The 72,089-nt window shown below is 43.2% G+C and overlaps 4 protein-coding genes across 5 annotated transcripts; 2 read left to right on the top strand and 2 right to left on the bottom strand.

Annotated features, from left to right (window-relative positions):
• The first annotated feature begins 23,019 nt into the window (after positions 1–23,019).
• Positions 23,020–24,140, top strand: LOC115554636 (myb-related transcription factor, partner of profilin-like). Its single transcript, XM_030371426.1, has 2 exons — positions 23,020–23,704; positions 23,854–24,140. Exons 1-2 carry the CDS (start codon positions 23,302–23,304, stop codon positions 24,108–24,110), a joined length of 660 nt encoding a protein of 219 aa, XP_030227286.1. The 5' UTR covers positions 23,020–23,301; the 3' UTR covers positions 24,111–24,140.
• On the bottom strand, positions 23,961–25,284 carry LOC115554634 (putative nuclease HARBI1). 2 transcript variants are annotated; one of them, XM_030371425.1, is made up of 3 exons: positions 24,584–25,284; positions 24,128–24,494; positions 23,961–23,993 (listed from the first exon to the last, which is right to left on the bottom strand). In XM_030371425.1, exons 1-2 carry the CDS (start codon positions 25,251–25,253, stop codon positions 24,133–24,135), a joined length of 1,032 nt encoding a protein of 343 aa, XP_030227285.1. In that variant the 5' UTR covers positions 25,254–25,284; the 3' UTR covers positions 23,961–23,993; positions 24,128–24,132. The 2 variants fall into 2 exon arrangements, with proteins under 2 accessions (XP_030227285.1, XP_030227284.1); XM_030371424.1 differs by lacking the exon at positions 23,961–23,993 and having other exon boundaries at positions 24,095–24,494.
• A 19,581-nt stretch (positions 25,285–44,865) lies between these two features.
• Positions 44,866–51,267, bottom strand: LOC115554254 (nuclear receptor subfamily 1 group D member 2). Its single transcript, XM_030370912.1, has 8 exons — positions 50,904–51,267; positions 49,291–49,536; positions 48,904–48,992; positions 48,611–48,755; positions 47,410–48,134; positions 47,003–47,188; positions 46,615–46,825; positions 44,866–46,336 (listed from the first exon to the last, which is right to left on the bottom strand). Exons 1-8 carry the CDS (start codon positions 50,947–50,949, stop codon positions 46,137–46,139), a joined length of 1,848 nt encoding a protein of 615 aa, XP_030226772.1. The 5' UTR covers positions 50,950–51,267; the 3' UTR covers positions 44,866–46,136.
• Positions 51,268–56,261: 4,994 nt separating this feature from the next.
• On the top strand, positions 56,262–66,372 carry LOC115554633 (retinoic acid receptor beta-like). The gene is made up of 9 exons (XM_030371423.1): positions 56,262–56,846; positions 60,006–60,050; positions 60,408–60,562; positions 60,884–61,025; positions 62,225–62,391; positions 62,709–62,885; positions 63,521–63,725; positions 63,823–63,981; positions 64,277–66,372. Exons 1-9 carry the CDS (start codon positions 56,687–56,689, stop codon positions 64,765–64,767), a joined length of 1,701 nt encoding a protein of 566 aa, XP_030227283.1. The 5' UTR covers positions 56,262–56,686; the 3' UTR covers positions 64,768–66,372.
• The last annotated feature ends 5,717 nt before the right edge of the window (positions 66,373–72,089 follow it).

Below are 72,089 nucleotides of genomic sequence, written 5' to 3'. Positions count from 1 at the left end.
TTTTTAATTAGTTGTGTGCACAAATCATTCCTTTACAGCTCCATAATTCATAAAAAAAAAATTAAGAATCCGAAAGGGACCTCTGGGTGCGCTTTTCTCTTGGATCACTATGCGTCTGCTCTATGTGATATCATTGCATGTATGTGTCCGTGAGTGAGTGAGAACCATCAGCTGACCCTCAGGTAAGATCACACTATTGCAAGATTATTTTATGTTGGTTTCTTTGTGCCTAACCCTTTTTTTCTTGAGATTTGTTTACTTTATCAGGCCTTTCAACCTGTCCCTTTTTTCAGTAATCGATCCCCATTACTAGGGATGACCTAATAAACTGTTTTTATATGAATTCACGTGTTCTGTGTATTTTATAACATTTGAAGGGCGGTTGAGCGATCGCAACACAACAAGCATGAGTTAATTCTTGAACTGAAAAATAATTGTATTCATGTTGTACGTGCCAATATGGTTTTTATTCTTCATCCAAACGAGGCCATTGAAAGCCATGATAGGTCTGGTCACCACTCTGAAATTGTTGCCTGATGGCTGAAACCAGACAGGAGTGTAGAGGCTTCCTTATATGCAGGCCAAGAACTCCATGAGCCCAGCGTATAGCCTGCCGGTATGCAGTGTACCGGTATTGCCTAGGGAAGTAGGTTGGACAATTATTTATTTTCATGCATGTTTATTGTCTATGCAACACATCTCTAGTCGCCTATAACTGTTTAAGTTGGTTCATAGGACTCTATAAAAAAGAATGCTAAAGTAAACAAACAATTAACATACTCGTGCGTGCTGGCTTGAAGGGGACCATGATCCTGCTTGAAATGTGTGTACGCTATCTTCAGCACAAACGGATTCAGGCAGCATGCCTCAAATCCTGGATGCTGAGTGAGGCATGTCACATCTGCTGGTCTTGGGCTGAGCTCCTCGACCAGCGACCAAAACGCACTCACTTCCCTACAGCACAAGCTCTCCACCACAGATTCCATGGGAATCCATGGGAATCTGTGTGTGTGGGCACCGTTTGTGTGGGCACCGCCCACACAAACACCTGCCAAACACAGCGACACAGACACGCTTACTACTCTCCCTCTCTCGGTAAGCGCTACCTTGACGGTGTCAATGACAATCAATCACGAGGAGTAGAATCGAAAATAATCACGCTGAATTCATGACCAGCCTACGTGACCGGCGGCTACCGGGTACGTTTGCAACAACACTTTCACCGGAGGAATAGGTAAAAGCTTAGAAATAAACATTAGGCAAAATATGTACCGGTAGTTACTGGAGCTATTAGGCAACCATAAAAACGTGGGATAACTAATCGTAGGGGTTATCTGGGGGGGGGGGGGGAGCTCGTACAGCAACGAGCTCAAGCGCTCGTTGCTGCATTTCTAAATGATAGCAACTCACCAGGACACCTCACCAACTCTCCACCCATTCTCCTCCAACCATGATTTTAATTGGCTTTGACGGCCATCAATCCTCGGCAATTCCTCATTCGCCCCCTCACGTCTAACAGGCTCGAAATTATACGGCTGTGGGCCATCATAAATGTAATTTGTGGTTCTTGCCACCTCTTCCTCATCCCAGTTAGACGCCATAGTTCTAGTACTAGGCTAAGGCTACCTTCCACCACGACTCCCTACCGTGACGTCACCACCGAACGACGTTAGAAAACACCCGTTACTACAAAAAACGACAAAAAGCGTCAAAAACTGGACTTTAACACCATTTTGGAGACATTTGATGAATGCGATATATATTTTGAGTGCTTTATGTACCCATTAATCGAAACTTCCGGTTAACCTGCACCATGGGCTTTAACGCACAGTCCTTGCATTCGATCCTTCTTTTGCAGAACTTGCTGAGATGGCCGGGAGTTAAGCAGCCAAAACACAAGCCATTTGACTTCAGGAACTCCACACGTCCTTTGTGAGGCTGATCTTTAATTCTGTTGCATGAAGCTAGAGTGTGAGACTCCTGGCAGTACAAACACGGCTTCTCAAATACAATCCTGGTCTTGCCTGGATTAGCTGGCATCACATATGTTCCTTGAGGCCTTTTATCTTCTGTGAAAACGTTGGTAGCGAAGCTGCTTCCACAGACTTCTCTCCTAAAAGGATGTCTTTCCTTTTGTTCAACTTTCACAACCGTGGTTGCTCGGCTGTCTGGTAGATTAACGAAGAGGGGATCCATCATTATTTTAGCTTGGCGGTCTATGTATTTCACCAAATCAACGAACTTTGCTCTTCTACCTCCTCGCTCTTTGACGTTGTAAGCTTCAACACGCCAACGTTCTTTCATTTTGAAGGGTAGTTTGGATACCAATGTGCGTAAGTTGGTAGGGTTGTCCATCTCTTCCAGATAGTCTATGTCTTCCATAGTGTTGCGACACCCAACCAAGAACATAGCATAAGCATTTAATTCTTTTCCGTCATCCGACTTGATCTGTGGCCATTTTAGTGCTTTATCAATGTAAGCGCTGGCGATCTGTAACTCGTCCCCATAGTGCTCTTGAAGCAGTTTCTTCGCTTTAGAGTAGCCTTTGCTAGCTGACATGGGGGTCATCCCTATGTTCCCCGGGTCCTATGTTCCCCGGGTTCTATGTTCCCAGTTTTTCCCAAAAAGGGTCCTATGCTCCCCTGTAGCCATACATACCGGGGAGCATAGGACCCTTTTTCGGAAAAGCGGGGAACATAGGACCCTTTTCTGGGAAAAGGGTCCTATGTTCCCCGCAATCTATCAATCTTTAAAAATATTTAAACTTTGACGCGACATTCCCGTGATGACAGCCAATCGGCGTTCAACCGGCCAACTCAGTGCAGTGCAGTCCGGGGTGAACTGCAGCATGGAGGATAAAGTGATTGTTGCCGTTTGCGACTCCCATAGCTCTTTATATGATAGTATATAATGTAATATAATTGTATAATAATATCACGGCCAAAAGCTCTGTGCGCCTCCGGATGGCCGTAGCGCGAGGAGCTCTCGCAGGAATTGGGCTTCTCTGGGTTTGTTTACCGGCGTATGAATAGACTGCGTCAGGTTTTCCGACGTCTCTCCCTCTTCCACTAAAGGTAAAGACATGCAATGGTAGTTATCTCGGCCGGAATTTGGCAGTAATGTTGGTAAAAGTAACAGACCGAGGAACATAGAACCCTTTTTTTAAAAAGGGTCCTATGTTCCCCGGTCACATACATATCGGGGAACATAGGACCCTTTTTTAAAAAAAGGGTCCTATGTTCCCCAGTCTCATACAAAGAGGGGAACATAGGACCCGGGGAACATAGGACCCGGGGAACATAGGACCCGGGGAACATAGACACGCTCCCCTGACATGTGGGCGCAGCTGCGAACTAGCTCCTGGGGTTCACCAGCTGTAAATTGTTCCAAAACATACAATTTGTCCTTATTGTTGTCTGTATTTTGTTCAATTGAGTGCTCGAATGTTCTGATGAAAGATTTGTACTGCAGTGCGTCACGTCACCCTTGAGGACAGGCATGTCTTTCGTTGGTAGCTGGGATTGCCCTTGTTGTTTTACCAGTAGCTCAGTGATAGCGTTCTGATTTTGCAGGACTTTTAGCATCTTGTCATCTCTGTTGGCTTGACCGTGATGTTGTTGAGAGACCTTCGGTACTTGGGATTGCAGCATTTGTGTTTGAGCATGAAAACCTGGATTTACTGGCTGAGGAAGCGAAACACCGAATTATTCTTGCTCCACGTTCCCTCCTAGTAGTATTTGTACTAGCGCGTGGCTACTTTAAACACGGCTACCGGAACCATCTTCGGATCTTTAGTATTCTTTAAACACTTTACATTTTTTTTTTTTAATTGCACTGCTTTCTGCTAATGCAGTTTCCAACTCAAGTTCTTCTTTTGCCCCTTTAAGTTTTGCCATTTCAAACTCAAGTTGCTGCTTTTTCTTCTGAGCTGCAGCACGTTCAAGCGAAGCTGCATGGTCAGCCTCTTGTTTAACACGTGTCGACGAGGCTCGTGATGTGGTCGTTTTGCGACTTACGAGAGATCCGTTCTGATGGTCGTGTCCAGCATGACTGGCACCATACTGCGAAATACTGTCACTTGATTTAACAGCATCTTGCGGGTCAACTTCTGCATCATCCTTTTGCAATGAGCCTTCGTGCACAGCTGCGATCCAAGTTTTAGTTGCTTTCATCAATTATTTTAATTTGATTCATTTTGGATTCAAACGTTCCTGATCAAATGTTTTTTCATCTTCAAGCAAAAGGCTTGCAACTTCTTTGTTGAGGCAATACAACTCATTTAAAGAAAGTGGGAAATCATTTTCCATGACATCTTTAACCTCATGTACATTTTGAGTATCGCTCATCATTTTCTCCACTTCATTTATTTTACTTTTGAGAGCTCCTAATTTTCTTCTCCTCAATGCTACATTTTTTTGCAATTTCTCTTCTAAGGCTTTCTCTGTCAACCTGCGTGTCCGTCCTGGATCCATTGTATCCTCAAAATATCTCAGCCCCTTTTCCTCTTCATCAGTCATCTTAATATTGCAGAGTTAGGCTTTAGTTGCATGCAATGCTTTAAAAGCACTTATCCTTCAAGTCACTTTTTCTTCATAAGAACAATGGCAATACAACTTCTTAAATGAACCCCAAATAATCAACATTGACTGTCTGGCTTAAAATACGAGCTGACAAGGAGAATCAACAACTTGCATTTTATGTATTTTTTTTATGCAGTCCACCTTTAATTTCGGCAAGGGCTTCTTCGACTATCTTCCTGCATCCGGGTGACGTCCTCTTGTGGGAATGCACGAGGATAATATGAACGGATCACGTTACCTTTCTTTGGAGAATACTTCAAAGGATTAACCGTTTCTTGAATAAGCTTCTTCAGGTGAGCTCTCTTGGCTTTTCTCCCGTACTCCCGATCTCCGGAGCGGACAGCTGCGCTCTCCACACGGCCGAGCACGGGCACAGGCACGGGCCCGTGTAGTTTATTGATCCGTTAAACTAGTTTTTTGACAAAATATAGTGGCACTCCGTCTCTCACTCCTACTCGTCCTCTGTACCATTTGTTGGAGTCAGCTAACAGCGTTTGCAACGCGGGCGAAAAGACAAGACAATGTTCCTTCGTTTTTAAATGTTTACTTGAAAGTCTTCAAACAAAATACACGTCTTCAACGAATAAACTACGGTCTTGCGCACGGTCAAAAAACTGTGTAGCTTCAATCAATGTTAAGGTACGGCCACACCAACCGCGTTGCTCGCGTTAGGGGCGTTGAAAATCGGCATTTTTGCATAGGGAACCATTGGTTTAGGCGCGGTACACGCGTTGAAGCGTTGAAGCGTTGATTTGGGGGCGTTAGGCGCGGCAGTTGCACGTAATTACGCACGTAAACGCAGTAACGCGCCCAACGCACCAACGCCCGGAGTTCAGAAAATTGAACTTTCAACGCTCCAACGCGTGACGCTTAGCCGCGGAAGCCAATCAGCGTGGAGCTTGACCCGACGTCACTGGCAGAGAGTAGTGAGCTTGCACAGAAGCATACGGCCGACATCTTTCTTTTTTCTGGGTGGAAATAGTAACATAGTTACGCCATTAAATGCGTTTATGGAAACATTTCTAGCGAGAAATGTGCATTTTACTTTCATAATGTTCGCTCGGTGAATGTGAAGGATGTTTGGTTTGATAGTTATGACGAAGAGGGAACGCTCCGTTCACTTGCATGGACAGAGTCTCTGGTTGCTAAGCAACCTCAACGTCTTGGCGGACTGCTTCTCTGCTGATCAACACTGCGAATGCTGGAAACACACCAGACACACCATGTGAAGTTATTTAACCCGATTATTGTTATTTATATCCGAGATTATTTAATCTAACCTGATCTAAACTCTATCACCCAAACACGGCGGCGTTTGGGTTTCCTACCTCGGACTCCAGCGCAGCCACGGCCGACATTCTGGGTGGAAATAGTTACATAGTTACGCCATTAAATGCGTTTATGGAAACATTTTTAGCGAGAAATGTGCATTTTACTTTCATAATGTTCGCTCAGTGAATGTGAAGGATGTTTGGTTTGATAGTTATGACGAAGAGGGAACGCTCCGTTCACTTGCATGGACATGGACTCATCTAGCTGCGGTGGCGCGTTGACGCGTTGGAAGCGTTGAACCACCACACACTGGTCAAGCGTCAGGTTAGGCGCGTTACTCGCGTTGTCCAACGCGAGTAACGCGGTTGGTGTGGCCGCACCATTAGGCGCGGCAGTTGCACGTAATTACGCACGTAAACGCAGTAACGCGCCCAACGCACCAACGCCCGGAGTTCAGAAAATTGAACTTTCAATGCTCCAACGCGTGACGCTTAGCCGCGGTGGCCAATCAGCGTGGAGCTTGACCCGACGTCACTGGCAGAGAGTAGTGAGCTTGCACAGAAGCATACGGCCGACATCTTTCTTTATTCTGGGTGGTAATAGTAACGTAGTTACGCCATTAAATGCGTTTATGGAAACATTTCTAGCGAGAAATGTGCATTTTACTTTCATAATGTTCGCTCGGTGAATGTGAAGGATGTTTGGTTTGATAGTTATGACGAAGAGGGAACGCTCCGTTCACTTGCATGGACAGAGTCTCTGGTTGCTAAGCAACCTCAAGTCTTGGCGGACTATATATCTGCTGATCAACACTACGAATGCTGGAAACACACCAGACACACCATGTTAAGTTATTTAACCCGATTATTGTTATTTATATCCGAGATTATTTAATCTAACCCGATCTAAACTCCATCACCCAAACACGGCGGCGTTTGGGTTTCCTACCTCGGACTCCAGCGCAGCCACGGCCGACATTTTTCTTTATTCTGGGTGGAAATAGTTACATAGTTACGCCATTAAATGCGTTTATGGAAACATTTTTAGCGAGAAATGTGCATTTTACTTTCATAATGTTCGCTCAGTGAATGTGACGGATGTTTGGTTTGATAGTTATGACGAAGAGGGAACGCTCCGTTCACTTGCATGGACATGGACTCATCTAGCTGCGTTGGCGCGTTGACGCGTTGGAAGCGTTGAACCACCACACACTGGTCAAGCGTCAGGTTAGGCGCGTTACTCGCGTTGTCCAACGCGAGTAACGCGGTTGGTGTGGCCGCACCATTAGACTCCAAACTGAATTACGTTACCATTGTTACCGTTATAACTATACAGTAACGTTGTTACGTAAAAATCCCAAAACATAGAGAATAACATATTTACCATTTATCCTCACTAAATTATTAACAGTTTTACAGATTATGAATTAACATAAAATTACTGTTAGCATTTTTTTTATCATTTTAAACTAAATATTTATTATAAATCAATTATTGGCATATTGGCTCTTACAACCATCTATTTGGAAGTTAGGCTATTAAACATGTTCTATACGCCATGATTATGTCATTATTTAAGCTACATAGCCTAATAAGAAGCGCTACTAGGATATTTGACTAAACCACCAAATAGTTGAGGGTTTTTGCCTACCTGCAAACATCCTCCAACTGCAATCTTTGGTTATTTATTTATAAATGTAGCTATAATTTAGTAGTATTCTCTCTGTTCAAATCAGTTCAGTGTTCCAAATTATTTATTATCAAATGTTACATTAAGTTAATTGTTTTATAAGTGTGAAATAAAATGCTTTTTAAATTAAAAAAAATTGTGGGATGTATCGAATCGTGGGTCAAAAATCGAGATACAAACCGAATCGTGAGTTGGTGTATCGTTACAGCCCTGCTATGCATGTCCATTATATTTCCTTTGCACCATGTGGAAATAGCTACTCGTTTGTCAAATATTTACATTATTTTAATCTAGTTTGAACTTTGCATGGATCTGCATCACTTTCACACTGGAACACAGGAAATATTTTATGGAAAGCATTGCTTTTGCATGTCTTAAAGGGAAAAAATTAGGAAAAGGCAAGCAAAGACAAGGCCGAAACCTAATAACTACTGTCACTAACACAACATGGGAGAGGATCTTCAGATGGGCCGGATGTCTTTAGATCTTAAACACACATTGTTCTTATCGTAAAATATTATTTATTGTACTATAAGTAATATATTTTTAAATCAATAAGCACAAACAAGAAGAGAATTCAATGTAGTTAGGTCTGCTTACAGTTCAAGATAATACAATAAATCTAGCCGGTCCAAGGTGCACCTGACATAGCACAAGAAACTATATATGGACGCCCGGTAACCACTTCCTCCGCACAAACTTTAAAACCAAAGCCTCTGGTCTGATCCATCAGCATCCATATAGAACAACTCCCACACATCAACCTCACCATCTCTGACCACCTCGCTATCATTATAGAGATCAACACTCCCACCCCCCAACCCATATCAATTCCATCTGCCCAATCTCCCTCTCCACATGTATATCCAACATTCTTGCTGACTCCACCTTCCCTGAAAACTCAACTCAGACGGTCTTGTCAACCTCTATAACCACACTCTGTCCACCAGCCTCAACCAGTTGGCTCCGATAAAAACGGTCAAAATAAAAACGGTCAAAGATTGTCAAATTCACACAATAATTACATATGTCCCATCTTAAAACACAATTTTCAGAAACTCATTAAAAAACATATTTGCACTGTGAGAAATGTAAAAACGAGAATATATGAAAATGCTTGAACCATCCAAATCAATATCTTTAAGACATGTACAGCTTTGCAAAACCATGTGAAGGCGATGCATAAAGGCCACTTGCAACAAAATTTTAAATATTTTCTTCTCTATTACTCACAACATAGGTTCAAAAACTATTAATTGATCCCGTTTCAGAACACTGCTTTCTGTAACTAATTGAACCATATTTGCACTGGGAGGAAAAGCCCAAAACAGAATAAAGTTTTTTTTTCTGTTTTGCGCCCATGATTATGCTGCCCCGTGCCAGTGGTGGCACGGGTGCCTAGGGTTGCCGACCCCTGCGCTACTGCATAACATCCACAACAAGACAGTTGATCTTCAGCAACAACAACAGCGCACACACACACCACTTTGCATTACCGCAGAACTAATGCAGCATCACCATCAGACAGATCTTTTCTAATTTCACTCTGCAACCAGATTGCACATCACACACATGACACAAAAACAAGTGTTCACATTTATTGTTATTTTCTGTTACTTTCGCAACTTCAACAGATTCAATAAAGTAGCCTATAGTGCAACGCCAGTTCATTAACAAAAATGAAACATACAAGTAGGCCTTTATGCCACATATTTTACAACAGCTGTTCCAGCCAGAATATTAAGCCCACAGGAGTAGTAGTGAACGGGTTAATTTAATATGCTCATTAAGTGGCATCCACACAAAGCATTACCATTAAGCCTATTTTTTTTACATCCGTCTGTCAATATCTAATAGGATTGATGAAAAGATAATCTATATTGTAAATATATTGTAATTTTATCAAATTAATGTTAAGGGAATAAATTAGTTTTCGAAGGTGGCAATAACAATTGTTACTTATTTCCAGCATAAATTCAAATTAATTGTATTATAATTTACGCATATTTATTTCCATAAGCTCTGAGCATTTCATTGTTTTGGGGGACTGCAATTTGGTAGATTTTAAATATTGCCTATATATGCATGCCCATTATATTTCCTTTTCACCATGTGGAAATAGCTACTCGTTTTACAAAATATTTACATTATTTTAATCTAGTTTGAACTTTGCATGGATCTGCATCACTTCCTGGTTTCACACTGGAACACAGGAAATATATTATGGAAAGCATTGCTTTTGCATGTGTTACAGATCTATGAATGAAGCTTGGCTCTTTCTTCTGCAACACATTTATTTCCTGTTGGAAAAATAAACAATTGACATTAGAGATGCGCCCTCTTTAGCGTAGCATACATTCATTTGCGATACTTTGTGTACTGTCCTACTTCGGCGCTACAGGCCCATATAATCTAATCTAATGCATCTCCAAAACACATGCTCTCAATAATAATACCCTTTATAATACACAGTAATCTTATACACTTGCAATAGACCTGCTACTCTTAGCACAACACTCAGTATCTCTTCTTACTAACTAACCATGCTGGGCACCTAAATACATGTTCACTTTACTACAGGGCCCACAGGTTGTATTGTCGTAGATTTCTATTAACGACTTATCTAATTCACTTCAACTAGCTATATGCAAGAGGAATCGGAGAGTCCGGGTCAAGTATAGATGGAGAGTTTATTGTAACCCGCAAACGAGAGACAACAAAACCGAGTGGTATTTGCAAAGACACTGCAGAATGACTCTCGTCCTGCTCCTTATATCACCAATCATTACACAATACAAAGTTGGACTTTCATCAAATATTGATGTTGAACATATATAATCTCTATGCAAACAGAGATGATGCACATGTGTGAATGTCAGCATTGTCTTCAGAGAGTACATCAGATAGGAATAGAGTGAACCCACTCACTGGCGCCACATGACACCTAACATCTAGGGGAAATGTGATCAGCTATCTTCCACTATTAAAGTATCTATATGATATGTAGGCCTAATAATAATCATAGTTTAACGTAAAATGTAAGGTTAATTTCTACCATAGTATTTGCATGTACCCTCAGCTATGAAAATACTGTCTCTTTTAAGTGTAGAATTAAAGGTAAAGGTAAACATAAATGCATGAACTCAAATTACCTAGAACATTAAAATAACATTACTCCAGACTGAATCACTGTATAACCTGGTCTTATTACTCTGATTAATCACTATTTATTATTATTGCTTTCTTGTTGTTAAACCTTTATGAACTCTATGCCCTGCCTTAGCCTAATATAACTCTTCTTTAACCCAAAGCCAGCACCTGTTTTATTCTAACAATACTCTCAAAGACACCAAAACCAAAGCATTTCAACACAGACTCTATTACACTCTTATCCAAACACCGAACTGTCCCTTTAACTGTCGTGACCGGGAGGAAATACCCAACGGCTATTAGCCTTAGCATTAGCCTGCTAGCGGGGATTACCTTCATTAAACACATAAATTATCAATATATATATCATATTAACAATTCCCAGAAACACTTCCCTGGGTCAAAATGTTGGACATGTGTTTCTTGGACAGTGACCGTGAGAAGTTTCTTGGGTGTGATAAGCCTTATGTAAATATTCAACTTATTTGTGTTTTTTTGAAAGAAGAGGACTCAAAACAGATGCTTATCCTCAACCATACCGTATCCTTAATTTGTATAGGAGAAACTGCCTGACTACGTATGGGGTTTCACTCATCTACTATTTAACTACAATGACCACAGCAAACTGAATCCCTGGATTCTTATGCTATAAATAAATCAACAATCGCAATCTCTTCGTAGAAAGTCCCGCAGTGAATCCTGGCATCTAACCACGCTAGTGGTAGGTTAACAAGGTCGTATTGACCACCTAAAAAAAAACATAAAAGTCATTAAAACATTGCTGAATGCAGGCGTATGTTTGCCTCTGGGCATGTTATAGAGTCATTAAAGTAACATCATATTCATGAGTTCTCTTACCTCCTTGACACACAAAAGATGCATTTGATGAACAGTTGAGGTCATCCCATGAGCCGTCTCCAGTCATCAGCACACAAAACTCTTCTCCACCGTCGTTCGATGGTTGGCCTGAAGCCCAATTTACATAACTTGTATTCGACCAAACTGATTCGTAATCCCAAAATTCTGAGGAATACCTCCAGTATATGAGGTCATCGTACAGTCCAATCCATGAAAGGGGACTGAGAGGCATTGATACCACTATGAGGAGGTCTTGCACGTTTTGGATAAGATAAGATAAGATAGTCCTTTATTAATCCCCCTTGGGAGAAATTCACAGGTGACCAGCAGTACAGTGGGAAAAGAGAAGTGCGAAAAAAAAGTATATATACAATACATTTACTTATTGAAAATAAAATTATAGTACAAAACTATTTTAATAAGATAAAGTTAAGATAAAACAAACATACTATATACATGTAACTCTCCGTTTGTAGGTGACCTGTGTGTTCAGTAAATAAATAAGTACGATGAAATATGAGGTATAATATAAATATAAGTATAAATATAAAATATAAATGTGCCAAATGTGCAGGGACCCTGAAGTAATCGAAAAATTTAGTAAATAAATAACAAATAACAAGGTTAACAATAGGTGCAGTCCTTAGGTGTGCGGTTTAGTCCTTAAACAGGTCTGGATAAAGGAGCTGTTGGGACTTTGGGGACGTTGGGAGCGGGGGGTTGAGGTGTTATAAAGTCTGATAGCTGATGGGATGAAAGAGCCCCCCAAGCGCTTTGAGGCACGTGGCTGAGAGAGTCTGTGGCTGAATGTGCTCCTGAGTTGCCTCAGCTCAGCGTAGAGAGGGTGAGAGGGATTGTCCATGATCCTCCTCTCTGTCCCCCTCATCCTCCTCTCTGTCACAGCCTCCACACAGTCCAGCTTCATCCCCACCACAGAGCTCGCCTTCCTCACCAGCTTATTCATCTTGCTGGCACCACCGCTCCCGATGCCTCCTCCCCAGCACACTACAGCAAAGAAGGTGGCACTGGCTACCACAGACTGGTAGAACATCTGTGGTAGCCTAGTGCACACCTTGAAAGACCTGAGCCTCCTCAGGAAGAACAGCCTACTCTGTCCCTTCCTGTAGAGGGCCTCAGTGTTGTCTGACCAGTCTAATTTATTGTTCAGGTGCACCCCAAGGAACTTGTAGGTGTCCACCATCTCCACCTCCTCCCCGTTTATGGAAACAGGTATTGGGGTGCTCTTTCTGCGCCGGAAGTCCACCACCAGCTCCTTGGTTTTCCCGGTGTTGAGCTGAAGGTGGTTCCCGTCACACCATCCCACAAAGTTCTCAACTAGTTCCCTATACTCTTCCTCCCTATTGTCTGTGATGCATCCAACAATGGAGGAGTCATCAGAGAACTTCTGCAGATGGCATGCTCGGGAGTTGTAGAAGAAATCCGAGGTGTAGAGGGAGAACAAAAACGGTGAAAGTACAGTTCCCTGGGGTGTGCCGGTGTTGCTGGTCACCACGTCTGACAAGCAGTGTCGCAGCCTGACATACTGCGGCCTGTCCGTGAGGTAGTTTGAAATCCATGCCACCATGTCAGGATCCACCTTCATCACTTGGAGCTTCTCCACCAGCCGGACTGGCTGGACGGTGTCGAAAGCACTGGAGAAGTTGAAGAACATGATCCTAACCATGCTCTGCGGCCTCTCCAAGTGTGTGTAAGCTCTGTGAAGCAGGCAGATGATGGCGTCCTCCACGCCGATGTCGGTCTGGTACGCAAACTGCAGTGGGTCCAGGCAGTCAAGCACCAAGGGCCTGAGGTGCTCCAGGACCATCCTCTCGAAGATTTTCATGACGTGTGACGTTAGAGCCACAGGTCTGAAGTCTTTTGGAGCGCTGGGTCGTCCCTTCTTCGGGACAGGGACTATGCAGGATGTCTTCCAGAGTGTTGGCACCTTTTTCAACCTCAGGGAGAGGCCGAAAAGATGCGTGAACACTCCTGCCAGCTGCTCTGCACAAATCTTGAGCACCCTCGGGCTGATGTCGTCCGGTCCTCTGTCCTTGTATGTCCTGATCCTGGTGAGCTGCCATCTCACGTAGCTGGTGTTGATGAAGGGGTTTGTTGTTGCTGGGGTCACTGGGATAGTTGGGGGTGTGATGAGGGAATGACTGATCCCTGGGCTTGACATTGGTCCAGCCACCTTAGAATTGTGGAAAGGGAGAGAGAGAGAGGGTGGTGCTGGGAGGGGAGGTGCAAAAGCTGCCATCCCCGGGTCTTGTGGTATAGCAGAGAGATGAGTAGTACAGGAGGGGGAGGGGGGTGTTGGTCTGGCCCCAGTTGGTGAGTCAAATCTGTTAAAAAACAGGTTTAGCTTGTCGGCCCGTTCCTTTGTCCCTTCCTGTGATCCTCCAGCATTTTTCATGCCAGTGATGGTTCTCAACCCCGCCCACACCTCTCGGGGGTTGTTCTGCTGCAGCTTCCCCTCTATTCTGTTCTTGTAGCAGTCTTTAGCCCTCCTCAGTTCCCTCCTCAGCTCTCTCTGTATTTCCCTCTGTGTGTCCTTATTGTCTCCTTCCATGAAGGCTCTCCTCTTCCGGTTCAACAGGACTTTGATGTCCCTGTTGATCCAGGGTTTGCTGTTGGGGAAGCAGCGAACCTTCTTGGTGGGGACAACACTCTCCTCACAGAACTTTATATAGTCTGTGACGCATTGAGTGAGACCCTCAATATCGTCCTCAGCCTCCACAGACCACTGCTGTACAGTCCTGGTGGTGGTTGGCTGTCTCCTCACATGAGGTTTGTATATAGGAGACAGTTGTATCAAGCAGTGGTCTGATTTGCCCAGGGGGGGGAGAGCTGTTGCACTGTATGCCTCCTTAACATTGGCATACAGTAAGTCCAATGTCTTACCCCTCTGGTGCTGCAGGTCACATACTGAGTGAAGTCAGTCAGTGTCTTTGAGATGTTAACATGGTTGAAGTCTCCATTCACTATAATGAGAGAGTTGGGATGCCGAGTTTGCAGGTCTGCGACGGTGGAGTGAATGACGTCACAAGCCCGCCGCGCAACAGCTGATGGTGGAGTGTAAACAACAACAATAATGACAGCCGAGAACTCACGGGGCAGATAGTAAGGTCTCAGTCCCACAGCCAACAGCTCAACATCAGGCGAGCACGTGATTTCCTTCGTTCCTTCGATGGTGGCCAGGTCTGTGTGTTTTAGTCTGCAGTGACTCTGAGCATCCATCCAGTTCATTGAGATGTTGACAAAGTGAAATTCCAAGGTCTCATACACGATCAATTCGTGCCAGGTGTGAATAGTTGGAATGTGGGGTCCTAGGAATGCATCACATTGGAAATAAAAAGGGAATTTCAATCTGACTTGAAGCTTAAATAAAAGGTTCAGGGAAATATAAATACAAAGTATCCTAAAAACATGAATTTTATCTTTTTACCCCTGCCAACTAGGGATTGTAACAATAAACCGTTAAACTGTTAACCAACAGTATTATTTTGACCTATTCATTCTAACAGTTCAAAAAAAAGGCCAGAAATCCTCAATTTCAGTTTTAAATGCTGTCATTGCAAATGTACAAATATCCCTCTCTTAAAATACATTTAGTTTCATGTATGGTAATTCCTCACAATCGCTGCCCCTAACTTTGAGAAACGGCAGGACCGATGAAGCAATGAAGATTTGTTGTCACAGGGAGAACTTTAAATGTACAGAATACTCACTACCTTTAAAAACATATCGATTATCCAAAGCTTGATTTACGTCAGATTTACATTTAATGGCCGGTAAACGAATGTTGGTCAACTGAATCTCTCCTACCAATTACATTTCTCCAACAATCATAAAAAATAGGGTATTTAACTATTTATTTATGGAAATTAAGATCTTGCCTCCTTACCTACAACTAACATCATTAGCACGAAGAGTTCCATATTAAGTTCCTGCAAAACAAAAAATTAACAAAACGTTAATGTTTTCATAATGATAAATGATAAAGCCCAGTTTTCAGAGGGAATGTACTCTTAAGTTTTGCTATCTCTTTTACGAAGATGTTCTCTTGTCACTCTACTTGTCCAATCGACATACATCCTGGGCTTTATTGCAATTATATTTGCACATCAACTATTAAGGTGTGAGACTGTATTCCTCATTTAAATTAGTTGAATGAAGGGACAGAGGGTCCCTGAATGGCACATTTCTATTAAAATCCATAATGTAAAAGGGTCACGTGGTACTTTTTCAATATAGTCCATTGAACAATTAGCATTTCAAAAACAACCTTACGATTGTGATGATTATTCAATTCAGAATTCCGGGTAAATTAAGGTTATTGTGAGAGGAGTCAGATTGAATGCTTATCAAGTTCACATCAGTTCCTTTTTAGGATACACAAACTTGTGTACTCTCTGACCATTGTTAATCGCTACTTTGGCTCCACGCAACTACCAACTTTTCATTTTTAATCAATTATGTAAAATGTAGACTTTTGCATAATGTTACATTAACAGCGGTTGAAAGTTAGGTAGAAACCACATTCTGTTGGATTTAGTCAGGTATGAAATCATTACATCCATTTGTATTTTTCATATAATAGCTTGTACCTTTCATTATTGGATTATTTAATAAAACATTAATACAATACATCATTAATTCATTAATTCCTGGGAACATAAATTAAATATATTGGTCTAACTGACTTTGATCCGTTCATATTAAATGCAGATGAAGCCTTATTTGTCCAATAAATGTAAGGTTTTAGCAACGACCAGGGAATAAAAAAGCTTTCTTAACTTTGTCCCAATCGATTCCCGTCAACCAGACTACTTTATAGACTGCATGAGATTTCCCAACTGAATAAGTACAGCACATATCTACACAAATGTTTGTAAACTCACTATTGTAACTAAGGTTTTCCCTGAGAAATGGTCCGCAATTTGCCAGTGGAATCACGGTGTCAGTGGACAGGCAGATGTGAGGATGACAATGCCAGAGTAGGCTAGTTCACTTTTGAGGCTGATTTGCATTGATTTTATTTCTTGTTTTGTCAAATAATTGTTTTTGATTAATTATTTTAGCCCACAAAACACTTGCAAGTTGATGTGAGTTGAGGTTACATTGCATGAAAGTTCAGAACTGTGATGAGAATCTAGTCGCACTTTCCAAATTGAAAACACACCATAACCTTCCAGTTATTACATAGTTAATTATAAAAGTTAGTAGCATCCTAGAAGCATCCTTAAAAAAATGATTTGTCTCCCCCATACCTGAGAAGCCAATAAGCACCCTGGTGTCCATACTTGGTTTCACTGCAGCATTGAATTCAAAAAGGTAAAAATGTAATTTTTATTATTGAGAAAGCCATGCTATGGATAGTTTTTCAATAGATCAATGCAAGATTCAATTCGAAATACTACTTAACTTTGGACATTGTCAGTGTGTATCTAAATGTCCCAGAAATTCAATTAATGAGGCTTCCACTTTTAAATAATATAAAGTATGAACGGGTGTATACTTACACAGTAGGAATCCAGGGTTCCAGTTTGCTGTGGTCATTGATGTAGTCGTATTGTATAGTAGATGAGTGAAACCACATACATAGTCAGACACTTATCCCATACAAATTAAGACTAAGGTAATGATAAGGCTAAGCGTCTGTCTTAACCCCCCTTTTTGCAAATAACCCAAATGTAGTTGAATATTTACGTAGTGCTTAAGACACATGGGAAAAGACAGCCCACAAAATCGCACAAAAAAGACATAGCAAAAGTTTTGACTAAGTGGAGATTTTCTTGGAATAGTTAATATATGAAATTATTGATAATTGTTGTTTGGCTGAAAATGTGATTATGCATTGTCTTGGTTAAGGGAATCTGTGCAATATTTCGTTGAAGGATCTCATGCAGTATTCTTGGTGAGTATGCTCTGGTTTACACAGATTTTTGTGTGTCACTGAAGTTGTGGTATAATTGTACATTCGGTTTGGAGAGGGTGAGTTTATCGTAAGGCTATTCTTATCTGATCTGATTTTCTAATGAACTACACATGGGCAGGGTATTCAGAATTTGTTAAAATCTGGGGTTTGGATATTTAGATTATATTTTCCCCAATATGGTATGATACATGTTTAACCATATCTAGAGTTAATATTGCTATAAAAGTCTTTATCTCCCCTAGAGAGATACTTTTTTCATGTCTGTCAATTTATAATAAATAGGATTAATTGAAATATATTCCTTATTGCAAATGTATAGTCAATTGATTAGCTTAATACTAAGGGGGTAATTTGTTTTTCGGAGGTGGCCACGACAATTGTATTTAATGTCTAGAATGAATGCAACATATTTTGTCATTTATACTGATACAAAATCTGTAAAAAAAATAATACTTCAATTCTGTAGATCTGTATAAGTACATCTTCTAAAAAAACTTACGTCATAAACAATCACCAGGCACTTTGTGTCTATTTGTATCAGCAAGTCCATTATATTTTCCTTTTCACCAAGTGGAAATAGCTACTGGTTTGGCAAAACAATTAATATTTACATTATTTGAATCTAGTTAGATTGATGGATCTGCATCGCAAGACCGGTTTATTGTAAAGGTTTGTTGACAATGATGCATGGCCTAGTGTTCCATGTTGCCACAACTCTCCCTGAGTGTGTGTGGAGATGGCTGGGTTAACCTCTGCACACTGATTACTCAATGTGCAACAGGTGTGCTGTGCAGCCTCACCCAGCATCAGAGTCCATTCAGAATGGGCCAGGTGGGGCTGCTGAAACTAGCCATCACACACTCATTGCCTTTGTGAGATATATATTTTTTAATGGTGGTAAGAATATAAATGTATCTGAAATCAGACTGAACACTGTTGCATACCCATTATTTATTGTTTTTCTTTATTTTGAATCGGTAGCAAGATGTATAACTTCATGTGAGTAATATTGAAATGGAATTTGCGCCTCCTTTTTGAGTTTCTAAGATGAACAGCAAGGGAAGCTTCCTTGTGTAACATAAAACAGGCTTCAGGCACCCTCATTCCAAAACATGTTTAAACTATATTCAAGGTGAGATAGTATCCGAAGGAACAGATCATTTCAGGTGATTGTTACTGTTACCAAAGGGATATATTTTTCTTCATTTGTTTAGTATAATTGTTATTGATGCTGTCAGGGGCGGACTGGGGGAAAAAAGTGGCCCGGGAGTTTCTGTCGGACCGGCCCACTCAATACACGGCGCGCGGCCCACTCAATGGATCGCGCGTATCGAACAGTCAGTGGCCTTCTGGGAAAAATACCCATACACTTAACATTATTTTGGATGATTACAAAGAAATTACATCATATATGTGTTTGTTTTTTAATACATTTGGATCCACCAATTTGCCTGGATGGACACATGGAATAAAATGATTATTGGCTATTGTAACACTCCAAGGTAGGTATAGTTTGCTAGATGAATATGCTTACCTCTTGGCTAGTATCAGATGGTTATACAAGTATAACTACAAAGCCTTAAGGAATGAATGTCAGCAGAGAAATACCACACAATAAAGAAACTGGAATCAGAGGGTAGAATTAGTATGAACAATACATTAGAAATGAACAGAACAGAACATACGATGGGGTGTGAACATCAGTGGTATCAGTAGTGTTGCATGCTGGGTGTGTGATTGTTTGTGTGTGTAGGGGTGCTGAAGGTGCATAACAAAACAGTAAGTTACATAACAGAACCTAAACTAACTCTGTCAGCCCAGGTTCTTTAAGGTCATAAATAAATAAATAAATATATATGGTTATAAATAAAAAAATATATATATATATATATATATATATATATATATATATATATATATATATATATATATATATATATATGGATATAAAAAACAATATAAGTATACTCCATACTATAACAGTTTTATTATAAGCCCACTACATGAGTAGTTTTTGCAGCAGCTCACTCTTTTCTGCAACGCCGTCAATGATTTTCTCACTGTCCAGCATCTGCAAAACATCTGTTTGAGTAGCCATCTCCAGGTGCTGTTTAGAGAGCGAGCTCCTGAGCCTGTTTTTTATGTATTTCAGGGTTGAAAAGCTTCGCTCACATGCTACCTGTGTGACAGAGAGGGTAAGCAGGAACCTGTATGCAAGGCCTATGATGTGGTATGCATCTGTCAGGAGGTTGTACTGCTTCAGAACTCGGTAGCAACAGATTGGACAGTCCTTGCAAGATGACTAGCCTTATGGGCTTGTCCCATTTGGAGGGTACAGCAGGTGGGAAACTAGACGGCTACGCCTACAATCATAGAACTAGAGTTATAATATCATAACTATCGTTCTATTTCATGTAGGCTACGCCGTCTAGGCTTCGCCTTATGGGCTAAGGTGAAGCTGCGAGCGGAGCTTAATCAATGTACTCCTGCTAGACCCCAGTCAAGAAACTTTAGTCACCAGGGGCCTCATGTACTAAGGTTGCGTACGCACAAAAACGTGGCGTACGTCCTTTTCCACGCTCACGTTCAGATGTACAAAACGTGAAATGACCGTAAAAATGTGCGGTCCCCACGCCAGCTCCAGAGCTGTCGTACGCACGTTTCTACAGCTATTGTTCCTTTGGCGACACTTAGAGGTGACGCTGGGAAACTGGGAAAAAAGGTGAAAACCATGACTCATCAGAGTGATTTGCACATCACAGACACACGAATGAACGATTAACACACCTTGCAATTATATGGGTGGCTATAAAAGCATGCGCAATGGATGAAGAAAATTGTTTTAAAAATGGCTGCGTTAGCGTTGTTAGAGGACATCGCAAATGGTCAAATCCGAAGGGAACGTATATTTAGGGAACGCGAGGATTTACTCGCAAATGATGATGATTGGCTCATGAGCCGATTTCGTTTCCCCAGGCCAGTATTACTGGAGCTGTGCGCAGAGCTGCGGCCGGCCCTAGAGCGCCACACAGCCAGGAGCCAGGGGTTGTCCGTGCCCACACAGGTGCTGACCACGCTGGGGTTCCTGGCAACAGGGGCCTTCCAGCGGGAGCTGGCCGATCGGTCAGGAGTGTGCCAGTCCACCCTGAGCCGAGCCATGCCAGCTATGTGGGACGGAATCATCATATGAGATTAATATGAGTCCAGACAGACCGGCCTCATATGCATTAATGCATTAATATGAGATAATTAATGCATTCAAAGCCGAGCCACGCCGCCTCGCCCTGTGAATTCAGTTGCAGCGCAAATATAGCAGCAAATACGTTACATTCTTAACCCAGCAGCGGTGTTGTTCAGATACTGATTAAATGGGTTTGTTAACCATGCGTAATAGTATGGCTCCATGAGTATGCGCACACGTTCTATGTGTTCTTCATCTCTGGGCACTGCGTCCATTTATGTTTTGCAGCGGTTGCATTTGTTCTCTGTTAAAATACATGGTTAATGTATTATTTTGGAGTTAATAAATTTGAAAAAAAAAAACAGGAACACCACTAGTTTCTGGCTACGCCACTGGTGTCACCGATCAAAGCGGCCACTCTCAAATCGAAGGGGGAGAGTTCCCCCACTCCCGTCCCCCCTCCTGTTGCGGTCACGCTTCGGCGGTGGGCAGAAACCCTCCGCTTCGCCTCCACCTTGAGGTCTGACCACTTTTTTTTAATTTCAGAGTGTGTGCGCTGCTGAGACCCCACTGCATTGACGGCCTCGCAAACACGCTCCCACTCACTTCTCTTTTGTTTTGCATTTATCCCTGTTGACAGGGTTCCAAATAGCATATGCTTGCGCATTTCTACCTCGTGGAGCAAAATCTCGAGCTCAGACTCCGTGAAGTTTCGTTTTTTGCCTCTGTTCATGGTGCCAGGTGATCGGATTAAGAGGTGAATCTCAGGTCCAGAGGCCTATATAAATGAAATTGCATATTTAAATGAGGGCGTGGACAGGGAGGAGTTTGGCACCTCGGCATGTGCGCTCAATTCCACGTTGATCGAGATGTACGAAAGAAACGTGCTTGGATCCATGCGTTCGCACACTTTGATACATCTGAATTTATTTGTGCGTAAGACAGTTTCTGGGTTTTGGCGTACGCCAAGTTTCAGTATGAAATCCACGCAGGTCTTAGTACATGAGGCCCCAGGGGTCTCATTTATAAAACTGTGCGTAGGATCGTTACTAAAAATGTGCGTACGCCCAGAAGCCAAGTTTTGCGTGCGCCAAAAAATATTCAGATTTATAAAACACTGCGTACGCACACCTGTACGCAATCTTTGCTTTATAAATCACATACTGACTACAATTGTGCGCAGCTGAATCAGCTTCACGTTCCGCCCTCTACACGCCCCTTTTTAACCATAAATGGTCAATGCAAATGACCTCATGAATGCGATCTGCATATAAAACAGACTCAGATGTCGGTATTATGTCTTGTTGGAAACAATGGCAGAAGTACTGAGAAAATCAAAAAAGCGAAATTTCACGGAGGTTGAAGTGGAGACACTTGTGGGTGAGATGGAGGCCCGAAAGGTAGTTTTGTTCGGCGGTCACGGGATAGGGATCGCCAACAACAAAAAGCAGAGTGAGTGGCAACATGTTGCTGCAGCAGTGAACTCTGTCAGTAGCACGGAGCGCACTGTCCCAGAATTAAAAAAAGAAGTGGTCTGACATAGTTACATATTTTTATCTAGCCTACCAATAAATCGTTATGGTCCCTAAATACCCTCTCCCTCCGAATCCTGCCATTTGCATGGTCCGCCAGAAGTGCCATATGGTGCAGCATTACCACGGCGCTCACCTCTGTATTTATAGGGTTACGGTAATAAGACTGACGAGAACGCCTTGGATAATCAGTTTGTAATTACCCACGTAAAATGTTCTTGAACATAACCCCTTTTTAATGCCTGATTTGTCATGAAAAGCATCAAGAGTAACGGACAACGATTGTGATGAGTGTGGCTTGGTTTTTTACACTTGGGATTTAATTGACATTCGATCATGTGTTTACAGTGTCACATAAAAATATTATGTTATTGACACATGTTGGACAGATGCTTTATTCCATGCAGTCGCGCCGTCAGTGGACAGTATGGAGTGACGGGATTAAATATAGAGAATTTCTTTTTATTTATATTCTAAGGAGATATTTCTGGAGTTATAACTGAGAAATAACGCAGTGGACTTAAATTATTCTGATTAGGATTTAACGCATGATACGGGTTGAAATTAAATTGATGAAGGGCGATGATAAAACATAATCGTTCATCTCACTCTGCAATTCTTCGGTCTGACTTCAGTTCACCACCACACCGTCTGTGTCGCCAATTCTCCTTTTCCTCCAAACCATGCGTACGCATGGGTCAGAGTTTGCTTAGGGCTGCGCACATTTTCCCGTCAAGTTGGTTTTTTATAGATCACAACCTTGGCGTGAAAAGTCACGTACGCCAATTTCAGCCCCGTTTTGTGCGTACGCAACGGTTATAAATGAGACCCCAGGGGCCTCATGTACAAAGACTTGCGTGGATTTCTGAGTAAAACTTTGCGGACGCCAAAATTTGGAAAGCTGCTGCGCACAAATAAATCCGGATGTATCAATCCTTGCGTAAGCACGATTTCACGCAGATTCTCTTTGTACATCCCAATTAACGTGAAATTGTGCGCACGTGCACGAGCCCGACTCTCCGCCCAGTCTCCTCCCTCATTTAATATGCTAATTAGTATAAACAGGCCTGCAGTAGTGCGCTTGTTAGGAGAAAGGAGATAATGGATAAAGCAAGAAAGAAGAACTTTAGCGAATGCGAGGTGGAAGTGCTGATTTCGGAGGTAGAGGCCAGAAATAAAATCTTGTTTGGCTCTCTTTCCTCCGGAATCAGCACTAAAACAAAAAAACTGGCGTGGGAATCGGTAGCAAAATCTGTTAATGAGGTTGGGGCGGAAAGCCGAACTGTGGCGGATATAAAAAAAAAGTGGTCGGACATAAAAGTTGATGTCAAAAAAAAGGTCTCTGCCCACCGGAGAAGCGTGGGTCAGACGGGCAGCGGAGCCGGAGTCGGGGAGCTCGCCCTATTCGAGCAGAGGGTGGCCGCAGTGCTGGGGGATCGGCTCCTTTTTGGCGTGGTCCCGCCAGCCGAAGGGGATTCCGACTTGGCCCAGGATCCCACGGAAGGTACAATTGTTTTCATATATTTGAAGAACTTTTATACCTGCTAGTATAGGCCCTAGCCTGCATTTCCGTATACATGATTAATGTTTAGCCAGCAATAAAACGCGTTCTCCTCAATGTGATTGTAATTTATATACATTCTTTAATCACAGACAGCCAAGGACCAAGTGGCGCACAGCTGATGGTGCCAGAGGAAGACCCCCAGCCAGGCGTGTCCGGCGTCTCCGTCTCCACTGCCCATTGCCCCCCTTCTGCCTCCAGTGGGAAAGGCCGGGTTTTAACTCGCGCTGTGCTGGACTCGCAGGAGGAGATCGTTAAGGGAATTCAGGAGATGAATTCGAACCTCAAAGAAATAACGGAGGCCTTACAAGCAATTAGTCTCACATTCAAAGAACTAGTTAAAAAATGAATGTTGTCTCCGTTTACCTTTTTTATATTCTGCCTATTAACTGCTGCCGGATTCGAATGGCCTCTACATTGGGCTGCGCATTGTTTGGTCCGGGGTCTGGGTCTTCTGGGAGGTCCATTACCTCGCGTAATGGCACGCCGTGCCTGTGCGCAACATTGTGCAGAACCCCACATGCCTGCACAATGCGGCACACCTTTTCAGGGTGATAGAGCAGCATTCCCCCGCTCCGGTCAAGGCAGCGCCACCGGCTCTTCAGCTGCCCTATCGCTCTTTCCACGACTGTCCGAGTGCGTGCATGGATATCATTATATCTCTGCTCTCGGACAGTCTGTGGGTTGGCGAGGGGGGTTAACAGCCATGGCCGTAAGGCGTAACCGCTGTCTCCTTAGGAGTAATAGGTACAATTACAGCATAGGCTACCCAACATGTCTAGATTTCAGTAAATTCACTTTAAAGTGTTTTAAATTGCTTACCAATTAGCCACCCATCACACACTCTTCCAGCCTCCAACCTATTCCCAACCGAGCTGTTTCTCAGGACGAATGAATCATGGGTTGACCCAGGCCACCTTGCCACGATATTCGTAAGGCGCATTTGGGCATCACAGATTATTTGCACGTTTAAGGAATGGAAGTGTTTCCTATTAACGTACTCATATTCCCCTTCAGATGGCGCCTTTATTGCAATGTGTGTGCAGTCGATCGCTCCGATTACATTGGGAAAACCGGCTATCGCTGCAAATTGCGCTTTGATGTTTGCTTGGTTTACTGCATCATATGGAAACCGTATATACCTGGCTGAGATGCGGATGATCCCGTTTAAAACAGGCGGAATGGCGCGGCTCAGAGCTCCCTGACTCATTCCTGACCGGTCAGCCAATTCCCTCTGGAATGATCCTGTTGCTAGAAAACCAAGCGTAGTCAGGACTTGTATTGGAACTGGCAATGCGTGACTCCTCGCCGTCTGCCTCTCCAAACCCGGGCTCAACTCAGTACATAGTTCCAAGAGGATAGCTCTTGGAAATCTGAATCGGCTGATAAGCCAGTCATCATCATGAGCCAAAAAATCGTAATAATCACGGAACACTCGTTCATTTCGAATGTGACCATTCGCAATATCTTCTAATAAGGCCAACACTGCCATTGTCAACCTATCGATTATTGCCACATTTTGCACCTGCTTTTATATTCTCATTTAATTTGATGCATGTTGACGATAGGTTGTTCCCATACACCCAAGGTGTCAATAATATACACATAATTCGAAATTGGCCGACTGGTTTATTGATGGATTGATTTTAAGTAACAATCTTGCGCTTAATCCACTCAGCATCATATAATAATATTGCAGTCAAGAATTTCACAACAAATGTGTGAAGAGAGATCATATGTCATGCGTGGTCCGGAAAATATGTAACGTTTAATAAACAAGCCATCACTGAAAATAATATTGCTGGGGGTTCCTTTTAATTTCCTTTTCATTCCAATATTGACAATTTAGTTTTATGGGTCTGTTTAAGTTTAGCCTAACAACAGTGTCACATTATGCGTCTCGACAACAATAACGCATTATTGAAGTGCATTTAAGATCACGCATCCCGATGTTCAAATCCACTTTGAACTCGCCTCATATTGCAATATTACTTCTTGACTCGTGATCGCGTAGGCCTCATGTTGTTGCGCTGATTTGCCTCTATGTGCCGCCAACTGACAATGCAGCAGAAATGTGCGTAAGCCAGGCATTTAGTTTGCGTGGAGAACCGCACTTTCTCACGTCAAGTCAGTCTTCGTACATCCGAACGTTTGCGTGAGAAGTTGCTTACGCAGCTTTTTTGTGCGTAAGCAAGCTTTGTACATGAGGCCCCAGGGCACAGAAGACTCAAAAAAGCAGAGGATGTGCAAAACACAACAGCTTAATAAAAAACGAATTCCTCCTAGATCAAGCAAGGCAATGATCAAGAGAAAAAAGTGAATCTGCAAAGACTCCGGCCCCAATCCGTCCTTCATGAAATCAATGAAAAGTGAAGGGAAAAACCAGAGTAATACGGTTTCCATTAGGTCCGCTCCACCGGGGGCGGAGCTACGGAGTTCGACTCTCCAATAAGGAGCTTCTCTCGTCCGTTTCTTATTTAAAAAACGGCGGGAGTGCCATACTGGCAGACAAAACCAACTCGTCAATCGGCGAGCCAATAGGAACCACCGTTGAGCGCATGCGTAGAACTGGGTGCCGCGTTGCGTGTATGTATGCAAATCCAAATTCTCTACCTCAATCCGCACAGCTGAGAACACTTCGGCTGTGTAAGAACCAATTTAGAGGTGTTTATTAATAAGGTGGAGATCTTTTCTTACTTTGGACTTCCGAAGTCTGTAAAACACACATTAGAAGACACTTAAAAGAAAATCGAAAAATAGTCACCATGAGTGTGAAGACGGATTGCGAGTAGCAGTATAAAATTCAGTCAGTGCGATTACATAGGTAGGCCTATAGCTTTTGGAGAAAATTACGCTTGTGCCGCTGTGTTAACCATTGTAGGGCTGATGCGCTGATGGGCGTGGGCCGGTACATAATAATGATGGGCCGGTGGGTTTATATTTTCGGCCATCGGCCCACCGGGGATGTCCCCGGTATTCCCGATGGCCAGTCCGCCCCTGGATGCTGTGACGCTAACCTGTTTAAGTCAGACCTAAGTGATTATCATTGATGACGACAACGTGATTGAAATCAATGCAACAAGAACACATGGAACGCTATTTTATTGTTTAATATAAGCATTGCTTCATTTCCAATGTATTACGTTGAGTTTCGCAGAAGAAGAACAGCAAGGGAAGCCTGTGTGACGTCGAACAGGTACCCTCATGAAACCTTCGTTGAAACTATTCAAGGCGTCTGCTGCCCTTATTTGGTGCATTCCGCCATCATATATTGACGGGCAACACTTGGCATGTTAAAAGGGGAACGTAACAACTTGTAGAAGACAAGCAAAGACAATGTGGAGCACATGTCGGTGTTTAACATTTATTTGATATTTGCATCAATCCTCTAAATATATTTAAATATATTATTTATCAAGCATGCCACAAACCACGTTACATTTTCGTGAACAGAGACTATATATATGTATATATTTATATATATATATATAGTCTCTCTATATATATATATATATATAAATATATATATATATATATATATATATATATATATATATATATATACATATATAAATATATATATATAAATATATTTACATATATATATGTTGCTGTAACTTAGTATAAAATAACGTGGGAGAGGGAGACTATCTTCAGATGGGCAAGATGTCTTTAAAAAATAAAGTTGATTCAATGAGCACAAAGAAGAGAATTCAATGAGGATAGCTCTACTAAAGGTTCAACAAGTTACAATAAATCTAACTGGTACTAGAACACCTGATGTAGAGAAAGAAAGAATACTCTTTTAGCCTAACTTTGACCACTATATGAAAGAATATGTGTCTGTATTTCCCATATATGGCTATTTTTCATTCAAAGAAACAGCACAAACTTTTGGACAAACTTATTATCAATGCATTACATTAATGAATATATTCATAATTAATATATTAATTATTGGTTGTCCTCGTTCAGGCCTGCTGGATCTAGTTTTTCTGGTGGAGCGCTCCAGCTCAGGTTGAAGTCAGTCCTCCCGGCTCTGGTCAGAGATGCAGACAGCTGAGGAGACGAACAGGGAGAGTATGTGTTCCTCTTAAAGTCTTCTTTGACTTCAGTTTAACATCAATAACAGAGAGACTTTTAAAGTCTCTCTATAAACCTGTACGGTAACAGCTAATTAAAACATGACACTAGTTTATTGGTGAGGCATCCTGTTTATTTTCCAACAATAAAGTCTAAAGGTCGTCTTATGGGAAAGTTAATGAAATCATCTGCAATAACAAGTTACTGTAGTTTTGCTGTCTTACCTGTAGAAGAAGTTGATCCTTGGAGTTTTTGTTTGTCAGGTCCAAGTTAGACTCAATCATTATCTTTATTCTGCGCTGTTTCCGACCTATATTAGCCAGAACAAAGGGAAGATATCAAACTTTTGACTGGAAACCCATTCATTGTAATCTTAGGTGCATTCTCCCCTTGCAACATGAATCCGGCCTAGAATGTGTCAAGAATGCCGATGTGAAGATTTGGCAGCATTCATAGGATATTTTAATGTGCTGAGATATTTGCATATGTTCATAATCAATCAGTGATCTATAACAGCCCGATATGCAAATTGAAATAATTATGGGTTTAAGGTTATTTCAGAGGGGTACAGGGAAGCTGACTCTTTGTGTGCCTTCTTTTTCTATTGGTTATTCCCATGATGCATTTGTTTTCCCAAAATGCTTACTCTGACCTCAACCCCACAAAATCTTTACCAAAAGTTAACCATGAGGGTTAAACCCTAAACATAAGGAGGCAACATTCTGTAAATGCCACTGTTATAAATTGAATAAATTAATAAAATATATTATGAAGATATGCATAACAGCCTTTATTTATATTTTGGAAAGCTAGACATTGCAGTTTGCTACTATGATACAATATCCCGAAGGGTGGTTCAATTGTGGGAGTTCCTTCGAGAAAACGGTGTGGAAATAGAGAGCTGGTGACTTGGTTGTAGAGCTAGCCTGGCAATGCTAACTTAAGCTTAGTTAGCAGTTTAGAACACTCAATGGTAGATATTCAATGCTGAAATTTGATTCTGTACCCTTCACTCTGAGAAAAACCCTAAATCTGAAAGAAATAAACCTTTCCCAGGCCTATACACAATACTTCAGATTTTTTTTTTGTATTCAGCTATCGCTGAGGCTAGATAATTCAAATGGATTGCTGCCCGCCTGGTTCAGGGCTGCGTCTGGGCTCCCCGTTTGCAGAGCAGACCTAATGAGCTTGGTTAACAGTGAGTGACTACCAGGCCGTGTCTCTCCAACAAACCCGTTCCTTGGCATCCTTTCGGAGATCTTGGCCCAGGCCCAAACCCAAAACGCTGACGTGCATTCTTGTATTTCCCTTTTGTTTTGACTAAACTCCATTTTTGTGGATGCTAATACGTAACAAGGAGACATTTCTGCATCAGTTACAATGTTTAAGATAATGATTATGCCTTCAAATCACTGTATCATGAAATATTTATGAGTATCATATTAGTTTCACTCCCATATGAAATACAATAAAGGGATCTCTCTCAGAATCACTGCGGAATACCTTTAGGCAATGTTCCTATGGCGACAGATCAGCAAGTTAGTAAGAGGAACCACACATTGTTGACCGGCCAACAGCCTCTTGAATTAATATATTTCTTACCTGAGCAGATAAATGGGAACGTTGCAGTGCAATCCCTGTCGCTAAATCGACCGTCATACAGCGTGACACATAACTCATCATCATGAAGGTTATTGGGCTCATTGCTCCACCAGGTTCTGAAGGAGCTGATGGTCCCATCAGAAAACGTCCAGGGAACTCTGGAAAGACCGATCCACACAGGAGCATGGATGTTGGAGAAAACCTGTTGGTTCTCTTCTTCATTCTCTATCATGGCGAGGTCAATGTAATGAGTACGGCAGTAACTCTTAGCTGACTCCCATGACAGCGTCTGCTCGATAAGATGGTAGGTTTTATTATTTTTTGATCCTAAAGCAGAAAGAAATTGTGTTCAGCATTTACAGGTATTCCATGAAAACAACATATTATATTGTGTGTGTCTCTGTCTTGAGGCTGCTTTAAACCAATCACACAACATACCAATTTCTTCATACAATAATTATAATTTAATTAATCATTTTTATTTTCATGACATAATCAGTGTCAACAAAGGAGGAACAAAGCAGTGTGTGGTGTTCCTGTATGTTTGTATACCTGTGTGGGTGTGTATTATATGCATGTGTGTGAGTTTTGTTTTACACTTACCAGAAAAACAAACAAAGTGAAACAAAGAGGAACACATTACATCATTCCAGGTACCATCAGTCCCAGTCATCACACATTCCTCTCTGCCTGACCAATTATTAGGCTCAACAGATTGAAAATTCATGTAACCTGACCGGCTCCTAGTCTGGGTGGACCATCTCCACGAGTTTGGGTACAAGTCCATGGTCTTCCTGTTGAAATCATTCAGTCCTATCCATGACTGTACTCCTGCTGTCATATCTGACAGCTGGTTTAGGTCCTCCATGTTTGTGACACTGGCCAGGTCACCATTTCTGCTCCTGCAGTACTCCTGAGCCTCATACCAGGTCTTATCCTCTTCAACTAAAACGTATTTACTGAGTCCAGCGCTGGTGAAGCATACACCTATGATGGAAGGAAGTCTGTGTATAATTAGGTTATAAATAAAAGCAAAGTAAAGTTAAAGGTTATTTTGCAGAAATATTACGACTATATTACGATTAAATTTTTTTATATACCTTTTTGTATACAGACTGAATAAATACGGCACATATCTACCCAAATGTTTGTTGGCTCAACCAAGATATGTAACCAAGATATTCACCGAATAAATATTTAATAAATCGAACTTGGCACCTGTGGCATCAAATTCCCCGTGCATTTCAAGCTAGAATCACTTGTCAATGGAGCGGTTCTGGGCACGGGTGAGCGGCTGCCCGGGGCGCCATTCTTTCATGACACATGGGGGGTGCCACGAGCAGTTAAAAAAAAAAGATCATCTACGGCGTGTTTGTCTATGAAGTATCGTAACATTGTGTGGGGAATTGGCAAATTGGCGCCCCCTTTGCTGCAGGCGCACCAGCTTGTTAAAAAGCTGCCGTGCACAGATGGACTAAATCCCCACCGACCGAAGTCCGTGTCATTAGACATGCCCCCAAATTTTGACCTCACAAAACACTGGGAAGCTGATGTGAGTTGAGGAAATGTTGCATGCAAGTCGTGCTAGTAGTGCTAGTAGTGCTGTTCAAATCCAAATATCCGAATATAAAGAACGCTTCTCACCTCTACAATTTTCACTGGCCATGGTTCACCTTTAGTTATTGAAACTATAACCTTCCAATTATTATGTAGTTATATTATTAAGGCCTAGTAGCATTCTTAAAAAAAGTATTTGTCTCCAGTCCATACCTGAGAAGAGGAGGCCAATAAGCACCATGGTGTCCATACTTGGTTTCGCGGCAAAATGGAATTACAGAAAGTACCAATTACATTTAGATTATGACAAATGCTATGGATTGTTTTCTAATTGGTCGATACAAGATACAATAGCATTGGACATGGTCAGTTTATCTAAATGCACCAGTATTCAATTAACGCAACTTCTGAGAGATACTAATTTACAGTGTAGCATGGTGTATATTTATAGCATAAGAATCCAGGGATCCAGTTTGCTGTGGTCATTGTAGTTAAATAGTAGATGAATGAAACCACATACGTAGTCAGGCAGTTTCTCCTATACAAATTAAGGATACGGTATGGTTGAGGATAAGCATCTGTTTTGACTCCTCTTCTTTCAAAAAAACACAAATAAGTTGAATATTTACATAAGGCTTATCACACCCAAGAAACCTCTCACGGTCACTGTCCAAGAAACACATGTCCAACATTTTGACCCAGGGCATATATTGATAATTTATGTGTTTAATGAAGCAATCATGATAGTTGTTGTACACATTTTAATCAATATATATGTAGTGAGATGTAACATTTGATAATAAAGTGTGTGTGTGCATTTTATATAAAGTTATGATAGCTAATGAGAGAAAACTGCATTTGCTTGATTATGGTCTTCTGTGCAATATTTGGGTGCAAGTCATCATGCAGTATAATTGATAGATAGATAAATAGATAGATACTTTATGAATCCCCAGGAGGAAAATCATTTAATAGTAGATTAGTGAAACCACATACAAATTAGGGATAAGGTAAGGTTAAGGGTAAGCATCTGTTTTGACTCCTCTTTCAAAAAACGCAAATAAGTTGCATATTTACATAATGCCTATGACACCCAAGAAACAAATGTCAAGGTCAGTGTCCAAGAGACACATGTCCAACATTTTGACCAAGGGAAGTGTTTCTGGGAATTGTTAATATTATGTATTTATTGATAATTTATTTGTTTGTCTGAAGCAATCATGATAGTTATTGTACACATTGTAATCAATATATATGTAGTGAGATGTAAAATTTGATAATAAAGTGTGTGTGTGCATTTTGTACAAAGTTATGATTGCTAATGTGAGGTATCTGCAAATGTCTTGGTTATGCTCATCTGTGCAAAATTTGGGTGTAAGGCATCATGCAGTATAAGAGAGAGAGAGAGAGAGAGGGAGAGGGAAAGAGGGAGGGAGGGAGGGAGGGATGGATGGATGGATGGATGGATGGATGGATGGATGGATGGATGGATGGATAGATGGAGAGATGGAGAGATGGATAGATAGATAGATAGATAGATAGATAGATAGATAGATAGATAGATAGATAGATAGATAGATAGATAGATAGATAGATAGATAGATAGATAGATAGATAGATAGATAGATAGATAGATAGATAGATAGGGTTAGGGTTTTCCTGGTCCTGGTTCATAGGACATACCACTACTTAAGTAGTGGACTGGTTTGACATGTACATGTACATGCATACGGATATGTATACGGTCACTTGTGTTTTCCAAAATGCCCCAGAAGTCTTTATCGTAAGGGAGCCAATGAGGCAAATTTTATAATAACAATATATGGATTCTGTGACATTTAAAAAATATATATTCTATTTTCCCCATTATGCTACGATAGTACCATATTGTACATATTGCTACAAATGTATTTTCTTTCCCCGCGAAAGACAGTTTTTACATGTGTCTATCAAATAAATAGTATTAATTGAAATATAACCTAAATGTATTGTGATTTAATCAGCTTAATATTTTGGGGGTAATTTATTTTTCGTAGTTGGCGACTACAATTCGATCTACTTTCTAGCATAAATACAACTTATTGCATGGATATATTTTGATGTAAAATCGGAACATCAAATTGACATCATTGTTTTAGAAATCCTGTTCTGGTGGGGGACTGAAATTTGCTAGATTTGCCTCGGTACGTCTTACGACTAAAAACGACTAGGTCACAAACAATAATCACCAGGCAGTTTGTGTCAATTTGTAAAAGCAAGTCCATTATATTTTTCTTTTCACCATGTGGAATTAAAGGTACCCGTAAAGGGACATGGGGTAAAAACAAAAAATGTACCGTTTCTTGTGAGCACGAGAAAGTATCTGGTGCTCAGGAGAAAGTATCTGATGTGCACGAGAAAGTATCTTGTGGGCACGAGAAAGTATCTCGTGAGCAGGAGAAAGTAGGCCTGTATTGTACGCATATCTCTAGCAGTGTGTGTGTGCGTGTGTGTGTGTTTGTGTGTGTGTGTGTGTGTGTGTGTGTGTGTGTGTGTGTGTGTGTGTGTGTGTGTGTGTGTGTGTGTGTGTGTGTGTGTCTGTGTCTGTGTCTGTGTCTGTGTGTGTGTCTGTGTGTGTGGAGTCAACGAGCGAGGAGAGCGAGTGGTAGCGTGCGTTTCAGCTAAGTGAAGTACTGAAATTGTCTGGTTGTGTGGAAGAAGAGTAAGGGCGTTATTTTGCATAGGGAGAGGCCAAGCCGTCTCCACACTCAGTCAAGGAGAGTTATCCTAGATGGCAACATTGAACACTAGGCCATGTTTGCTATGGCAGTCAACGTGCCATCCAAGATGGCGGCGCGTGAACAACTTGCGGCTTGGCATCTCTCCAGTTTTTGCGAATGTGTTTATTGACCTGATTATCCAACTTATTTTCAATGGAAAAACTCGAGCGAACCGAAAATACAACAGAAACACACTATTGGATGTACATCAAAGCTGCAAAAACTTAGTTTTGGATTACCAGTTTAATTTCGATTAGCTCCCTCTGGAGCTGATCAGATCACCGCGACCAGATGGACAATTGTGGTAGAAATTAATGATTATATTCTATGGTAAACTATGATTATTATTAGGTCTGTATATCTAATGGTAGAAAACACACGGTGCCTGCGAGTCTGAGGTTAGAACAGATGGTGGAACCCTTAAAAGGAGCAGGAAGCTACGGGGTTAAGGCGTGATGACCTCAGCCTAGTGTCTAGGGCTATCTTTGTTGACCATTTGCTGACCATTCAGGTTAAGACGGATTTATGACTGAATGGAGGCGGACACCTCAAGGAGAAACTGCTCTGTTTGTGCGTTTGTGCAAAAAACGCTGGAGTTTGTGAACCGGCAGTGTCTTTGCAAACCCACTCGGCTGTTATCGTTGTTGTTTTTTACGATAAAGTCTATTGTCAATACTTGCTCCGACCCCTCGGTTTCTTTTACTCTCTCTTGAATTAGTCGAAGTGTTTTATATCTCGGTTAAAATCCACCACAGAATTCTTACCGACCGGAAAGACTCGTAGACGGAGATGTGACCTCAGGCAGAAACGGGCTAACGCCTCGTGCCCACTACCTCCGTCCGTTGACTGATCCCCATTGACTTTGAATGGGGACGGACGCGCAATGCATTGTGGATCCGTCCGTTCCGTTGGAGCCTTTGGTTCCGTCAAAAAGTTGAAAAATGTTCAACTTTTTCGGCAGCGACAGATCCGTCATCCAATCAGATTGCGTATGCATATTTAAGCGCTGTGACGCGACTCGGGCTCTGACAATACTGGAAAGCGGGAAAGCGGGTCATCTTGCATCGCAACAAGCAGGAAGAAGCGTGAAGAACCCGGCGAAGCGATTTGATTGGCTGACGGATGCCTCTGCAAAGACTACTCCCCCATCCGTCAGCCACGCCTTCCCATGTCCGTTGACTGACGGTGCAGTGGGCATGTAGGGTAACGCCCCGTGCCCACTACCTCCGTCCGTTGACTGATCCCCATTGACCTTGAATGGGGACGGACGCGCAATGCATTGTGGATCCATCCGTTCTGTTGGAGCCTTCGGCTCCGTCAAGAACTTGAAAAATTTTCAACTTTTTCGGCAGCGACGGATCCGTCATCCAATCAGATCACGTATGCAAATTTAAGCACTGTGACGCGACTCGGGCTCTGACGATACTGGAAAGCGGGAAATCGGGTAATCTTGCCTCGCAACAAGCAGGAAGAAGCGGGAAGAACCCGGCGAAGCGATTTGATTGGCTGACGGATGCCTCTGCAAAGACTACTCCCCCATCAGTCAGCCATACCTTCCCACGTCCGTTGACTGACGGTGCAGTGGGCATGTAGCGATAGGGAGGTGCCGTGCGTGCGAAGCCATGGCTAAACCCGCACTGAACTGCGCTGCCTAGCATTTTCCTTGCCAAGGTGCGCTCTTTGTTCAGCAGGTTGGACGAACTCAAGATATGGACCCTCACACAGAAAATCCTTATGGAATGTAACGTCATGTTCTATGTCGTATAGGCTTCGCCTTTTAAGGCTATCGCTATTGTGTTTTTCCTAGGCGCGATCCGTAGCACTGAAAATTTGTATCCCCGCCCACCAACAGCGCTGGCCTCAATCACGTCCACAGTCCGCACATATAACCCTGCGCCGGCGGACGTTCTGCTCCCACGATCCTGTAGCATACTGAAGTAAATAAATAGATATTATGGACTCAAAGACGATCCGCATCTGCAAGACATGTAACACGGGTTACATCTTGCCGTATGACAGCCATGAGGTGTGTGAGGGCTGCCTTGGGCATGAACATGCCGTCTTGGCGCTCTCGCCGCTCTGCCTGTGTCGGCATTGCGCTGCCGGTGGACGACAGACAGTGCAGAGCCGACAATGGCGCCGTCATTGCTGAATGGGCCGACGACTTTACTGTCCCGCTCGACGATGACCTCACTCTCCTTGTGAACTCGGAGTCGGACGACTCGCGACGAGGAGGGGGCGTCTCCCCCGGCTTGGCAGAGCTACCAGGCATTAATGCAAGGGCAGCCGCAAACCTTGGCCTTGCGGTGCCCATGCCTCAGGCCCCCCAACGCCCGGACCAGCTGCATGGCATCTGGGTGCTCGAGGTCGCGACACGCCCCGCCCGTCTCGACCCGATCTGGCCGTTGTTTCCCGCCATCAGACCGTACTTCAGTGGGGCTGCGGCGGTACAGGGCAGTACCGCCGCTGGATCCCGCTCTGTGTGCTGTCTTTGGAGTGAAGCCGGGGATCAGCGACCACTGCCCCACTCCCTAAGACCAGCTGACGGCCAAGCTTACAGACAGATCGCATCAGTGTATGATGCAGCAAGAGGCTGTTATGAATAACATCGCCCTGCTGGCACATAACATCTCCACCATGGTGGCTGACCCTTGTTGTCTGGCCGAACAGGCAGTTCGCCGGTGTCATCCTCTGCCTCTGCTCCACCGGCGCGGTGGCAGCGGCCCGGACGGCGGCATGGCAGCACCTCATACAGAGGAACCTGTGGCTGCAGCAGACCCCGGGCATCCTTGAGCCGATGAGGCGACAGTTACTGGAGTGCCCCATCAGCCCGGACGGGCTGTTCGGGCCCCGTCTGTCATCTCTGGTGGATGAATGCTGCTTCCGAGGAGGCAGAGAAATTCCAGGAACACGTCTCCCGCCCTCCGCCTTCACCAAGGCAGCAGCGCTCCGCTCCAGGCTCCCGTCGCCCCCATAGGCCCCCGACAGCCACTGTCACGGCACCGCCGGCAGCTCCTCCTCCTGGCCCCAAGGCTTATCAGCCCCGCCCGCCTCCATCGCAGACGGCTGTTTTCTCCCCACACCCCAGTTAAAGCCAGATCCCACATTACAAGACCAACTTCAACACTGACTGGAATTTCTTTTTTGCTGATGCCACCAAGGACTCCCATACCAACACCAACACCGTAGCCAAATCTGTCATGGATTACCTCAACGTGTGTGCAGAGGGAGTGACTACACACAAAACAGCGAAACTATTCCCTAACCAGAAACCCTGGATGAACAAGGAAGTTCGCCTTCTCTTCAAGGCCAGGGACGCAGCCCTTAGGTCGGGGACCAGGAGGCCCACAGCTCTACCAGATCCAAACTGAGGAAAGGAATAGCCAGGGCCAAACACAACTAGAAGCAAAGGATTGAAGAGCAATTCAACTCATCCGACCCCCAGCGTATGAGTGATCAGGTAAACAAGGAGGCAGCTTTCAAGTCAGCTGTTTCACCTGACGAGGACAAACCCCCCCCCCCTTAATTTGTATAGGAGAAACTGCCTGACTACGTATGTGGTTTAATTCATCTACTATTTAACTACAATGACCACAGCAAACTGGATCCCTGGATTCTTATGCTATAAATATACACCATGCTACACTGTAAATTAGTATCCCTCAGAAGTCACGTTAATTGAATACTGGTGCATTTAGATAAACTGACCATGTCCAATGCTATTGTATCTTGTATCGACCAATTAGAAAACAATCCATAGCATGGCTTTGTCATAATCTAAATGTAATTGGTACTTTCTGTAATTCAATTTTGCCGCGAAACCAAGTATGGACACCATGGTGCTTATTGGCCTCCTCTTCTCAGGTATGGACTGGAGACAAATACTTTTTTTAAGAATGCTACTAGCCCTTAATAATATAACTACATAATAATTGGAAGGTTATAGTTAAAGGTGAACCATGGCCAGTGAAAATTGTAGAGGTGAGAAGCGTTCTTTATATTCGGATATTTGGATAACAGCACTACTAGCACTACTAGCACGACTTGCATGCAACATTTCCTCAACTCACATCAGCTTCCAAGTGTTTTGTGAGGTCAAAATTTGGGGGTATGTCTAATGACCCTACGGACTTCGGTCGGTGTGTCCATCTGTGCACGGCAGCTTTTTAACAAGCTGGTGCGCCTGCAGCAGAGGGGGCGCCAATTTGCCAATTCCCCACACAATGTTACGATACTTCATAGACAAACACGCCGTAGATGATCTTTTTTTTTTAACTGCTCGTGGCACCCCTGAACAATGGTTGATTGGTGACATGTTGTGACATGTTGTGACATGTTGAATATGTCAGTGAAGACACCAGCCAACTGCTCAGTGCAGACTCGCAGCACACGTCCGGGACTTCATCAGGGCCAGCAGCTTTCCGAGCATTCACCCTGGTCAGGATGTCGCAGACCTCTGAGGTGGAGAATTGGAGTCAGGGGCGATTCAAGGTAGTGTGGGGGCCCTAGGCAGAGGATTGTTGACGGGGGGGGAAGCGATTGTTGACGGTGGGGGGGGGACGCATCTTAGTAGAGCAGCACAGACATGATGATGAAACCTTAAAGGAGCAATGCGTTTATTTAGATGTTACTGATGGACATTGTTTTGCATACTTAACCCACTTTAAGTGTGATTGAATTCATTTTGTTGACTGTAGTGCACTTGTTAAATAAGTTTAAGAGTAATTTCATTCAATTTAATGGTTAAAACATAAATATGTATACAAATAATTAGAATTACAAATATTAAGTTAGAAACATGGTTTAAAAAGATAAATAATTAATTGTTTGATTAAATACTGTGACATATTGTAATTCAAGATAAGTATTTCATTCTTTGTGGTTTAAATACTAATTGTTCTAATGGGTGACGATTCATTGCATTATATTTATAAATATAACCTTGGTTTTTGGTTATACATTGTAATATAGATTTGTCAAATCCCATATTTGATACAGAATAGTACCAGATAACTTACAATTCTGCACTAATTGTGCAGGTTGGGTTTTTTTTAGAGCTGTCAAGCGATTAAAATATTTAATCGTGATTAATCGCATTAATGTCATAGTTAACTCTAATTAATCGCGATTAATTGCAAATTCTTTTTCTATGCTAAATATCCCTTGATTTTTTTGTCCCATAATTCTTCTCATTTTAATTCTCTTATCAACATGGTGAAGTGCATCGGCTTGCCTTGTGCAAATGATTTTTTATTGATAACAACATTGGCATATACACTGATCAAAACAGGACGATACAAAAAAAGAGCCTATAGTGCAATTAAACGACTGCTTTGAACAAATGTAATTTGAACATAGCAGTCAGGCTACTGCTTCTTTGTTTTGAGCCAAAGAATTTTTTTTTTTTTTTTTTTTTTTAAATAAAATAATTGCGTTAATCGCGCGATAAAAAAATTAACGCCGTTAAATTTGGTTTGCGTTAACATCGTTAATAACGCGTTTAACTGACAGCTCTAGTTTTTTTGTTTGATCAAAGGAAGATTCGATCAAATGTTTCACGTACATAGCCAGCAAAGCTCGCCATTCGATGGCGAGATTTGCCCAATAGAACTGAGGAGGGTTTGGATACGGCGTGGCCAGCCGTGAACACCGCCATAGAAAACGATTGTGAAGATCCATTCATAACAGATAAGACAACAAATAGATACACACTAACCTACCCGGGTAGTAGTAAGAGAAACACACATATCGTTATGGATAATCCATGTTCCTCTCCTGGAACCGTCACCTTATCGTGGTGGAGAGGTTTGCGTGTCCCTGTGAACCTGAGAGCTGTGTTGTCGGGAGCCTTGTGCTCCTGGTAGGGTCTCTCATGGCAGAGTGGTCTCAGGTGAGGGGCCAGACTAAGAATGGTTCAAAAAAAAACTCCAATGAAGAACGAAAAAAGAGGAGATGTGACCCGGCCCGGAGGAAGCCCGGGGCCCCCGTCTGGAGCCAGGCCCAGACGGAGGGCTCGATGGCGAGCGCCTGGTGGCCGGGTTTGCCACGGAGCCCGGTCGGGCACAGCCCGAACAAACTACGTGGCACCCCCCCTCTCTTCATCCCATGGGCCCACCACCTGTGGGAAGACCCGTTGGGGTCGGGTGCGCAGCCACATGGGTGGCAGCGAAGGTCAGGGGTCTCGACGGACCAGACCCGGGCGGCAGAAGCTGGCTCTGGGGACGTGGAACGTCACCTCGCTGTGGGGAAAGGAACCGGAGCTTGTGAGGGAGGGGGAGCGCTATCAGTTAGATCTGGTGGGGCTTACCTCCACGCACAGTCTCAGCTCTGGTACCGTACTCCTGGATAAGGGTTGGACTCTATTCTTCTCCGGAGTTGCCGAGGGCGTGAGGCGCCGGGCGGGTGTGGGGATACTCATAAATCCCCGGCTGAGCGCCGCGGTGTTGGAGTTTACCCCGGTAGACGAGAGGGTCGCCTCCCTGCGCCTAAGGGTTGTAGGGGGGAAAACTCTGACTGTTGTTTGTGCATATGCACCAAACAGCAGCTCAGAGTACTCGGCCTTCTTGGAGACCCTGAATGGAGTCCTGTATGGGGCTCCAGTAGGGGACTCCGTAGTTCTGCTGGGAGACTTCAACGCCCACGTGGGCAACGATGGAGACACCTGGAGAGGCGTGGTGGGGAGGAACGGCCTCCCTGATCTAAACCCGAGCGGTCGTTTGTTATTGGATTTCTGTGCTAGTCATGGATTATCCATAACAAACACCATGTTCGAACATAAGGGTGCTCATAAGTGTACCTGGTACCAGAGTACCCTAGGCCGAAGATCGATGATCGATTTCGTGATCGTGTCATCTGATCTGAGGCCGCATGTTTTGGACACTCGGGTAGAGAGAGGGGCAGAACTGTCAACCGACCACCATCTGGTTGTGAGTTAGATCAGGGAATGGGGGAAATTTCCGGATAGACCTGGTAAGCCCAAACGAGTAGTGCGGGTGAACTGGGAACGTCTGGAGGAGGCCCCCGTCCTAGGTATCTTCAACTCACACCTCCGGCGGAGCTTTTCTGGCATTCCTGTGGAGGTTGGGGGCATTGAGCCGGAGTGGGCGGTGTTCAAAGCCTCCATTGCTGAAGCTGCGGTGGCTAGCTGTGGCCTCAGGGTCTTAGGCTCCTCAAGGGGCGGTAACCCTCGGACACCGTGGTGGACACCGGTGGTCAGGGAAGCCGTCCGACTGAAGAAGGAGGCCTTCCGGGATATGATATCCTGGAGGACTCCTGACTCGGTTGCAGGGTACCGACAGGCTCGAAGGGCTGCAGCGGCTGCCGTGTCGGAGGCTAAGCAGCGGGTGTGGGAGAAGTTCGGAGAGGCCATGGAGAAGGACTTTCGGTCGGCACCAAAGTGTTTCTGGAAGACTATCCGGCACCTCAGGAGGGGGAAACGGGGAACCATCCAAGCTGTGTACAGTAAGGATGGGACTCTGTTGACCTCAACTGAGGAGGTCGTCGGACGTTGGAAGGAACACTTTGAGGAACTCCTGAATCCGAATAACACGCCCTCTATGTTGGAGGCAGAGCTCGAGGTTGATGGTGTTTCGTCGTCAATTTCCCTGGTGGAGGTCACTGAGGTAGTCAAACATCTCCGCAGTGGCAAAGCCCCAGGGATTGATGAGATCCAGCCAGAAATGCTAAAGGCTCTGGGTGTTGAGGGGCTGTCATGGTTGACACGCCTATTCAACATCGCGTGGGAGTCGGGTACAGTGCCAAAGGAGTGGCAAACCGGGGTGGTGGTTCCCCTGTTCAAAAAGGGGGACCAGAGAGTGTGTGCCAATTACCGGGGTATCACACTTCTCAGCCTCCCTGGTAAAGTCTACTCCAAGGTGCTGGAAAGGAGGGTTCGGCCGATCGTCGAACCTCAGATTGAAGAGGAACAATGCGGTTTTCGCCCCGGACGTGGAACTACGGACCAGCTCTTCACTCTCGCAAGGATCCTGGAGGGGGCCTGGGAGTATGCCCATCCGGTCTACATGTGTTTTGTGGATCTGGAGAAGGCGTATGACCGGGTCCCCCGGGAGAAACTGTGGGAGGTGCTGCGGGAGTATGGGGTAAGGGGGTCTATCCTCAGGGCCATCCAATCTTTGTACTCCCAAAGCGAGAGCTGTGTTCGTGTTCTCGGCAGCCAGTCAGTTTCGTTCTCAGTGGGTGCTGGTCTCCGCCAGGGCTGCGCCTTGTCACCAATCCTGTTTGTGATATACATGGACAGGATATCGAGGCGTAGTCGTGGTGGGGAGGGGTTGCAGTTCGGTGGTCTGAGGATCTCGTCACTGCTTTTTGCAGATGATGTGGTCCTCATTGGATCATCGGCCTGTGACCTTCAGCACTCACTGGATCGGCTGGCGGCCGAGTGTGAAGCGGCTGGGATGAGGATCAGCACCGCTAAATCTGAGGCCATGACTCTTAGCAGGAAACCGGTGGATTGCTTACTCCGGGTAGGAAATGAGTCCTTAGCCCAGGTGAAGGAGTTCAAGTACCTCGGGGTCTTGTTCGCGAGTGAGGGTACTATGGAGCGTGAGATTGGCCGGAGAATCGGAGCAGCGGGGGCGGTATTGCGTTCGCTTTACCGCACCGTTGTAACGAAAAGAGAGCTGAGCCGCAAGGCAAAGCTCTCGATCTACCGGTCGATCTTCGTTCCTATCCTCACCTATGGTCATGAGGGCTGGGTGATGACCGAAAGGACGAGATCGCGGGTACAAGCGGCCGAGATGAGTTTTCTCAGAAGGGTGGCTGGCGTCTCCCTTAGGGATAGGGTGAGAAGCTCAGCCATCCGTGAGGAACTCGGATTAGAGACGCTGCTCCTTTACTTAGAAAGGAGTCAGCTGAGGTGGTTCGGGCATCTGGTAAGGATGCCCACTGGGCGCCTTCCTTGGGAGGTGTTTCAGGCACGTCCAGTGGGGAGGAGACCTCGGGGAAGACCCAGGACTAGGTGGAGAGATTATATCTCAACACTGGCCTGGGAACGCCTCGGGATCCCCCCGTCAGAGCTGGTCAATGTGGCCCGGGAAAGGGAACTCTGGGGCCCCCTGCTTGAGCTGCTCCCCCCGCGACCCGACCCCGGATAAGCGGATGACAATGAGGATGAGGATGAGGATAATCCATGACTAGCACAGAAGTCCAATAACAAACGACCGCTCGGGATTAGATCAGGGAGGCCGTTCCTCCCCACCACGCCTCTCCAGGTGTCTCCATCGTTGCCCACATGGGCGTTGAAGTCTCCCAGCAAAACTACGGAGTCCCCTACTGGAGCCCCATACAGGACTCCATTCAGGGTCTCCAAGAAGGCCGAGTACTCTGAGCTGCTGTTTGGTGCATACGCACAAACAACAGTCAGACTTTTCCCCCCTACAACCCTTAGGCGCAGGGAGGCGACCCTCTCACCTACCGGGGTAAACTCCAACACCACGGCGCTCAGCCGGGGATTTATGAGTATCCCCACACCCGCCCGGCGCCTCACGCCCTCGGCAACTCTGGAGAAGAATAGAGTCCAACCCTTATCCAGGAGTACGGTACCAGAGCTGAGACTGTGCGTGGAGGTAAGCCCCACCAGATCTGATGCGCTCCACCTCCCTCACAAGCTCCGGTTCCTTTGCCCACAACGAGGTGACGTTCCACGTCCCTAGAGCCAGCTTCTGTCGCCCGGGTCTGGTCCGTCGAGACCCCTGACCTTCGCTGCCACCCATGTGGCTGCGCACCCGACCCCAACGGGTCTTCCCACAGGTGGTGGGCCCATGGGATGAAGAGAGGGGGGGTGCCACGTAGTGTGTTCGGGCTGTGCCCGACCGGGCTCCGTGGCAAACCCGGCCACCAGGCGCTCGCCATCGAGCCCTCCGTCTGGGCCTGGCTCCAGACGGGGGGCCCCGGGCTTCCTCCGGGCCGGGTCACATCTCCTCTTCTTAAGTTATTCATTGAGGTTTTTGAACCATTCTTAGTCTGGCCCCTCACCTGAGACCACTCTGCCATGAGAGACCCTACCAGGAGCACGAGGCTCCAGACAACACAGCCCTCAGGTTCACAGGGACACTCAAACCTCTCCACCACGATAAGGGGACGGTTCCAGGAGAGGTGATAATATGTATTATATGATATAGATAGAGCTCCAGGACTGTAACGCAAGTGTTGTACACTTCCTTGTTATTTGGATAACCGTTCTGCTTTTGGTGTTATGGCGCATAACACGTCGGACTCTCGTCTCTGGTATTTCTACAACGAGACTCGTAGTGGGGGTTATCTCAGCCAAGGTTGAGAATGAATTGGGGGGAAGGAACTTTGGCTTTGACTCCCTCAAGAACATGAACCACGACATGGAGGATAAAGGGATTGTTGGCGGCGAATGTCTCCCGCTTGAGCCCCGCTGCGCTGCCCGGCAACAATCCCTTTCTCCTTCTTGTCGCGGTTCAGTCAACTTCACATTGATGTGGACGTTGAAGAACCAGGAACGTCAGAGAATATATGATAATATATGTTATATGATATAGATATCTATGTAGGCTACATGATAATATTTAGATACAGAGCTCAAGGACTCCCGTGTGTTCTAGAATATTTACAGAACACGGCTAATGGCTGTGTGCGCCTCGCCATTGCGATACATCCACTGTAAACAGAGCGCATGGTACCGTGGCTGCAAGCTGCTCAGGGCCACACCCCCACCCTCCTCCTTGACCCGCCTCGCTCCTCCTCATTTGCATTATAGCTACAGACACCAAAACAGCGCATTTGGGGGAAGCTCAATGTGCGACTGGCTTGGAGTGGCTGTAACTCTGCACCACGGCTGAATTTCAGGAACGTCTTTGAATACTGTGTTAGTTGCCCACTAATACCTATATTAAAGAATACATAAAATAGCATGTCATGGGACCTTCAAACAATCTTTGGGAAAAAAGATTCCACCATTTACGAACTTCTGCATTAATGTTATGATAAACTTGGAATTATTTGTTGATGTTTGTTTAGTTCAGTTTATGGGAAATTATGATAATTAAGTGGCACTTATGTTTTTCAAGAAAAGGACTGGTTCTTCCAGTCTGATTGAAACAAACACATACAAAATGATCACATGACTTCATTTGTATTTTATTTCATAGTATTGTATTCATATATTTATGTTCATGAATGGCACAACTATAAACATATTGCAGTGTTGCCTGTGGGAGAAACATACTTGGATACACATTTCTGTGTATACATTTCACACACACACATATACCTATTTATTTCAAATAATGTGAAATGTTCAAGAATCGTTCCTACCAGTCCTAAATTCTTAAAATAATTGTCAGCAAATGTGACTCGTGATAAAGAAACCTAGACACGTTAACAAAGTCAATGTTTTTTCACTTATAGCAGCATGGTAGGGCTTTTGAGTTAGCCTAGCAGTCAGCAGTTCAGCATATAAGACCTTTAGCATCCTATCCTACCCAGCGATGGACTTGCACCAGAATTGATTCATGTATGCAATATGGGATAGAACATTTGAACAAATGGAAAGCTAAAACCTAGAAGCTGGAATATTGAATGTTGTTTGTTTTTGCCGTGGTAACATTACTTTACCCTGATGAGGGTATGGCGGTTAGCAAGCAATGAGTTAGCAGCAATCATTACACATCCTTTGAAACGTTTTCTGATAGCTTGCTTTCCATGGTGAATGTGAATCACAATTAAAGTAAAAATGAATGACTATAAACAAAACATTCTCTACATAAAAAGGTATGCAAAAGTCTCACTGACACATTTGTTTTGAGCCGATACACTTGTAAAGGCTTTCGCATAAATCTCATTTCATTAAGCCACCTAAAGTCCACCCTCCGCCCGACTAAAACTAGCATAGCACCCCTTTATCCTTAGCCTGGCTCTGATATTGAAATTAGGTTACTTGTGTTTGCAACAAGTCACCGGCAAATTAAACATTTCAATGCATAAATACAGTACATCTGATATTCTCTCCTAACGTAGTCCTCTTGTCTAGTCCTCAAAATAAACAAAGCAATCAAATCGTTCAAATAGAAAGGGAGAATGGGAAGGAGTTAGTATCTGTGGGGGGGGGGAGGGGGGTGGTCGGGTCATCTGTATATAGTCATGGTCGTTGTGGCTTTGTTAATCATAATTTAAAAGTGCACAGGGAACAGAGCATCCATGCCCTATACTGGTCCTTCTCAAAATCTCTCCTTTAGGGTAAGACAGGGCAAGGACCCCAGTCCTTAGGGTAAGATAAGGTAAGAGATGAAACTGGCGCCCGTATCTTGAAAGGGCCTGGGGACCGTCCCAGGTAAGGGACGATACCAGGCCTTGAGGGTAAGCTAAGGCGAAGCCCGACCCGGGTGGCATCAAGGGTGCACTTTGAAAGAGAGCAGCTCCTCCGAGTGCACATTGTTGAGCGAGCGCAGCTCTGGAAGCTTGAGCAGCAGCTTGGTGAAGGTGGTGGCGCCGTTGTGCCCGTGGTTCCTCGTCACCAGGTCCCGCAAGGCCTGGATCAGGTGTTCCTGCAGGGCCTCCACAGAGTCCAGGTCCTGGATCCCAGAGCGGTCTGGTACCGGGAAGAGAGGGGGGAAGAGACGAAAGGATAAGCCATGATGCTCTATGAAAGATACCCCTATGTGCATGTCCTTGTTGACGTTCCTAGGTTGATTGTTTTAGGTCTTGTAATTGTCTCTGAACTTCTATGTTTTGTACCTGTGGACCCCCTTAAAAAATAGATGCTGCATCTCTTTTGAAATAAATAACTAAATCAAGGAATCAGCATGAAACAATAAACTCTTCCTCAGGTAGGTAGTTAGGTAGGTAGGTATTGTAGGGGGTTCATACCGGCGGAGACGAGCACGACGGCAGTGAACAGGCTCATCTCATCGCGGTCCAGACGGAGAGCCGCCAGCTTCTCGCTGAACTCACACATGGCGTTGAGGAGCTCACCGGCGCCCAGCGCTCCCAGGGCCCCCAGGCTGTAGCGCCTCCCGCTCAGGAAGGTGACCGTGTGCTCGGCCACGTCGAACAGAGAGGCGAAGCGAACCATTAGCACCTGGAGACACGGAGAGAGAGCACATTCAGGGATCGTTGCAAAGGGGGGGGGCGACGGTGGCCATCAGGGATGACGTCGGCTCTGACTGTTGAGCCGGGGCGGGCTTCAGCAGCACACACTACATGAAATATATGTTCATCTTAATTCAACAGAGGAGCTCTGGAAGGTGTGGCTCACCTCGAAGGTGCCGGCCTTCAGCAGGCCGACCTGGTCCTGTTCAGAGAGCTGGCGGAAGCCCAGGATCCTCTTGGCGAAGTCCACCACCTCGCGCACAGCCGGAGTAAAGCTCATGGAGAAGTCCTCCCAGATTTCCTGGCTGGGCCCCCTGGGCTCCACGTTTGGCGAGTCGTTCGTTGGCGACACCTGAACCATCAGACCATTTTTAGCTCCAAGTCAGAGCTGCACGAGCAGGTTTGGGTTAGGGCAACTTGCTCAAGGATACCTACAGGTGGAATGTGGACATTTGGGTTGCACCTAGTGGCTGAGAGCTAAAGCCTCTAATCCAGCCTAAACTATCCTGCCTCCACTTGTGAGGATTTAACTTTGGAGTTGAAAAAGCTTTAGCTTGTTTACCAAACACTCACCAAGTGAGCTCTGTTGTGCAGGCTGTTGATTGGTCCACTGTTGCCATTGGATACGCTTGGGGCGCAAAAGGTGTGCTGGTCTTGCGGAAGGCTGTGGACGTCATCTGACCTTTCACCACCAGGGGCGCTGCTGAGCTGCTGCTGCTGGTGGTCAACTCCCTCTTCCCTGTAAGCTGTGTTGGTGACACGCTGGCTGTTGCCTTGGTTACGTTGCTGGTATTCCTCTGATGCGACATTGATGTTGTTGTTGTTCCAACAGTTCCATCTGGTCTGCTCGACTTCGAAATGGTTGTCACTCACCGGGGTCTCCACAGCGACCAGGCCGGGCAACCCAAGCCCCGGTGACCCTTGCCTGCTGTTGGTGAAACTTTCCTGTGGCCACGCCGTTACCATGTTGACAGTCTCGTCCTCGCCGCTGTCTGAGCCACAAGAGGAAGCGGAGCTGGAGTTGGTCTCCATGGCAACCACCGACTCAGTGCCCTGGGGGCAGCGGGCTGAGAAGCGACTTGAGCAGGATGAGGAGGACGAGGAGCAGGATGAAGAGGATGACGATGAGGAAGGCAAGCTGCTGGTGTGGAGGGCCATGGCCTTAAAAGGAGGTGTTGTGCTCTGGTGGCCAGGCAGTACGCCACCGCTGCCGCCGCACATCATGTTGTTCATGGCATTCTGCATCTCCAGCAGCATCCTCTGCTTCTCGCGCTTCGGGATCCGACCAAAGCGCACAGCTGCAGGGAAGGAGTTAGCAGAAAGGTTCTTTAGATGCACAACAGTGGTATTCCTATCAACTTGTCCTATGTTCACTTTAACTCTATTAACTCAACAAACGGTCATCTGTCTTAACTTGGGTCAATCAAGGCAAAGCTCTAAAACTTCTGCCAGATCTAAAAGGACTTCTCTTTAAACGACCATGACCGATAGATAACTAAATAAGTAACTCATGGTGTATATAATCTGTTAAAGATCAAAGATGTTTGGTTTATCAACTGGAAAATAACAACCAGCTAACCCAACCAGGTAACCCAAAAATACTATTATTTGAAGAAAAGAGACCAAAACACAAATAAAAACGATTCAAGACGGGTGAATCCCTACATTCAGCTGTTCCCGAAGGCATTTTCCCGGTCTTCATAAAACCCGACACTTCTTCACAGACAATGTGTGAAGCTGAGATGGTAATAATAGAGCCTGAAAGGGCCCTTACCATCTCTTGACATGCCTACGGACAGACACTTCTTGAATCTGCACTGTTGGCAGCGATTGCGGTTGCTCCTCATGATGGTGCAGTTCTCCAACTTCAGACACTTCTTGTACTGGATGTTGTGCTGGATGCTCCTGCGGAAGAATCCCTGAGGAGCCGGGAGAGAACCGTAAGAACATGTTTCGGTCACTGAGGGGCCTGTATAGCTTAAGGAGTAATAGAGGATACATATTATTTTCAATCATTCAGGAAAAACCCTGAATCAGGTGTGTGATGATGTGTTTGTGTGTCCGCACCTTGCAGCCCTCGCAGGCATGCACGCCGTAATGGAAGCCAGACGCCACATCGCCACACACCTTGCAGAGCAGCACCAAGCCGTTGATCTCTGCCATACACAACCGAGGGGCAGGAGAGACACTCAGTTAGCCCGGTTGAAGCACAGTGCCATGGTTCACGCCAACTAGCTTTCACACTTTATGTTCTTTGTTCATAACGGCATTATATATATTATTATTATTTATTTATTTTAAATTGTTCTTACATGTTAGAAATAATATTTTTCCATTTTTTTTATCTATCTTTTGCATTTAGAATGCATTGTCAACCCCTTTTTAGTTACTCCAGCATTTGTCCGTTGCCTAGGATTGTAGTAGAGCTACGATTAGCAGGGGGCGTGGGCTTACTGGTGATGCTCCTCTTGGAGGAGGAAGAGGACGATGACGAGCGTCTGGACCTCTCACCCACAGGGCCGCGGTGCTGGCCTGCTTTGGTCATTGGCCCAATGTCCACCAGCATGCCCACGGCACGGCTGGGCAGTGAGGGGCGGGACATCGTCAGAGAGCAGGACAGGTAGCTGCTGCTGGAGCTGTCGCTCATGCAAGACTCAGGACTGGAGGCGGAGCCCGAGGAGATGTACGCTATGACACCCCCTGTGGAGAGGGGGGGGTAACAGGGCGATTGAGAATTTAATAATTTTGATAATAGGAAAATAAATGTATTCTCGGTCAAATGCAAAGCAGGGATGAAGGGTGGCAATTCTGGCACCACATTTTCCACATCATTTATATGATTCACACAGTTACCCCAGTGAAACAAAAAGAATCCAAGAATAAAAAAAATGACCGGATCAGATGTCAAACAAGGGCTTGCTCTCCTTGACCCTTGTCAATTCAATTATGCATTTAATCGAAGTTAAATTAAAAAAAATAAGCGATGAGGTGTTAATATAGTCAGCGTATATATTAAGGGATATACCGACAGGTAGACCTAATAATTCCTAGGCCTACTGCCATTAAAATATAAATAGACGTTTTTTGTTAGAAAAAACACAACTTGAATAATAATAATAATAAGCTAATAATAATAGATTGAACCTATATAGCGCTTTTCTAGACACTCAAAAACGCTTTACTGTGAAGGAGGGACCTCAGCCACCAACAGAACACCAGAACAGACAAATACTGTACACTAACAAAATCAAACTGAATATTTAACGAGATGTAAAGTAAGATTGATTATGACCTGTCGACCAAACAATCCAATATTTGAGTTTGCTTTTATTTTCGATGGTCTCTTAAATTAGTAGGCCTTATTCTACTTATTGCCAATCAATATAACATTACCAAGCCATGACTATACGCTTTCACTGTACACCAACATGTGGATTTGTTGCGTTTTAGTGGAAGGGGGAAATCTAGGTCACAGCTTCTGTCTCTCGCCGTCTCACGTGGACCTGCAGTCTGCGTCTGCACCGGGACATGGAGCGCCGATTATACAACAGGCGCGTCACTGATTAATCTCGACCAATTGGGAGAGAGAGCTGCGGAACATGTACTATGCCGCGATACACAGTGGCACATGGCTAGGCTGCTCTGTCCATGTGAGATCTAGAAAGCGGAACATTGTTGTTGTTTTTTTTACGGATGACATGCGGGATAGGCCTATTACCCATCGATCTCACTGGAAAACTGCACCAAATACAGAATTTTAGTTGAATAGATCATTTCATAAAAAAATTGATTCAGAAAATAAATATATAAAAAACACAACTTATGAATGATGCACGGGTCATACCTGATTGAATAACAATAACAACCATTTAAACAGTATTTCGAAAAAAAAAAATCAATCACTACCATGTATTCCAGGAACATTAAACCTACGTTTAAGGCTATTTTAACAACACTTGATAACACATAGACTACGTTGTAGCCTACTCGATGGTGCAAATGACACACATCTTGTAATTGGACACTTTATAGGCATCAACGTCATTCAATGAGGTTTGATGTCTTACCTGGCTTGGTTGCTCCATTATCTTCAGGCACCTTGGATTGCTGCATTGTCAACAGGAAGCAATACGCTCGCTGAACACTGCTGTCAAGATTAACGTCTTCGCCAGTGTTTGTCAAGTTGACAGTCTGGTGCAGACTTGCGTTGTTTCAAAGATCGACCCGCTTATCGTCGTGCCGTAGTTGTATTTTGAAATAGCAAGTCTGTAGCAGATTCTCGAGTTGTATTTAGGGAACTATAGGTGTGGATGCGTAGTAGAAACTCCCTTATTGTTTGACTTTCCAGTAGTGACTGATAACAAGAGAACTGAATGTTCTCAATGGTGTACTTCATGTGATCCATTTATCGGCCACTCCCCTTGGCAGGGTCGCAGCACTCACTTTAACCCAGTGACACACTTTTAGGATGTCGGGGGCGGAGCCAAATCAATGTAGACGTAACCTTCCACTGTACTCACGTTGCAGCCCCTTTCTATGGCAGGCAGTATTGGTGCAATGCAACTGATTCTAATGAAGAAAAATTAATCACTATGTCTTTCCAAATATTGACATTTATGATAATAATAATCTTTAATAATCTTTGAATTAAATTGTATTTATATTAATCCATAACTTTCAGTGGAAAGGCATACCCTAAAATAAATCTAAACATACATGCATTTAATGACACATAAGAATCAAATTGAAGGTCTATTAAAAAATATAACAAAGAGCTCGCTGCTGAATTGTGTCGGTCATTCTCTCTACCAAGCCATTTGTTTGTTGTGGTAGCAGGCAGAAGAGAGACGCCGAGATCGTTGATTGGCCTGTGGCATGTGCCACCGCGACCACTGACATACCATGGCATATGCCGTTCAGGAACGGTAACTGCCGTTCAGGAACGGTAACTGCCGTTCAGGCGGAACGGCATATGCCGTTCTGGAACGGTATTCTGCCGTTCCCAACAGCTTCTTTGGATTTTCTGAATCCCGCAAACTCTTGTTGATCTGCAATCATAAGGGAAACATTTTGAAGAAATACATTAGTTGCATGTACAATAAGACTAAGACAATGATCTGTACAAATACAAATAATATAAAAAGTCGGATCAAAAGGTGCTATCTAAATGAAAAGTGCTATCTAAATGGAAAGTGCTATCTAAATGGAAACCTAATAATAATAAAAAATATATATTGGGGAAAGAAATATTTACTTTATCAACAACATGAAGACTACATTTCAAATTGTATAATGCATTGGGTTACTCCCTTGGCCACCTTTGACCAATGGCAAAGCCATTCGGTATAGTCAACAAGCACACTGTACACAAGTACTGATGTTCACTCATGGTTTCCTTCCGTTTCCAAATAATGTCCATCCCCACCAATAACAATAGCTGAGAAACCATTTAAAAGTATTCTATGATGTAAAATTCACTCACATCACAGCATCTTTTCCACAGTGTTGTTTTGTTTATCTGTTTAGTTGGCTTACTTAAACTCTGATAATCCTTTATCATCATGATAATACATCTTTCTGACCTGCTGCGATATCTGTGCATGACAATTTTGGACAGGGTCAATGAGAAGGACTTCTTTGACGTGTATATAAAGGTCGTAAAAACATGCTTGAGGGGGGGGGAGGGGAAACCTTTTTTAGCGGGTAGAAAATGCAGTCTAATAGAATATGTGTCACCTGTAACACGTGCTAGGAAATAGGAAACATTTCCATATTCACCATGGACATGATATTCACCAAGGCTATAAGGTATGATAAAATAATCCTTCATTAAGCAGTAGGCATTGTCAATGTGCTGCAATGAATTGAATTGTCAGCCTGAACGATGATGTGTTCAGGAATGAATTGTACGTGGACCAAAGTTAACGTACAATGGAATGAAAGCTTTTTATAGTTAGCCATGTGTTACCTTGCAACACCTCGTTGTTAAAACTCCACGATTAAATAAACAATCCACATGCGTGAAAGTGAAGCGTACCTCCAACTGCATGCGCGCTCTCGCAGCAAGGGACCCTCCTCCTATCGGGGAAAGTGCACGAGACACTCTCTCCAAAGCCCCTCCCTGATAAAGTACCTCTGTTGTTGTGAAGCAAACCTAACAACTTCATGTAGAATACCCGAACGTCATATTGAAAATAAACATTGAACATGGCTGTCAAGCAAGCATGGTATCTTTGTCCAAATTAATTTATATTTTTTAATTAAATAAATCTTGAAAATTGCAAGCCCCACTTCCTGGACCTCTTTGTACACCTTGCCACACCTACATACTTGCGTGGGAGAAAGGAGTTTTAACTTTCAGGAACATGCATATTACCTTACATTACCCATTATTTTGCATTTCCAGAAAAAGTGCACACTAATTCAGTGCATGCACATCATTCCTCCCTGGCTCCCCTCTCTCTTTTCTCTTGCATAAAATTGGTTGGTCAATTTGGAGACCACAACCCATTGTACACTATGTTAAAAGTTAGCATTTTATGTTATAGAAAATAATAATGCCTTTATTTTCTAGTATTTAACTCATTACCCATGGCTAAGTTAGTTAACAACTTCTACAACGTCACGTTCACAGTGTTTTTTTTTACCGTTGAGAAAACATCATACAATGGGGATTTTACTGCCATATCTAATATACCATCAGGTCAGAGTTATACTTAACCCTGTTAGAGGATTTACCTAACAAATTATCTTAATGTATATGGTAAACCATAATCATAACAAGAACATTGTTGACATCTGTCACAAGCTGACATACATGAATTGAACCATAACACACTCAAGAATATAGTATAAACAGAAGGATGATCTATAATGGCAAAATTATACGAATATATTTTGTTACCCTAAGTAGGTCAGATAAAACCAACTATCCATGTGTGTCTTTCCCTCAAAGGACGGTGCACCAGATGGGTAGTTTCTCTGTGTGGTGATGAGTCATACGGAAGAAGGGCTCTCTGAGGAGCCTAACATGAGGCGTCCTAGCCTCATTAAAATTAGTTGTCAACCTACTAATGCGAAGGTATCGATCAAACACATTATTTCACACAATGCCTTGCAGCCGTATAGTGTTGTTTTTTTTTCACACCATCGTTCAGGCTGAAATACACGTTGAGTGTGTTTTGATGAATACCAATGCAACGGTTCACCTGGGCGGGACGTGATTTATATTCTCTTTCTTTGATTTCATGATTCTTGATACCACTTCAGTCTTAAACTTATGTAATTGCAGTAATGATTTTTGTTGGGGTTCTGCCAGTCCCACATCTAGATTTTGACTTAACAAGTTAAATCCACTTCCAGGGGACAACCTATAGATGGGCTAGGCCTACTCTTTGATTAGCCTTAGTGTATTTTGAGCTATTCATTGCTTTTATAAATAACAATGTTCATAATTTGTCAAATGGCCATGGAGCGACCAGCTTCTAACAGTCTCTGCTCCTGTCATTGTGTCAGCTCACAAAAGTCCACAACAGAAGCAACGGCACCAATAAAACCCAAACTCGACCCTTTACTTTGAGTCAAGGTTTACAACCTGTTGTAAAATTCACACATAAAACATTGGATTGCTTTTAAGTTTCATCTTGTAAAGCCATTGATGTTCCCATTTGGAATGTTAATCAACTGAGACTAAAATCAAAATAGATACTGCCTATGGTCAATTGCATATGTTTTTTCACGCAGGCAAAAAAATATTTTTTGTTGAGCATACTCTTCTATCAAAGTTATGCAAATAAGTTAAAACTGCACTTCACTTGCTCTTAGAACACAGGATCATTTCAATAGATATTGTCAGAAATGGGAACTATAGTCCCAGATTTTTCAGATTATTTTCGGATTGGAATAAAGATATTCTATAGAAAGCAAATTAGGCTGAGATGTTCAGGCATTTTTTGTTAAACACCTATCCTTCTACTAACTTCTGCTGATCAATAAACAAGGAAATGTTGTTACAGGGCAGAAAATGATAGACTTTGCTGCAACTTTTCAAATGAACACTTGCACTATGCACATTAACATGTTTGACAGGTCGGTTTTTGTTTTATACTAGTGGTTGTTGTAGTTGTCAATGATGATGATGATATCCAGAATGTTTATGGTATTTGGAGGGTGTGTGTGTGTGTGTGTGTGTGTGTGTGTGTGTGTGTGTGTGTGTGTGTGTGTGTGTGTGTGTGTGTGTGTGTGTGTGTGTGTGTGTGTGTGTGTGTGTGTGTGTGTGTGTGTGTGTTGTATGTGCGCAGTGCATAGGACTTGAATTCAATTCTGGCAGAAGCAGCGGGCCCAAGGAATGTCTGACACGCTTGTCCTCTGGCTGACCCCCCTCCCTACTGTGGTGTGTGGGAGATACTGCAGGTAATCAGCCTGTTTCCACACTGGAACAGCTCCAGCCCCGCTTGCTCAAGCCGCTAGACACTGGTCTTGTGTGTGTGTTGCACATACACTGTAATGCAAAGTACATTTGATGTTAATGAGAATGTAATGCGTAGGCTTGTTTCATTTTCCCATTTCATATTCCTCCTATAGCTACGTTGTTGGTGTTAGCAAGGTGGATATGGTTGAATAAGTAGAATAAATACAAATTCTAAATGTTACTCTTGTTTAATGTCGGATTGCAGAGAAGTAATTTATGAGGAAAAATAGAAACATTTGCAATTCAACAAACTCTGCATGTTTATGTGTAGACCAGTCAGAATAACATTTAACCCAGACTATTTTTATTATTATTTAGTCGGCCCATGTCCATCCAACGTCAACAGCAAAACGCTGTGCGGATTAACTACTTCATCCTATGTTTGTTTTTGCTCCAGTCCTTACATCCAACACTGTCAAAGTGGATATGGTTGAGAACACTGCAGAATATAGAGGATTAATTTAAGAGCTTTTAGGTGTAATGCCAATTGATCTTCCTTATTAATATCTGCTTTGAATTCTCGGCTGTCCTTTTCCCTAAACTAATTGTGAGGCACCCATTAAAAAAACATATTATTAATTTTTTTTATTGGTACATATTTATATGTATATGTATTTGTACAGACATTACAATTACCTACAAATATGAGATACTAGGCCAGGCCTACTATATAGAATCGCTCTAGAAACATTATCACCATTGCCACTATCAATATGCAATCGGAAATGTACAAAACTCGGATTAAATAAAATATATAAATTGTAAATGTTCGACTGATTGGAAATGTTTTATGTATGATGGCGCATGAAACACGTTTTATTATTTATTAGTCTGAAAGTTGCATTTGCCATGACTTGTTGGCGAAGGGATCCGAGCACTCGGTGACGTCAGAGCTCGCTGGGTCATGTGAAGGTTAGCAGCGTAGCTGGGGAGGTTCATAGAAAGTTCACTTGCATTTGATTCCGCCGGTCTGTGTGACATAACTTGGGAGATAACGAGAAGCCTGCCGTTTATCTCAAAACTCGTATATTTTTCTTTAAGGAAGAGATAGGCCTACGAACAACGTTGCTACAACGTTCTTTGCAAATACGCAATTAGATTATTCAAGAGCAGCCCGACCAGTCTTCTTGTTTTGCATGAGGATAACGAGACGTTTTCCGTCGCACGCTATGATTGTAGATCACTTTTAACGAAAAACGTGAGCGTATTTGTATTAATCGAAAACAAAATCCAAGGGAAAATAAACGATTTCTTGGATACCTCTACGTCTTTTATCTTCAATGTTGCGATTAAACTATTTTGTTTTGTTTTTGACATAGCTTCTTTGTCAATAGATAGTTGTTGTTTTTTATCGTAGAGTAGGCCTAAACACTTGATATAATGTTTGACTATATGGATTTTCTGGCAGTCGGCCCGGGAGAAAATCTGGATTTTTATACCAGTCCGTGTTATCAGCCAAATGAGGAGCAGTCTTTTGCAAATTGCTTCGTCGATTTCACGGGACCCGACTGGCAAGTGCATCGGACTTGTTCCACGGAATGTAAGTTAAATAACCTGGCTTGATACAAATCATTGATATCATTGACATTTAGACAATGCTGTTGGGAGATTTCGCCCTCTTGATAGTAGCGAAAATATATGTCCCTTGAGGCCCATATTAATCTATTATTATTATTATTATTATTATTATTATTATTATTATTATTATTATTATCCCATATTGTATTATTATTATTTGTATTATTATTGTGGTTAATGTATGGTTGTTATTGCTATTCTTTATAACAATAATTATTGTTGTTATTCTTGGTGCCGTTCCTTTTTATTTTAAGTAAACTACATGCACTCTGATAGTTGTGTTAAACTTGGTCTATTGATAAACTGATGATGAATGGGGGTTCGTTCAGTTCGAAAGAGATTGTCAGTGTATTCACACACTGGGTTCACCAGGCGGTCACCAGCCCAAGAGGTCAGACAACATCTAGACTTCTGCAGCCCCCCCTTCCCCCCTCTCTTTCTACCATTCGCTCTCTCCCCCTACCTCTCATAATATCGGTCTCTCTCCCATTCTTTTTCTCACTCTCTCCCATCTCCCCCTCCCAGTCTAGGTCACTCGCTCCCTCTCCGTTTATATCAACTTCAGTCTCTGTCCCTCTCTAGTCTCTATATAAATCACACTCAGCCTATGACACAAGTCTCTTTAACACGCACCAAACTTTTCAAGCAAAAGCATTTTTTGTATACTTCTAAACAGGATATACTTACTGCAAACACATTTTCAGTCAATCCTAACTCCTTATTCAATGTCATTACATATGTTGTCTTCTCATATTAAAAACATTTACAATAAGGTATGTCACTATTAATGTCATTGAAATAGTTTTTAACCTCACTCCACCCAACAGCTACACACAGACCAGTATCCCTGTCACTCAGGTCCTTTCTCTCTCTCTCTTTCTTCCATTCTCTCTCTATCCCTCTCTCTCTGTCTGGCTCTCATTCACACTCGGCCATCGTGTATCTGCATTGTTTCCCTCTGTGAGAGAGGGGCCGACCGGGCCGTCCTGGTTTGGCCCTGTGATGCCAGGTTCAACCAGGGGCCACGGGTTCAAGGGAGAGAGACAAGTAATTTTTTTGTCCCTCTATGAAAAGCCCTTTCTTGGTCCTTGTGGCGGACACACTAAAGCCCTAAAATGGAACGAGGGGTCCCCCATTTATTTTCCACGTAATACCCCCCCCTACCTCCATGCAGGGTTCAAGGCATCTTTGTGTTCAAAGTCCTGCTTGGATGGCAAGCAGAACAGAAATCACACAGTGAAGGTTTTATGTCTGCAGGTTAAGTCCGCCACCAGTTATATTAGGATAGGCCATTTGTTTTAGAATACTTTTTGAACATTCTGCAGCAATCGGACAAAGGAAGGCTGTAATAAGCTCATCCAATCCTTTCCTTCGGCAAACCAAATGATTTGCTCATTATTGGAAGGCCTGTCTTTCAGTCTACCTACCTACTTGGCTAGAGGTCGACCGATTTGTCATTTGGCCGATTTATTGTCGCAGGACGTTTTGCAAACTATTGTTATGTGTGGAACTTTTTCTTTTTTATATGCTTAATTTTTCCTTCAGAAAGATTACGGGGCTAAACCTTGTGGGCCCCGTGGTAAACGTTGGTGATTGCTGATTGTATAGCAAGTCTGAAAAATGTAAAAGCTAGCAAGTCATGTGGTTTTTGAGGGAGGCCTATAAGGAGCAATGGGATTTTGTGGGTTGGATGCTACAAAATTCTAGCTCACTATTACCTACCCCACCTTTTTAAGTGAAATATATATATATATATATATATATATATATATATATATATATATTCCTTAAAGGTCCCATGACATTTCTAACATAAATATGAGTTCCCCTAGCCTGCCTATGGTCCCCCAGTGGCTAAAACTTGCGTTTGGTGTAAAACGAGCACTAGCTGTTCTGCTCGCCTTTGAAAAAATGGAGGCTCAAGCGCGCTGATTTGGAATGTCTTAATTTAGAACGTCATAAACTCACAAAGCATCTAAGCTCCTCCCCTTACTCTGCCTGGCCCGCCCAGAGACGTTGGCCCGCCAATGAGACTCGAGTGTGTGTGTGTGTGTGTGTGTGTGTGTGTGTGTGTGTGTGTGTGTGTGTGTGTGTGTGTGTGTGTGTGTGTGAATACACACACTGTAACGCAAGTGTTTCTTGTCGGATCTTTGACGTCTCTTGTATTTCCACAACGAAACTGTCGTGGGGGTTATCTGAGCCATGGTTGAGAAGGAATTGGGGGAAAGGAACTTTGGCTTTGACTCGCTGAAGTAGGCTACATGAACTGCGACATGCCGCCGGTTGCCACGAGGCACCATCGCCAGGCAGCGGGCAGAGAAGGATTTGGGGGGAACGAACTTTGGCTTTGACTCCCTCAAGAACATGAACCACGACATGGAGGAGAAAGGGATTGTTGGCGCCGAATGTCTCCCGCTTGAGCCCCGCTGAGGGACCACCGCCGGAGGCGGAGGTGCCTAAGCGCTGCCTGGCAACAATCCCTTTCTCCTCCTTGTCGCGGTTCAGTCTACTTCACATTGATGTGGACGTTGAAGAACCAGGAACGTCGGAGAACCCAACGCGGTCGTTTGAGATTCATAATATCGGCTCACACAGCTTTTGGCCGTGATAATATATATTATATGATATAGATTTTTATGTAGGCTATATGATAATATTTAGATATAGAGCTCCAGGACTCCTGTGTGTTCTAGAATATTTACAGAACACGGCTCATGGCTGTGTGCGCCTCGCCATTGCGATACATCCACTGTAAACAGAGCGCATGGTACCGTGGCTGCAAGCTGCTCAGGGCCACACCCCCACCCTCCTCCTTGACCCGCCTCGCTCCTCCTCATTTGCATTATAGCTACAGACACCAAAACAGCGCATTTGGGGGAAGCTCAATGTGCGACTGGCTCGGAGTGGCTGTAACTCTGCACCACGGCTGAATTTCGGGAACGTCTTTGAATACTGTGTTAGTTGCCCACTAATACCTAAATTAAAGAATACATAAAATAGCATGTCATGGGACCTTTAAAGGTGGGGTGTTGATGTAAAATATTTGAAATCTCTTGCAATTACATTGAACCTCTTGCAGAGACCTGTGGTTTAAAAAATCTCCCTCCCTTTCTTTCTGCAGTTTCTCTCAGTCAGTCTTATGAAGAGCAGGAGAGCTCGTACCATGGTATAGTTATGCTCCCTTTACCAAAATCAAACTAAGTGATGTTTAATTATTTATTTGCATTCCTTGTATCCTCTTATTTTATTTATCAAAGTCAGTATGTTCATGTTTTCATAAAATGTGTTGAAAATGTCAATATAAATGTATTCTGAGAAGGATGAATTTATTGTTCATCATTCTTGAAGATATGAGTTCTTCTTCTTCTTCTTCTTAGAAATAATAGTATAACATTAATCATCATGATTAACAGTTTATTATTTATTTATCCTTAATCATTTATGAACATGATTGATCTTAATTAGTAATAGTTAACATCAGATTCCTCATGATGTTTATTAAAGTGAGTCCACTGTGCCGCAGGTGAGAGCCAGAGCTCCAGCTCCAGCTCGGACGACGTGCTCACTAGCCCCGCCTCTCCTCTGGCCCCGCCCCCTCGCACCTACAAGCCCTGCTTCGTGTGCCAGGACACGTCATCCGGCTACCATTACGGCGTCAGTGCCTGTGAGGGCTGCAAGGTGAGCATGTCAGGGTGTTCCGCTGTCAGCCGAAAGGTTCAAAATTGACATTTACATTTATTTCAATGCTTGATTTAACATGTTATGTTATATTGGTGGTGTGCTCGCGAAAGGATTTAGGGGCTTTTGGCCTGAGTGGGGTATAACTGTGTGTAATGTATTACTGCAATGTTTTAAAGTAATGCCATTCGATTTGCACATGAAGCCTGGATCAGAAGTTGCTTAATATGGAAAAGGAAATTTTTTAAATAATGCCACTGAGAAATAACAAAGAGCTGCATCATGAATACAAACGTAAGATTTTTAACCATGACAACGCAGGGCTTCTTTCGACGTAGCGTCCAGAAGAACATGGCATACAAGTGTCACAAGGACAGGAAGTGTATGGTCAACAAGATCACCAGGAACCGCTGTCAGTACTGTCGGCTGCACAAGTGCTTCGCTGTGGGCATGTCAAGGGAATGTAAGTAACCATGCCCCAACACCCTATGTCTATCAGACAGAATCAATCAAACTAACTCAATCAATCAGACTAATTCCATCAAACAAACCAGACTAATTAAAATCTAACTAACTAACTCAATCAGTCAGACTAAATATATTGAGCAAACCTGACTAATCGAACAAACTTAATCAATGCAGTCCATTGCAGGGTGTCACAAATACACACACACACACACACACACACACACACACACACACACACATGCACTCACACATGCACTCACACACACATGCACTCACACATGCATGCACACACATTCACAGATTTGATCATTCAGGATTTGATTGGATCATGGAAACTTTTTTCAGCCACGCGTGTAAGCCCGTTGCAGTCTTTATAAGAGCCCATACATGACTGATTCATTTCCGCCATCTGCAGAGAAAGTTATGTAAAAATGTTTTTTATTTTTTTTTAATAGTTACATAATGATGACCATCTAACAGGGGGAACTGTCCTTCTATGGTGTGTGAGAGAGAGGGTGAAACGTTGCATGATGTGAGTGCAGTGAAGCGTAGTAAGTGCCTCCACTAGGCAGCTTTCCTCTGAAACCATCATATTCTGCTCCACATCGCCACAAAGCTCAGTTGACCCAGATTAACTCAATGAGGGATGAACACAAAAAACATATTTTGTTGTGTGTGTGTGTGTGTGTGTGTGCGCTCGTGTGTGCATGTTTATGTGTGTATTTATAGCCTACAGCGGGGGTAGGGGGCCTACACCACAGCTCCTTAATAGCAATCAGACAGATCAGATAACACACATCTGTCAAATGCATGTAGCATTGGATTATCTGTAACTAGACCACTGCTGCTGCTGCTGTTACACCGATTGGTCTAGAATCGAGTGAGTTCTTTGCTAGCCAGGATTTACACAGCACTCGTATGTAGGGCAGCTAGACCGGCGGGGGAGAGAGAGAGAGGGATGAGGAAAGAAGGGGATGAGAGGAGGGGAGGTGGAGAGGAGGGGAGGGGAGGGGAGGTGCGGGGAGAGATTCTTTAAAAATATAAAAAGCATGTCCTAAAAACTAAAGGCCTTTAAACACACGTGTCTCCTCCCATGGACCCTTGTTTGTTTCCCACGCCACTCAAATGTTTTCAACGCCATTTGAACCATACTCTGTTTCTGATCTCCCTTCTTCCTTCCGGTCCTCCCCCCAGCGGTGAGGAATGACCGCAACAAGAAGAAGGAGCGCACGGCGGCAGTGAAGATGGCGGTGCTGGAGACCTACGAGCTGAGCACAGAGCTGGGCCTGGTGGTGGAGAAGATCTGCCGGGCCCACAGGGACACCTTCCCCGCCCTCGGCCAGCTGGGAAAGTACACCATGGTAGGTCGACAACACAGTGATCCCCCAGGTCGCTATGGTAAGCCCTGTGGTCACCATGGTGACATCATGGATCAACTGTACGCTTCTCTCTGGGCGGTTAACAAATATATATTCCTTTTGAGGACCGCACAGAAAGAAGTATCCCTATATAATAAATTGGAGTGTCCTTGTTATAAATGTTATTTTTTAATATATAAATAATAACGTTTATACAACAGTCCTTAAAAATGCTTTATGTTTTTTGAGGGTAATTGTGGGTCATTTGATGTTGTTTAACCACTAGTCTCTCCCATCGTTCCCCCCCTCTCCCATCGTAGCATTCGAGCTCCGACCACAGGGTCCGGCTGGACCTTGGGCTCTGGGATAAGTTCAGCGAACTGGCCACCAAGTGCATCATTAAGGTGGTGGAGTTCGCCAAGCGAGTGCCAGGCTTCACAGGCCTGACCATGGCCGACCAGATCACTTTGCTGAAAACTGCCTGCCTTGACATCCTGGTGAGTACAAGCAGGAATTGGCCTTAATGTCATTTGGAAGATAAGATGTACTTTATTTAGCCCTGGAGATGTGGGTTATTTTCTGTGAAACAATTATATCAATAAATTGCGGGGATTGACGGGGCTTGATCCATGGAAGCTGAAAGGCCAAGTTAATGTATTGATTAGTTTTTGATAATTTCCCCATTCCCCATATTGATCACATAACCTAAAACGAATATCATACATTTTACATTAAAACTAAGCAGTAGCCGTTGGATAGCCCCACTATCGCTAGAGAAATCCTGAAATTATCCCTTCGATATTTTCCATGTACATTGAATATTTACATCACTCTATATACATGGGAATGTACGATTTGAATGTAACAATTAAGTGTGGCTAGTGCTTGTCCCAGTCAAAAGGTCCTGGGTTAAAACACCAATTACCGCAAGCTCCCTGCAACCGTCTTTGAACAAGATGCCTAACCTCTACCTGCTCTTTAATGACATGTATGTAAAATAACATTACAGTGTTAGGCGCTTGTTAGGTGCTAAATTAGTAAATAATAGACAATATACAAAGCGTTGCATTTATCACAAACAATCAGACCTTTATCATTTCACACCCAACACACATCATGTCTCCTGATTTAGATCCTGAGGATCTGCACGCGCTACACTCCGGACCAGGACACCATGACCTTCTCCGACGGCCTCACCCTCACCCGGACTCAGGTCCACAACGCTGGCTTCGGTCCGCTTACCGACCAGGTGTTCACGTTTGCCGGCCAGCTGCTGCCCCTGGAGATGGACGAGACGGAGAGCGGGCTCCTCAGCGCCATCTGCCTGGTGTCCGGAGGTACTTCGGTTTCAGAGTGCCCTCAAAGGGTTGACGTCGTGTGACTCCCGACCAGACCTTTATTGAAACCGTGCGGTCTTTCCTACCTCCTACCCAGACCGCCAGGACCTGGAGGAGCCCTCCAAGGTGGAGGTGCTGCAGGAGCCCCTGCTGGAGGCCCTGAAGGTCTATTCCCGCCAGCGCCGGCCCAGCATGCCCCTGGTGTTCCCCAAGGCCCTCATGAAGATCGCCGATCTGCGCTGCATCAGTGCCAAAGGTAACCCGGGTTGCGAAATAGGCCTCAGTGACCTAGCGGCCATATTGGTGATTTGGGTGGGAATCCAGGGGAGGATTGAATTCAGAACTCAACATAATGGTCAGAGTTCTCATGATTTCCAAAGGAGGTCCTAGAAGGTCAATAGGCTTTGATTAACCAAAAAAAAGGATATGCATAAAGGATATTTGTCAAAGTCAAGTCAATATAGTTCAATATAAGGGAAGGAATGGTTTGAGTAAAAAATGGAGAAGGAAGCGGAATTATTGCTCATGATAAGCGTATCATGTGACAACAGGTGCAGAGCGTGTAGTCTCATTGAAGACGGAGATCCCCATCTCAATGCCCCCGCTGATCCAGGAGATGTTGGAGGACCTGAAGGACCTGGAGAAGCCCAAGAGGAAGTCCTCCTCTGGAGAGGGGAACCCCAAGAGGATCCTGTTTGGAGAGGATTACGCCAAGGCGAGCCCGCCTGGAGAGGATTATGCCAAGGGGAACCCTTCTGGAGAGGGGAACCCCAAGAGGAATCTGTCTGGAGAGGGGAAACCCAAGAGGAACCTGTTTGGAGCGGGGAACATGTCTGGAGAGGGGAACCCTTCTGGAGCAGAGTATCCCAAGAAGAACCTGTCTGGAGCGGAGTACCCCAAAGGGAACCCTTCTGGAGGGGAGTACCCCAAGAGGAACCTGTCTGGAGCGGAGAACCGCTGGAGTGGAGTGCCACACATCGGCTCTGTCCCACAGCCCATGTGTTTCTTCACTCAACCTCTAGACTCCTGCTTCTATGTCTGAAGGCAGCGTACTATTAACAGATGCCATGACTGGTATACACTCTTGGAGAGGCCTGGGGAATATTGTACTATGGGCCAATGCAGATGCCTGCCACCACCTTCACACACTTTTCCCTCCCCTTGCCTGCTGTGGTTGAATTTAACACTCATTTTAATATGTAATGTGTGGAATGGCAATATACAGGCTCAATATAAATTGAAAGCTCCACTTGGCAGGGTGTATAAACATATAACCTCAGACATATTAAAGCTGAGCACAAAGTAGTCAATGCATAATGAGCTTTCAGCATAGCAAAGGGTGCTAGGGTGGGAATCGGAATGAAGCCATCCAACTACAGAGTTCTTTAATTCATTAAGCTTGGATCACAGTTTAGAAACAAAGAAATGCCCGTCTTTAGATCACGTCAGTTCTAAAATGTGAAACGAACCTGGGCTGTGTGCAACGCCAAGGCTAGCCTCAGCGCAAGGTTGGACGTCTCAACTCTATAGGATGACATTGGTACGATGAGGCTGAAAGCTCATCATGTGTAGGTTCCTTAAGGGCGTGTCATGAGTGGATGGCATGAGGGGATATATTCTTAGACATATCTGCCCTTCATCAGATTACCACTGCAATAATTAACAGCATTGCCCCTGTGGGCATACGGGTGCCGGGGCCTCTTTTCTAGGTTTGAAAAGCCAGTGAGGATTGGAAATCCAAGAGGGATATCACAGACAAGAAGAGGAAAGACGGTCGTCTTTTGAACAGTGTAAAACCCTTATAGTCAGTCAGTGGCAGCCCATGATTGATAGTTTGTGTTCTACATCATATATATATCACAATTCCCTTCATACCTCATTGAATAACCGTACCTCTATTATTAGGATATAATACATTTTATGTATGTTAGAGGAACCATGAACGACCAGACGTTGCTGATTTCGATTTTTCTGGCTATTGAAATCTGTAAAATCAGAAACCGAATCCAGGCTGGTGGTTGGGTTATGGTTTCAAACAGGAACTAAATGGTTTGTGTGAAGAGGCTGGCAGATGTCATCCATTTTGTTTGTACAAAAGGGAAATTAAAAACCTTGAAAAGTTACACATGCACTGATAAAAGTTGTAATACACAGCTAATGTGTATACCCTATGACAGAGAATTTAAAAAAGAACAGACTGATGACTAACTTATGTTATGACTAACAGAGAGAACTCATAACTGAGGAGATCTCTGTATTTTGATGGGTACATTAAAGTTGTTTACATGAAATTGGTTGGATAGGTGGAGAGTTCCTCCGTCAAGGAACTCTGTCATCGTTTTTCTAAGTGGTAAAGACTGGAGACTGGAAAAGTTTGTTTTATTTTGCCGTTAAGATTTGAGATCAGAGGAATATGTGGAGACATGTTTACAAATGTTTTGAGCTTCACTTTCTAAAGACTTGACACATGAAGATACCACATAACTGAAGTTATTAATGTCTTTACAAATCTAACATGTCTGTTTCCAATGTCTATGATTACATGTTATATCTTAGAACAAATTGTATCAAATTACATTTTATATCATAATACATGTTTCCATCTATGATTTAGTTCAAGTAAATAATAAAGTTTTATAACATTTAAGATTATGTATTTATGACAACATATTTGACAATTCAACGGAGCCATTAGAATCTGTTCTCTCAAGCATCAACCAAGACTCAGTGACATGGTCTTGACTGCTCTCCATAGGGCCTTGAGCATGAACTACAACTCTGCTCATTATGCAGCGCTTTCCCTTGGATGATGGGTTCTGAGAATGAAGATGCATACATGGTTGTGACCACATGCCACACATGTGATGACATTTTTTTCTCACGTCAAACTTGAACTGCAGCTAACAACTACAATCTAAACTATGCTGATATACTCACAGTTGGGCAACAACAACTTAAGAAGTTTAAATTATACGAGGTTGCGTTCTATGGTAATTTGCTTGTAAAGACTTTAGTGAAAAAAAGTTAACTTTAAAATTTTAAGACAGGGCCGTCCTGTCTTAAAAATTACCAAATAGCCACACAAGATATATGCTTCCAATAATACATATCAATATAAATGTTACAGTGTACAGTACACAGGGATATAGCCCTACATTTTGCACCGTTGTCAACGAAAGAACAGCTATTATTTTATAGTTTTTCAAAGTAATGTATGAATTAACCACCATCATACTTTTTAATACATTTCTCAAACTAAAATATAGTTTTACTACTCAAGAATCGGGAGCCAGTGATCAAGCCATGCAACTATGTGAACCTAACATTAACATTGGTCCTTATCAGCCTTCCAGACAGTTGGATCAGGTTTCTGTGGCGGAGTGCTCCAGCTCAGGTGGAAGTCAGTCATTCCGGTGCTGGCTAGATGTGCAGACATCTGAGTAGAGGAACAGAAACAGCTGTAACAAACGATGTATTCTTCTAAAACCATCTTTGTCTTCATCAATAGCAAAGAGACCGTTAAAGTTGATATGGTAACTGTTCATTATGAACATGACACAATCTGAATTGGGAAGTTAAATAACTAAATGCAAACTGCTGACTAGCGTAGACGAACACACAGATCAAGTTATCTCCAAGTAACATTCCTGTTCCATGTTCACAGACAACTTTAGCAAATCAGAAATAACCACCCTTGGATTTCAAGGGTGGTTATTTCTGCAGTAAATTACAAAAAGATGTTAATTTAGAGATGAAGATTGTGGAATATTAATGTTGAGTAAATATATAAAGCAATAATATAGGTAAAAGTAAGGGTTTAGGTAAATAAGTGTTCAGGATCATCTGATTATGTTATTCATAAATAACAAGTGTTTAACTGAAGGTGGTTACTTTTCTGGGGTTTGAATAAAGTGTTGAATGCAGCTTTAAGATAAATATGTGTGTAGTCTTACTTGTAGTAGGATGTTGTCCTGAGCGTTTGGGTTTGTCAGATCCAAGCTGGACTGCATTGTTATCTTTGTTCTTCTCTGTCTTAGAGCTGTGCGAGCATTGAGCAACACAGAGAAGGGAATATATTAATATTTAGACCAGTATAATACTGCCAGAAATAAGATAGGCAATGTATGATGAGAAAAAGTGATGCATTGCATGTTTAATCGGCTGCTCACCTCTATTGCATATAAATGGGTGCACATCCTCACAGTCGTGGTCACTTAATCCGCCCGAAACCAATTTGGCGCATTGCGCCAAATTGTCGGCTGTGGTTTCCTCAATTTTACTTTGAGGGCCACTGGGAGGATGCTTATCTGATTCTGGAGGCATTTCTAATTCTGAAGGCTCTTCTGGTTCTGGAGACCAGTAAATTAGAACGTCTTTGCACCCATCAGACAAGACCCACGGCTCTCTGTATAAACCGATCCATGCAGAAGTAGTTAATGTATTTAATGTGGACAAAACCTCTTCGTTCTCCTCGGCAGACTCAATCACAGCGAGGTCATAGTAATACAATTGGCAATGGTCTCTGGCGGCCTCCCACGTCAGGTTCAGTTGGACGAGATGGTATAATTTATCTGTTAGAGGTCCTAAGGCAGAAATATATAGCGTTCAGTCGCCACAGTTGTTTATACAGTAAAGTTAGCTGCATTTGAAAACAGCGTAGACTAATGTGTCAAATCAATTTTAAATTATATTGAATGTCGTATTTATAAAAACAATTTCATTCATAACATTGATCCCTACGACAGATAGGCCTACAACATTTTATTTTCAGTTATTCGAAATACGATTTTCCTTATTCATATTCATGTTCAAAATACGGACCGGAAAATTAAAGGCATAAAAACTTGAAGTGCAGCAGCAGCAGAAAAGACCTAAGCAATCGAGACTGAATGCAATCGCATCTTATGTGATCTAGGAAAACTGCTTGAGAATTAAACCCAACACTGGCCAACAGGGAGGACTGTTGGGGCACCGGTAAGTTGTCCGGTTTATGTTAGTTATGTCAAACTCGGACCTCAATAAGCGTTTCAGAAAAAAAGGGGTTCAGAAAACGCATAACACAAAACAACAGCTACGATAGCAGTCGGTTCGCGTACATTCAGTTTTGATTGCTTGAGCCTTTCCTTTGCAGTCCTACTTCAGTTAAAATTTTATGCCTTGAATTTTCTTGTTCGTATTTTGACCACTTCAATAGGAGAGTATTGGATATCGTATTTCAAATATCTGCAACCTTAATTTTTTTATCTGAATTAGTGAATGCTGATTTATTTATTTTGGTAATCCTGTTTTTGAAACAGTAGGACTACAACCTGAAATGCAATATTTGACATTGAAAGCGAATACAGTCAGATTACCTTGTTTTGAAAGTAATATTTAAAGGTTATCAAATCAATTGTTTTTAAATTGAGATATAAAAAATTCCATAGGATTTAAAATCAAAAGATGTGTCAAACACAAAATCTTCTCTTACCAGCAAAACAAACAAAATCGTTTAGAGAAGAACACGTTTGGTCAATCCAGGTACCATTTGACTCCATCTTCACACACACCCCGATGGCACATTTAACAACAGGCTCACCCGATTTAAAATTAAGATATTCTAATATAGACCCTAAGGACCATTCCCATGGGTTTGGGTTCACGGGTATGGTCTCTGTACTAGTTTCTAGGGCCTCGTTCGGCTCGATCCAGTGCGTCGAACCACCCGCCGCTGCTCTCAGCATCAGCAGGTCCGCCCATGTCGTGAAGGTGGCCAGGGCCAGGTGAGTGTTGTTGCAGTACTCCCGAGCAGCGCTCCAACTCATCGGGATGTTAACTGCAATGTATTTGTTGACGGGCCCAGCAACAGAGAAGGATACTCCTTTGAATGCAAAGAGGTGTATCGTTGTTATCAGAAGGTTTTGTGCAAAAAGGTAACTTTTTGCACTTTTTTTACCACATAAACCTATGTAGGCTAATGGTGACCGTACGAACATTATGGGTCGTAATCAGACTTTAACCATAGCCTTTATTAAATGTAAAACTGTTGGAAACCACATTCAGCTGGATTTATTTTGTTAAGTAGACCTGACTAACACAATTCATAGAGAAAATTTCCCTGAATGGATTGACTCGTGATTGGAGTAGGCCTTGGTTATTATTGACAGATTTTCTAGTCAAGATATTTATAATGGCTGCAGTAGAAACGTCACATGTTTGAATGAGACTTGTGACATTCATAGTGAAAATGAATGACATTTATGTACACCATAACTATAGGCCTACCTGAAAGGACGAGCATCAGGAGCACCCGGGTATCCATAGGCTTACTTTGTTTTACTGCAAAATAAAATACCAATGACACTTTAATCAATCAACATGGTTAAATTTGCAATGCATAAATATACATGGGGATTGTTGCAACCAAGCGACAAGTTTTGGTTTAGGCTAACAATTAACAGACTTGGCGCAAAATGGTCCTTAACACCCCTGTGTGGAAGAGGTATGTCTGTGTATGCATTTGATCTTTGTCAAGTTGCATTTGTGTCATAGCTCAAGTTTGCAGAGCTACATTTCCTGTCATTCTTTTCACGATTGCTATATAGACTTAAATAAGGTTAACCTGAAAGCTCTCAATTCATAGAATAATTAACAAACATAATATATTTTCTTCAAGAGCCATTACGACTGCAAAACATTTATAGCCTTTTTGCCACAAAACAACAACAATGCGCTGGCCATCGCTAGGTTTTATCTAATGATGATCTTATTATTAGTATTACACACATCAACAATGGCTGAAACAACTATCTATTGAAAGGTAGGCCTACTTACATGTCAGCGCTCCGATCTGCAGTTGTCTGGGTGTTTGAATGAAATTACAGATGAATGAAACCATAAATAGTCCGATAATCCAGCCCACTACAAACACACAAGGGACGCCTCTCACATTACTTATTTACATAGATTTAAAAAACACAAAGTAACCAAAGGGGAGTAAACAAAGAAACATGTAAGATCTCTTTGAGGAATCAGACCAACAAAAATGCTTAAGTTATTATAATACCAAGGTTATTACTTCTCAGTTTTTGCCACTTTGTTATTATTGTTATTATAGGACGAAACCGCCCATAATAAATATGCCTACATTTGATCATAACCTCTGTCATGGTCAGGCCATCTTTGACAACCAATAGTTTAGGGTGTCTAGAATAAATTGATTCATTTTAAAATGTTCCTAATTTGTAACATTATTACTAGCCTACTATAACTGTATTGGTACAATTACTATTATTTACCATGGAAAGATAATTATAAACATTTTACTTACTACTTACGTGCACAAATCGTCATGTAATTCCAGGACCCATTCATCGTTAACTGGAGTGGACAATTAAAAAAACATGGCATAACAATTACGAAAGTCGTGCTACATCGTGTATTCACAAAATGGAGTTGTTATAACCACATCAAAAATCAATACTTGGTCACTACACACAATCATACTCAGCTCTATGGTTTCATGTTAAGAATTCATTGCCATAGACACTGGGGCAGTAAAGCTAAGGGAATGGGCAGAAGCATTGTGGTGAGTTTTTTTAAGTGATCAGTTCCTTCTGATGATTGTATGGATACATCTATCCTTTGATTGTATGGATACATTTATCTCAGCCTGCATTTTAGCATGAAAGCGTCAGCTAAATGAGCAAATGTAAATGTGATTGCAATGTAGTGAATCCTAGGCTGTTTTTGCTCTTAGAGGTACAGCAGGACTTATTTGGATTTCAAATGTGTCTAGACAAAATGTCATTGATGTCATACATATAGCCTTTTTCTCCTCAGTACAATTCAAAGCTAACGTCTAAGGCAAATGTTTAGGGGAATTTGTTATTCAAATGGGTAAAGAAAAACAAATTGTTTTTGCGCACGTAATCCACATCCAAATAATACATATTGGATATGACTACAAGACCAATTATAACCCCCGGTGGCTATTGTCATTAGGTCAGTATTCCTTCTCTGTTACAGCCCACCGTTTCATCCATAAGGAAACCAAACAATCGTAAAGAAACAAAAAATAAAGAATATAAATCAATAGCATGTATGCACTCTCAATGTTGTAAGAGGCTTTGGCTGGAATTGTGAACGAATGGACATTCATTTTAAACAGCAATATTTAAAAACAGTCCTTAATTTGTTCATAAGACACATGTCACATGTACTTTCAGGGACACATGTCCATGAAAGTACATTCCTCCATCATGTCGGAGAACACGGAGAGGATAAACAGTTTCAATCATATCGCATACATATACTAGAATCTTTATATTTGAGAGACTGAAGCTGTCATGTTTACTTTTTTTTTTTGTGTTTAGAATAACATTA

Source organism: Gadus morhua, chromosome 11 (genome assembly GCF_902167405.1).
Source record: "Gadus morhua chromosome 11, gadMor3.0, whole genome shotgun sequence".
Lineage (NCBI taxonomy): Eukaryota > Metazoa > Chordata > Actinopteri > Gadiformes > Gadidae > Gadus > Gadus morhua.
The sequence above is the reverse complement of the archived record's forward strand: the minus strand, read 5'-3'. Positions and strand labels throughout refer to the sequence as shown.

Excerpts from the sequence above, each read along its gene's own strand:
- LOC115554636 (XM_030371426.1), top strand. The coding sequence starts at position 23,302 with ATGGATAAAGCAAGAAAGAAGAACTTTAGCGAATGCGAGGTGGAAGTG. Across the intron at positions 23,705-23,853 it reads GGCCCAGGATCCCACGGAAG|ACAGCCAAGGACCAAGTGGC; the intron begins GTACAATTGTTT and ends CTTTAATCACAG.
- LOC115554634 (XM_030371425.1), bottom strand. The coding sequence starts at position 25,253 with ATGGCAGTGTTGGCCTTATTAGAAGATATTGCGAATGGTCACATTCGA. Across the intron at positions 24,495-24,583 it reads GTGTGATGGGTGGCTAATTG|GAGACAGCGGTTACGCCTTA; the intron begins GTAAGCAATTTA and ends ATTACTCCTAAG.
- LOC115554254 (XM_030370912.1), bottom strand. The coding sequence starts at position 50,949 with ATGCAGCAATCCAAGGTGCCTGAAGATAATGGAGCAACCAAGCCAG. Across the intron at positions 48,135-48,610 it reads CGTAGGCATGTCAAGAGATG|CTGTGCGCTTTGGTCGGATC; the intron begins GTAAGGGCCCTT and ends CCTTCCCTGCAG. Across the intron at positions 46,826-47,002 it reads TGAAGGCCGGCACCTTCGAG|GTGCTAATGGTTCGCTTCGC; the intron begins GTGAGCCACACC and ends CCGTGTCTCCAG.
- LOC115554633 (XM_030371423.1), top strand. The coding sequence starts at position 56,687 with ATGTTTGACTATATGGATTTTCTGGCAGTCGGCCCGGGAGAAAATCTG. Across the intron at positions 56,847-60,005 it reads TCGGACTTGTTCCACGGAAT|TTTCTCTCAGTCAGTCTTAT; the intron begins GTAAGTTAAATA and ends TTCTTTCTGCAG. Across the intron at positions 63,982-64,276 it reads GCGCTGCATCAGTGCCAAAG|GTGCAGAGCGTGTAGTCTCA; the intron begins GTAACCCGGGTT and ends ATGTGACAACAG.